Here is a 61,260-nt window from a genome sequence, read left to right on the forward strand (position 1 = left end):
AATCATCGCTAAGAAATCTAGAATACGTATTTTATATCATCATATCTTGCAACAATAAGATGATTGTTATAAAGCGGAGTAGGAAAATATATAAAAATCTGGTGCTATTTTAATACGTACAGAGAAAAAATGAATTTATGCCTTTTTTTCTGTTTCTTTTCCCTTTTATTACTCTCTCTCTCTCTCTCTCTCTCTCTCTCTCTCTCTCTCTCTCTCTCGTTTTTGATTTTATATATATTTATAAAATTATATATGATAAACATAGGATTTCCTATGATCTGTGGATTGTTAAGATTTTTTTTCCAATGAGTTGTGTGTTTTTATCCCCAAGCCTTTGTTGAGAGGACTAAAAACACAACGAGTTGGATAAAAATCATGGGAGATTCTTTTAACACTGTTTTATGCGTAACTATCAATGTTTTACACTGTTTTTATATATAATCCACATTATTTCACTTCATCACTTTCACGCAAAAAACCGTTTTGACGTCTGTGCATTGGTATATAAAAAAATCTGATGAGTGATATCCATGGGATAAAGGGATAAACATTTTATAAAGAATAAAACACTTTTTTTTAATTCCCTGTACAACCCACTGTCACAATTGAATAAAAGAATAAAATTATGGATATCATTTTACCTTCCTTTCAATTTATTTTTTTATTTCCAAACTTTTCTTTGAATATGAAAACACAGAATTTGAGTTACAGAACAATTAAGCTAGAGAGGAAAATATTTTCAGAGAATAAGAACCCGAAGCTCATTAAAAAAGATTGTGCTGTATTTTTTTTTTTCTTTTTTTTTTTTTAAATACGCAGATTTGAATGTAATTCAAGCATATTCCGTGCACTATGTATTTATTTCAAATATTCAATTCAATGTTATTGTCAACAAAATGATTACCGACTTTGCAGAATTGTCCATGCATTTCAAATTACCAAGAAGGATAAAGCTTTTTTTTCATTTTATTAATTGTCATAATGGTGTTGTTTAGTTTGACATTCTGATAAAAAAATCAAATCGGTCAGATTTTTTTTTTAATTTCAAAAAATGATCAGGAAGTACTTTGTTAGAGTACTTTTATCATTAAGATATAGATAATATACTAGTTTCTTTTTTATAAGAATGTAGGATATTTTTCAATGTTAAAATATTTAATTAAAATCTCAATCCACGAATGAGGAAAGGATACTTATGATTTAGTAAATTTTTTTTGGTATTAGTTACTTTCATCTAGGGTGAAAGTTTTATGATTTTGTCTTCAAATGAATAATTACTTAAAAGTTTTTCAAAGGTACTTTGGAATTCTGTAGCAATGCAAAAATCTACAATTAAAAAAATGTAATTTTTGCAATTCAAACAAAAATTCATTCATTTTAAATCATTATTGAAATCTAAAATTTTTAATAACATTAATAGAAATCGGTTTATCAGGTGCAAATAAAAAAGCTCTGTGTTTAATTCGTGGTATAATCAATACTAAAAATTGTTCATAAAAGCACACTTGTCGATTAAAGGGGTTGTTCTATGGTAAGTTTAGCCTCACATCAAAATTATAATACAAATACTTTGAAATCACTTATTTTCGTGGGGGTTTAATTTTCATGGTTTCTGAGATACGGAGAGACACAGGAATTCAAAACCACCATGAAATTTAAAATTCCGTGTAAATTACTACCCAATACTTCCCCAACAATGAAATCAACACCCCCATCCCCGAACCAATATTTTTTTCTATAATTTTCTTTAATTTTTTTCTATCATTCTATAAATAGCCTGGCTTCATCCAACTGTACAGAGTGTGACCTGGTATATATATATTGCAATTATATAGTCTTACACTTTATATATTATGATCAGTTGATCACTCTTAAATGAGTATCCCCTAAATAGATTCAATAGTTCAAGCAATGGTTTTTCTCTTTAATTTTTCTTTCTTTTACTTAATCTATAAATATGTGGAGGCAAAATTCGAGATCACATGACGAAAAAAATCCACTTTGATAAGCCAAGGATTTGTGAAGAGTGGAGATCAGAAACGCAAAGTTAGCAAAGTTGATAACACTACTTTAGGTGAACTTCATTTGGTAATTAAAGATGAAGAATAACCTGATTATGACGTAATCGAAGATTAAGTACACAACATTAAAATCTCTGGCATACGTACAATTCCTCATGATTGTGAGGCAATTGAAACATGATTGTCTACATTGAAAACAAGAGATGGAAATAATTGATTGCTAGTCACAAATGTTTGATTTTGATTTATCAATGCAATGAAGACTGATATTATCAATAGTTCAAAAAGTTCAAAATGTAAAACACGATTACACTTTAATGATTCCATGTCAAGTAATAGCATATTTTTTTATGATCCTAACTCTAGTTTAATTTAAAAATTCAAATTTTAAGTTTTATTTTAACGTGATGTTACAGAGGTCGGTCGTTCATTGACCTCTTTCTTTCTAGTCCAAGGCCCTGTGTTGTGGTAGACGAGGACCTTGTATAGTAATTGGAATTCAGTTCAAAACACTGACTCTGCAGACCTAGTTCCTGTGTTTTATTACATGAAGAGGTAACAGGTTTTTCTCAATGCGCAATTTCATTCATTCCAACGATGTAATGTTTGAGTCGTGGAAAAGACAAATGTAAAAAAAGATTCTCCAAAAAATGTTAAATTCCTGACTTTGATGTTTTTCTCTTTACTTTAAAAAAAATTTGCTTTTCCTCATAGTAATGATTTATTGATATATGTGTGTTTATCATAGATTATACAATTTTATATACAACACTGTAATTTACCTCCACTGAAACAATTAAAAATGTAGAGTACATACCCTAAACAGACTGTATGAAATATGTAGATAACAAAGAGTATCCAAGCTTAAAGTCCATTAAAACATTACAAATCGGGAGCAGAGCAAACACGGACCTTTAAGACATCAGAGGTGGGATCAGGTTCCATGGAGGAGTGAGCATCTCTTGCCTACCGGTCACACCCGCCGTGTGCTCCTGGTATACTTGATTTAAATCTAACAGAGTCTTAATTAAGACGTGGTCCAAAATTTTCGTTTGACTAAGGATTTTGGTTTGTCATGTTCTACGGAGTAATATAAATTTTATTCAAAAGAGAGTTAGCACTCTTTTTATATTAATTACCTTGTCGAATATTTTATGAAAAATGTAATCCTACTGGTATTTCATTGAATAAAAAATGTACTGTATGTAAATACATACAGATTTTGTTTATTGTTTAAGTTGGGCCTCTTTCATCTATCAACCCAAATTGATTTTTTATATATATTATACTTGGTGTATATTAAGGTTAATTAATCGTATTTACAAGTTTTTGAAATGTCGTTAATAAAAATCTTATACCACATCTGCAGAAGAAATGCAATTGGAAATGTACACTAATACACTAGGAATGCTTAAATGCACAAAAAGTATTCCAAACGGATCTCTTTTTTAAAAAGAGACCACAAATTTCTTTGGTTTGCAAATAAACATTTTTAATGGTCTTTAGGTGTCTCTCCATCATCCAGAAATAACTTAGATAGTAGACTACATGATATCTTAAGTATTTGTGGCCAGATATTACAAGTGGGCGAACGTAACATAGCGTCACCATGATATGTAATCTGGCGGCAAGGAAGATAGATGGATGAATGGGGATGCAAATGAGAGAATTCACGTGTAGAGAATGCATTCAATCCATTCATAAAGGAAAACTTTAGTCCTCTCTCTCTCTCTCTCTCTCTCTCTCTCTCTCTCTCTCTCTCTCTCTCTCTCTCGTAAAGAAGAAATCCCTGATCATCAAACATTCTTGTTCTTTGTTATTGAACGATTGATATGTCTGAAAATTTTTTAGTCTTTAAAAATGTAATAGATAAATGCTCTCCTTAAGTGACCCAAGTTTTATAAGTTGTTAAATACTTTTTCAAATTTGTTTTATAGTTATTAAGAAAGTGTATTTAAACATGAATTGCAATGACTGTAAATGCACACGTATCCTCTGGCAGCAAAGAAAACGAATACATATATAAATTGTAGGCATTGTCAATGTAGGATTCTCAATTTAAACATATCAACTATAAGTATTGACAATGCAAAGGTTGGCAATGTCAGCATATTAACTCTAATTATTGTTAATGTAATGATTGTCAATGTTTACGTATCAACTGTTATAATTGTCAATGTAATAATTGTCAACGTTAATGTATCAATTGTTATAATTCTCAATGTTAATGTTTCAACTGTTATTATTGTCAATGTAATAATTGCCAATGTTAATGTATCAACTCTAATTATTGTCAATGTTAATGCATCAATTCTAATTATTGTCAATGTCATATAATTGTTAATGTTGATAGATCAACTGTGATTATTGTCAGTGTAATGATTGTTCTTGGTTATGTATCAACTGTGATTATTGTCAATGTAATGATTGTCTATGGTTATGTATCAACTGTAATTATTGTCAATGTAATGATTGTCTATGGTTATGTATCAACTGTAATTATTGTCAATGTATTGATTGTTGTTGGTTATGTACATGTATCAACTGTTATTATTGTCAATGTATTGATTGTTGTTGGTTATGTACATGTATCAACTGTTATTATTGTCAATGTATTGATTGTTGTTGGTTATGTACATGTATCAACTGTTATTATTGTCAATGTATTGATTGTTGTTGGTTATGTACATGTATCAACTGTTATTATTGTCAATGTATTGATTGTTGTTGGTTATGTACATGTATCAACTGTTATTATTGTCAATGTATTGATTGTTGTTGGTTATGTACATGTATCAACTGTTATTATTGTCAATGTATTGATTGTTGTTGGTTATGTACATGTATCAACTGTTATTATTGTCAATGTAATGATTGTTGTTGGTTATGTACATGTATCAACTGTAATTATTGTCAATGTATTGATTGTTGTTGGTTATGTACATGTATCAACTGTTATTATTGTCAATGTAATGATTGTTGTTGGTTATGTACATGTATCAACTGTTATTATTGTCAATGTATTGATTGTTGTTGGTTATGTACATGTATCAACTGTTATTATTGTCAATGTATTGATTGTTGTTGGTTATGTACATGTATCAACTGTTATTATTGTCAATGTATTGATTGTTGTTGGTTATGTACATGTATCAACTGTTATTATTGTCAATGTATTGATTGTTGTTGGTTATGTACATGTATCAACTTTTATTATTGTCAATGTCAACGTCTCAGTGGTAAGTATGGTATTGTCAACATTTAATTGTCATTGTACAATTATAAAGTATTTTGTGTGCAATCATATAAACTTCAAAAGATTATTAGAACATAATATATTGTTGTAAATATCCTTTCCAACTTGAAGCATTGTCAGTATTAATTTAATTATTCTCATTATTGTCATTGTTGATTAAAAACTACAGGATTAATTGCAGGCATTGATAAAATTAATGATGAAGATAATGTCAATGAAAAGTGATAATGCTTAGAAGTTTATTTTAAAAATACAAATTGTGAGCAGGGTCAACATGGACCTCTGAAAAATAAGGTGGCAGCAGGTGTCATGGAGGAGTAAGCATCCCCGTCGACGGCTCACACTCGCCGTGTGTTCCATGTCATCAATGAGTAATTGGAATAATCTGTAAACAATTCTGTTTAAAAAAAAAAATAGCCTAACAAGTTGTATAAAAGACGTCAGTCAACATTCGACCTAACGGCAAATTGTATCTACAAACAAGGTCAATATATCCACAATAGAATTGGTAAAATATTAACATTAAACGAGACTGTTGATTGGTATATTACTACATATATAAGGGGAAAGAAAAGCTGAAGTCATCACGTCTATCATAAAGATTAACTTTCAGTTTGCCATAATTCTTTTTATAATAAAATATCCAAATATGAAGCAGATGTATCAGACTCTTTTGTGTCTTTTATTTTGAGTTCAGTGGGATATATAAGTAGTGCAATTGTTATAATAAAAATCTTTCATAGCAAAAATTCGAACTATGAGCAATGTCAACTTAGCTTCTCAACTGTTATGTAACAGCTCATTGCTAACATAACTGTACACAATCATCGATATTTTGATGAATTTTGATTAGTTGTAGCATTCTTAAACATGCTATATGGTAAAAGCATTATTGAAAGAATTTAATTCAATAATCCAATACATTTTAAGACTCTATTTTACTTTATAAAATTCTGCTGTGTTCTGATTTACAATTTATCACTGCAACTATAGTTCGAACCAGCAAATTCTTCTTCTTATTTATTTATTTATTTATCTATCTATTTATTTATTGCATTAACCATGCTTTTGTCCTCATTCCCATAGTTTGCCCAACCATATGTTCATTTAAGAAATGAATTTAATTTTTGAGAATTCATGAGGACATGAAATACGACGCTTCACACCGGCACTACACAGCACTGGAGATATTCTTCCGCATCCATGGTACATGTAGTTCATGAGAAAATGAACTGTTTTAAAGTTGCAAAGTATCTTCAGGTAAAAATATTTGTAAATGTAAATATTCCCATGCACATACACGTTTAGCTCTGAATTTTGTCACCAGTCACCTTACACTGTCCACTGCGTCATTCTTGTTTCTAGTGATAGATTGATAATTAAATGTTATGTAATTAAGTCCTTATGAGACTTCCTCTTCAGTTATGTAAAATTCACTCTGATTTTTCCTTTAATGCGATATATACCAACCTCGCCCCGTCAAAGTATGTATTAATCGATCTGCAATGTAAGAGGACGTTCAATTAGACATCGTTTTTCTTGTTAAAAAAGCATGTGTTTGTCCAATAAGGTTCTGAGATATAAAAGTTAATAGCTTGCACTTTCCTCCCTATTTTTTAAAAGCAAAATTGTGATAACTGTGTGAAAGTTCAACTGTAGAACGCTGCTATTCTATAGCTAAAATTTGTTGTGCAGAATTTTTTGGAATTTTAAGTACATGTCGGAACGAGGAAAAGTGGATGAAAACCAAATGAAAATAAATACAACCTCTTTAATTTTGCTCTCTATACAGAATTTAAAGAATATTTTTCAAAGAAAGTTTTATTCCTAAAAATATTTCATAACATCCTTATCAAATCATGATTGTATCCGGTTAAAACGTCTTGGTAGTTTGCTCAGTAATTTCCATGGCCAGTATGATGATCGTGTTTGCTAACAGAATAAAATGTGAAGATATGTGAACGTAACAAACAAACAGTATTCAAGCTCAAAAGTCCAGTTAATAAAAATTGTTAGCAGAGCAAACACGTCATTAGGTCTAATGTTGCCTGAATTTGGTCTAATATTGCCTGAATTAGGTCTAACGTTACCTGAAGTTTTTAATACAGATTTTGAGTCCATTGTCTAGAATTTCTCTGTTTTCTTTTACATTGCATCTTAGACATAGGTTAGACATAAAAGTAACCAGAAGAAAGCTTATCTTTCTTACAAAATCATTTACTATCCTCGTATCCTAAGACATTTTCACCATAGAGATTTCAACTTTGAAGGATCGTTTTGCTTTTTATTAGTTGTGGTGTTAAGATATATCAACAAGAGTACTTCTGCTAAAAGGGTTGCTAATCAATTCACAAAAAAAGATAAACATGAACTTTTACCGACTCTGTCCACAAGGGAATTATCATTGATCATCAGCCAATTTGAAATAACTGTTATTTAGTACATTTTATATTTGTTTCAGATTGATTATAATGCACCAAAAAACAAACTTAACGATGAAAACGTCCCACAAAAATTAACTACGAGCAGCAAAGCTAATACGAACTATATAGTTCATGTGTACCAAGATAACTTTTAGGAACTGAATGATCACTAAAAGTATTCCAAATCTCCATAAAACAAAGTGTACATCCGATAAAAGTCAAAGTTTTGTGACTATACTGAAAAATTCCATAAGGATCAATATGGGAATATTGTAGATTGTTTTCTATATACAGTTAATGTATTAGAATGCAACCTTTTCAATAACGAATTATTTTATTTTCAAACAAAAGGAATGATGTTATTATTTGCAGTTCTATTTTTTTAAGCTTTTTAATAAATTATTTTCATCTTCCTCTTAAGCCACTGTTAAGATATGCATGTATTCTTTCCAAAAAGGGGAAATAACTTTGAAAGATAAATGTAATCTTTGAATTTCAGGGACATGGCCATTTTTTCTAGTTTTTGTAATTATTGAATTCCAGAAAGTTTTGGTGCATTCACGAATAAAGAAAAGAATTAGAACTGTGTGTAAGGAAATAACTATGTTTGAAAAACTTTTAAATCAGTTTGTATAGGTTTCTTTATTCCTAGAACACACACATTTATCAGGGAGTTGTCCTTTCAAGTAATCCTTCTTCTTGATGTAAGAATATATTAAAATATATATATATATATATATAATTGAAGCATCAAAGGAAGTGGATCTTTTTCGGTGAATACTCTAGACTTCTTATTTTGAAATCACACAACAATAAAAATCATCCATGAATACATGAAATACTTTTGTACCCAGAGAATTTAAAAGGACATATTTTGGGAATTTATTTTGTCATTATTTTGCAATGAATTTAATTGTAGATATGAAAGAATATATGTTGGGGAGGATGCAAAAATAGAGATTGGTTTTATAGGAAGACATGCCGATAAACCAGTGTTTTTTGCAATAATGAAGCCTGTACAAACTAATCTATTTGTTCTACTATCCTATTTCCTTTAGGTTCAAAGCCAATTTTGTAAAAGTTTTCTATTCCATTATAGATTGCATTGACAAAGAGAATTAAAACTCATCAGAAAAATGAAAATTTTATTTATTTCGCTTCAAGATGTGTACATCATGTCGGCTGAGTGTAGCATAAATGTCGTGTATCCTGAATTGAAATCTTAAATATCATCCCATGTTCTATTTCTTTGGCAATAGTTTCGCCATGAAATACACACATGGCTAAGAGAATCCAAGAAGGACGCCTGTACCATCCATAAGTCTGCATACTCTCACCGTGTTTTCTCACTTTCTTCTATCAGAAACATCGCAGTAAGTTATGATACAGATAATAGAATAATTGAAGTTCTGATACTCCTTAGCAATAAACATTGTCATGCATAATGATCACTTGTAAAAATCCAAAAAACAAAATCATTAACTATCTGCGTATGCGGTATCGGATGCATAATAAAGTAGTCCAACTTATTTAGCACCACAAGTTTTGCCGGAGAAATCCAATGTACCTAATAAAGCAGTAGATTTATACTTATTAAGACGGATCAGCCAATGAAATATCGAGCTCAAAATTAGAATCTTCAAACAGATGCCAATCCCTTGAAGAAAGGAAGGCTCCAGGGAAAATTAGATTTGTGAGGGCAACAACAGAATTTAAGGTTCGTTGACCTTCTAATAAGAGAGATAACTCTAACTAAGATAAAAATAACTGTTATTCCTCTATAAATTTACAAAGATAAAAGATCATCACTGTGAACTTTTTCCACGCAAAGTATACCAAAATTGTGTGCACTTTCATTACGATAGAGGCTTTTTTTTTTTTTTTTTTTGAAAATCAGAGTTAATTCAAAATTTTGTATGATTGACCAGAGGAAGGGTAAATCTTAATTGATATTACTTTAAGTATGTCATTTTACAAAATAATAATCCCTAGCTCTGTTACACAATTTTAGTGAGAAGGATAAAGTAATTCGTTATTTTGTAAAGGAAAATACTTGTTCATGAGTGTACATCTGATCCATTTTCATTTCACAATTGATATAAAATGGTATGATTTTACAGTAATAATAAATAAATATGGTAAGTCTTGCTTCAAGGCAATACTCTATAACCCAAAGACAGCTAATATTTCTGAGATTTTTCATATATTTGAAATTAACTTTGTATTTCCATGAGCCTTGCATCTCTGCAAATGTAAATTCCAAATTTTTCTTCATCCCATATTTCCTCCGAATAATTAATTTCACAAATCACAGCGAGCTCTTCCAACGATTAAATAATGAAAATTAAACAAATCTTTCCTATTCTCATAGCACCCCAGAAGTGATTTTCTACTTTAAAAAGGAAAAACATCCTTCTAAGTAGATTGTAAGACGTAAGATTAAATTCTGCTAATGCAGCATATTTGTTGATATTTTATCTGAGTGTTATTCAGTACTTTTTGTTATACTTTTGAAATCATTAATTTGTATGATTGATTTAATTTTGCTAACTTCCTATCATTAGCAATTGCAATCTGTCAAAATAGCTTAACGCTATATTTTCGTATTTGTCAGAAAGTTGTTCATTGGGAAACTTAGTTGCAGAGAATTTACATAGAAACCATATATTGTGTTTTCCTCGTATGATGAATGTTCCCAAAGTATGAATTTTTCATTACAAAAATCCTGACTGCAAATTATATTTTCAATTAAAGCACTAATTCGCAGCAAACATGCTTCGTTTCTCTCAGTGTACAAAGCAATACACCTGCAAACTTTATTCGCTCCGAAGGCAGAATTATCAGAAATGAACGATTCAAATATATCTGAAGCCTCTAGTTTAACTCCATCATAACCACAAGTTACACGAATTTTTCATTGTAAGTGTGTGGTTTATTTCCAAGAAAGAGGGGCAGAAATCCATGATTCATTTTAACATTTGCTCTTGAAAAAGATATAACCTTTTTCTCCAATATAATTGCGTCCAATCGAAAGTTCCAGACCCTTTTGATTAACTGTAACATTATCTTGACAGCTTGCCTGTCATTTTTCTCGGTTTAAGGTAATTAACACCAATAATTGCACACAAGAGGCGCCTCAGGGGAAACTCAAAACATAAATAAATACACATTAAATAGCAAAACCACTAGTAAAGAAGCCACCTTCTTGCAAATAAAAATCCAGTACTCAATCAAATAAACGAATTAAAATATTCTTGGCTAAATATTTCGCTAAAAACATAAATATATTCGGTATCTAAACAACTAATATAAGAATATGTAAATGACTCTAGCAAGAAATCTTGGCATTATCATACCTAGCCACGCCCCTTAATTTTCATAATGTTGTGGGAGTGGCAGGAAATACTTTGATTGACAGTCGTGAAGGAAATATCGCATATCTGCGGCCTCCGATAGGTCATGCTGGGAATTTAATGACTCGGTATATATACTTTCCGATGTAATAATTTGTGCTAGACGGGAGCATTTGAAAAGGACTTGAGCGCGCATTGTCACTAAACACGGACGATGCTGGCTGTATTATTCCTCTCGGCTCTTATGGGTAAGTGTTAAGAGCTACTTTTATTTTCATTTTCAAAATTTAAAATAATTTTAATATCCCCTTTGAATGCAGAAAAAATATGCATTCCTTCCTGTGATATAATAGGTTATCAGAAGACCTTTGGACATCAATATTTGATGCACAATAATGTAAATCTTCACCCACCCTTTTATTTTTTTTTTTAATTTAATTTTGAAGTTTTGTTCAGTCTTAGAATAAAGTTTGAAAATTTAAAAAAAAATCTTGAATTCGTAATTTTCTTTTCTTGTAGTACTTATATTATAATATAACTGTAATAATTTAGTTTGGAGAAAAACTGGGTCATTTTACTTCCAATGGGCACTGTGTGTTATACCCTTTTATTAATTGCTGATTATGCAGCCCGCATAGTTTATGTCCAAAGGCCATACTTTTTTTTTTATTCGGACCGTGGTCTAACATCGTAACATAAAATACCTGGATGCCTTTAACATAGCTATTAAACCGTCACATAGATTGTGGTCCGTCCGATTTGAAGTTACTGTTGAAGGAATGTTGACAACTGCAACACTTTGGACTATAAATCATGTCGGACTCGACATTCTGCTAATACAGGCCACGCATGAATAGTGATCGGTGGCCTCATATGGACCGTCTATAGTATTTGTTGTGTTGTCTCATTGAAATTTTGAATAAATAAATTTGATCTTTTTTTTCTTCTTTTCGTCTATCACTACAGTTACATGGAGTGTATTCCTTCCCAAAATGTAATGAGCTTTGAGAGAAAAATGTCCCTTCCAAACTGGTCTTGTCTGTACTCTTTTGAAATCCATTTTCCCTCATAGATTAAATACATATATTTTAAATTTGCTTTCTATACATTAGACCACATGAAGTCAACGTCCACTTAAATCTGTTTTAAAAAATTAGGTTTCACCTAAAAGGTTTTTCATATTTCTAATAAATGACAATGTCAGTATGTCCTTTTGATACGTTTTTTCTTGTACATTTACGATCAATGACATCTTAAAGTGGGTTAACTAGAAAAAAAGTCAAAGGATGAAGGATTTTTCCACCTTTATGTTGTTGTGTGATATGTAGTATACATATGCGTAGGATACATCAATTCATATATGTATGGTGAACATCTCTTTTCATTGAACTTAACTGGACAAAGTATACCTGTCATCATTTATTCAAATAAAAAAGGAAGAGAAGCTTAGCATTATATTTGCATCAGTTATGCATTTCCGTTTTTGTTTTTGTTTTTTGTTTTTTTACTTTGAATGTAGATATCATTTTTGAAGATTCATTAGTGATGACTATTTGACGTTTAATTTAATTCAACAAGCGAGATTAAGAAATTTCTTTGACCCATAAAATCTTGTTACCTTCACTTGAAATTTGTAAAAGAACAATCGAAAACATCGAGTTCATTTGTTTCTAGCCGTTTTCTGGTCGTTTTCCGTTGAAGTCATGTTTTGTTTATTGTTCAAACATCTAATTCCATCACGTGTGAATTTTCACACACCGAAAGCAGACGAAGGTAGAAAACCGCTAGTTCAAACTATTTTCAGACAACGCCCCCTGGCGGAAAATTAAATTGATGGGTTTGTCTAATTGATGTAAGAGGTGCCTTTGTAACCGCTGGACGAGAACATGGTAATGCGCTTGTTTACAAGTACTTTGGACAAAGAGAAGGTTTCAAATCTGCAATCGCGGAATTTTGTACAAGACGTCGTTATGTTTTTTATTAACATCAAAAGAATGACCTCTTGTTAGAAGCATCAATCGTAGACATGTAATTTAAGACATGTAATTATGCAAAGCACTAAGTACCACGTAAACGTTACCTGATAGGCAATAAATAATTTTTTGTCTGATTACCTTGTACTTAATAACTTTTTGAAAGATTGCGGTTTATTTCAACTGGACTTAGTAATTTTTTTTTATATCTCCCCTTATATAAAATTGACAACAAGTGTTATTTTTATACCTGTTTTGACCACGAAATACAGTAATTTATAGAACGGAATGGAAATTTAAAAAAGAAATATTCCATACTTGGTACAAATCACATCCAATTTGAAAGTCAAACTTGTTTCTTAAGAAATAGTAAATTTTAAAATGTTTAAATTTTATGACTTGAATTAATACATGTATGTATCAACATATATGATTGATTATTGTGGGGTCGGCTAAAAGGCTATTTTCAAAGTAATATACATGTATACTAAAATAGTTTTGTTTTCTCTTTGCAGGCCTCGCTATTGGAGGTAAGTATGCGGGGAGGGGGGGGGACATCTAATTTCAATTCGTATATTGCACAAAAAAAATCATTGATTTTATTTAATTTCACTACCGTTTTAAAAATTTTAATTTAGAATTAGAAAAAGATACGTGAATACGTGTACTTGAACTTACTTTAATATTTCAATGCGTGTTAACGCCTCATTGACAACTTAATCATTAATTAATTTATTCATCTATTAATCCAAATTACCTCTCTTTGACAGATCCATTGCCACCTGTAAGAAAACACACAGAGAGTAAGTGCCCTTACCTTTGTTTTTATTTATTTTTTTTTTTTCTTTATTTTTTTTTTTTAATCATAAAATAATTTTATATCATTTCAAATATTTAAATATAGAGATAAACAATTTCGAATAGAGAGACTTTTATCTTATTGTTAATCTTTACCCTTGCCATCTTTTTCAGTCATCCATGTTCGTGAGTACATTGTATATATATCTTCTTCCGCAAACCAGTGATTGAGTGTAAAGAATGAATGTGGTTCAAACATACGTAGATTTTAAAGAAATTCCGCAGTAGAAATTAAATCCGAAGCATGAAACAAAATACATGTATTTCTTATATCTTGAATTATTTAATAAATCTAGAAAGGATGATAAATGTATTAAAAATACAAGAAAAAAAGATACTTTTGCTAAAATACATTTGATTTATTGTGTCCTATATTCATTACTTTCGTTTTCTATTAAATGTTTTTTTATTTTTGAAATGCTTTTTTTTTCTAATCCTTGCTTAAGTGCTTCTTATTTTTTAAATTTTTTTTTTCTAATTCTTACTTTCCTTTTCCTATCTAGCCGCTCCTAAGCCAGTTGTTCGTCACGTCCCCGCTCTTCAAGAACATCCAAGTAAGAAATAGAATATATTCCCTTTATCTTTCTTTGGGCTTTTCAACAGTATTATAGGATATTAGGATTTTTAACAACAATAATCTAGGATTTCAGCTTTCTTAAAAACTATCTGTACTCTCAATGATAGTCTTTATCATAAAGTTATGTAAAATTGCTTCTTTCTGCTTTTAAATTTCAAAAAACCGACAATTCATGAAAAAATTAAAAATTATTTTTTTTATGTAATTTAGTGCACTAATACATTCGATGAAATAACATCCTTTATCTCTGTTCACAGAACAAATAGTCCAACATGTACCGATTAGACAAACAGTCGTCAAAGAAATTAATGTTCCAAGAGACATAATCCGTGAAGGTATGCTATAATGACGTCAAAAATTAGCCACATTTTTAAACTTCACTTTAGAAGAATCTTGATACTTTCTTCGCCCTCTAACAAGCTTTCAACAAATATATACAAGAATCTTTATAAAAAAAATTTTTTTATCCATATATTGTTTTTTTGTTTTTTTTTTTTTTTTTTTTTTTTTTTTTAGTATTAAGATTTTTTGAAAAAAAAAATCACAGTACTGAAATAACACAATGTAATATTGTAAATGTTTGATATACGAAGAAAAGTCAATCTCACTCGTTTTGTTATTTTTTCACAGTGCCAGTAATCGTCGAAAAGAAATGTAAGTAAACATTCTTTTGAAGTTCACTAAAAATCGTAAAAAAATGAATGAAGTGGAATCTAACAAATGAGGGAATATTAATGATTTGGGTAAATTTTGATTGCTTTCTTTTACAGTGATTTTGAGGCAACCACATATTCGTAAATTCCCCATCGATGTTAAGAAAACTTTGTTGCAGCCACATATCAAACACGTACCACGTAAGTTTATCATTAATATCTATATGTCACAGTATTTAAAGCCAACGTCACAAGGAAAATTTTCACACATATGAATCTACACACACAAAATGATTTTCAGGGAAAAAAATATCACCAACAATTCTCGGTATTATTTTACATCATTGCCTAACTATGATAATGTTAATACATTCCTGCAAGACTTTAAAAGATGCTGATCATAAGTTTATTTGAGTGATTTATATCAACATATTGATACATGTATATCAATTGAATAACGGACATTTTCTTTAATTTTTTAGAGGTCAGAGTTAACTACCGCAAGAAGCCATGTAAGTATCCGGAAAGGACTTTCACAAAGAATCACGTCATAAATCTAAGATTAAGCACCAAAACGCAAAGAAAAGCGACACAAACTCGAGTTGTAACATTTCAAAGCAGACAGAAACGAATCGAAAACTCGTTTTGTGAGCAAGAAGACATAGTCATTCGTAATTCTTTTGAAAGACAGTAAAACTCAATTTTTATTCTTTTTTTTTTCTAGATGAAGTCTGGCACACGAAAGAAGTGAAAAAGATCATTAAGGTTCCACGGCCATACCCCGTCATCAAACACAAAATTGGTAAGACTAGCCTGAATATAACACAACAGTTTTGTTTGTGTTTGAGTTTTTATTTCTTCTCTTAGTGTAAACTACAATTAGATTTTTTTTTTTGTTATTTTGTTTAATGGAGAAAGATCTAAACCCTAATGTAGAAAATTCGAAAGCTAACTTCCTTAAACAAATGCTGAAACAGATTAAATTGACAAATGCCGTCTTTATCTTCATACTGCGTTGCCTGAAAAATTCTTTTTTATTTTCTTTACAGTCACAAAGGTGCTGAATAGAGTTGGTAAGTATTCAAGGTCTTAATGCAAAAATCGAAATTTACAAACTCCTCATCGTTTACAAGAATAATACCTTTGTTACATTGTTTTGCTTGTCAACATCCAAGTTTAGGGAAAATATGTGAATTCGCTTTGTGAATATAGATATTATGAGATAATTTTCCTGAATCTAAATTCTTTTTTTTTCAGTCGATGTCCCACACAAAGTATACAAAGACAAAGTTAAAGTCGGTAAGTTAACCTCTATTTTGTTGCCAAAAGGAAGGATTATACATTTTAAAAAATATATATATAATTCCTTTTTAATCATTTTCTAAACATGAAATATTAATAAATTTTATTTCATTGACCATTTATTTCTTCTTTTTCAGTTCAAGTACCTCAGCCATGTGAGTCAAAATCATCGAGCAATCAACAAAAATAATATTTGCACATATGAAGAAAAAATACATATCATACATTCCTGAAAATGAAATTAACATTACAATTCCATAATACAAAAGAACGATTTTAAATGTTGAATTAGACGACTATTTCATTATGCGATTATGTAATATCGCATTATTACAATAATACGATTCTTGTGTCTTAATTGATTTTTTTTATAATGATTTCCCTAATAGTCAAGGTACAGAAGGTTCACCACAGAAAGATCGATGTTCCCATTGAAGTGCGCGTCCCTGTTCCACGTAAGTACTTGACACTGGAAACCCGTAAAATAATGTTAAATACTTTGTTATAACAAGTTGTAAAATTCCAAGTTGAGAAATTACTAGTCTACCAATTATAAGACATAACAAATTTTGAAATTAAAAATTGTAAATTATCATGAAATAACAAGAACTTGTTTGTTGTGAAATTAAATAAAAATAAATTGCAAGTTAAAAAATTACAAGTTATGCCTTAATACTATCTTGACTAAACTTTGAATTTAGATTCATATTCTTTGTAGCAATTAGATAATGTTTAATCATTCTTTTTGTTTGATAGGTGTCAATGTTAAGCGAACACAGGAGGTCCAGAAAGGTACGGTTTTAACATTTAATCAAACGATTAACAATTTCATTACCAATCATACCCAGAATTAGCAAAATATATTTAATTCATAATTCATTTTACTAAATAAAGAGCATACTTATTTGACGATTGTATAGTATCAATTTTCTAATTCGTTTATGCTTTCGATCCCTTCTTAAATCTTCATTATTTCATTATATTTTATTTTATCCTTTTCAGTTCCTATTGATGGTAAGAGACAATGCTGCTGAGGAATTTTCAAAAATACACCAAACCTCCAAGCACAAGTGGCTTATGGTCTAAAGAATAAGGGTTTATTTCAATTATTAATAACGTTTTGACTAGTATTTTACTGTTATAGAAGAAAATATATTGGCCATTATAGAACCATTGTGTTCCTTTTGTTCCATTTTGTTCCTCTACAAGTTGGCCATTTACTGTGAAATCACTAATTTTCGTGGGGGGTTTAATTTCTGTGGTTTTCGCGGTATGAACAGACCCACGAATTCATGTCCACAACAAATGTAAAATGTCATATACATAACTACGCATCAATTCAATTCTTTATCCTCGAAATTGAGTCCCCACGAACCCATAGCTTCTCTTCAAACCACGAAAATATGAGATTTTACAGTATTTTATTGCAGTTCAAAGTTAATGATTTCTGTATATATATAAACTTAATAGATTTTTGTGTTTTGTTACAGTCACTGTTGTGAAGAAGGTCGGCATTCCCAGTAGGTTGATTATTTTTCTACATAAATTTTCATTAAAAGAATACTTATTAATTAACATGTCAAAAACAATTTTGGATTTTTTTTTTTAAAAACTCCTGTTTAATTTATTACTTTTTTTAAAGGAAAAACAACATTGACTGAGATTGTTCCGGTACCAGTGAAGCGTAAGTATTGACAAATGCCTTATGATTAATTTTAAATTTCCCTTCCAAATTAGCAATACTCTTGCAAAATGTCTCTGTTTTCATACATAACAATTAAATGATTCTTTTTAATATAAGATCTAGTTATTTTAAGTGTTAACTTCAGCTTAAGAACTTCAGTTCTCTTATGACAATTCAGTTAATGATTGAGATCTTTGAGCAATTCACCGTTACCCTAAATCTGCGAACCCTGGATAATACAACGTTAAATACTGTGTGACGTAAATACTCAATGTTTAAATACTTAGTACACTAGATCCTTCATATACTGATAATCTGATCTGTTTGTGGTGATGGCAACTCCTTCTATGTTTTTCAAAGTAATTCTTTCTTTTAAGGTATATATAATGTAACTATTAATGCATGCAATCTACTTTTTCTTGTTTGGTGTTTGTTATATGCATGTATCTATTCCTTAATTTCTTATTTTGTTTTCATTCCCTTCGTATTCATTCTTGTGTCTCTGATTTTATATTTGTTAATCTCTTTTGTTCTTTTGAAATTATCCCTTAGATATTTTTTTTCAAACTTTGAACTTGCCCCTTGACTTACAGCAGAAGGATGTGGCCCAGATGGGGTAGATTGTGGAAGTTTTGCTTCTGCTGGTTCTGTTGTTACGGACACCGTAGGTGTTGCAGGAGTGGCTGGTGCAGGAGGTGGAGCGGTTGTTGAAGATGTTTTAGTAGGTGGATCAGGTTTCACCGATTCTGTAGGAGTTGTAGATCAATCTGTAGCAGTTCGTGGTGGTGTACGCACCATCGTTGACGAGGCTGTACCAGTCGTTCCATTAATAAAGAAAGTCCGTAAGGTTACGGTTGGTCCAGCTGCTCCTGTTGTCGAAGACACCACTGTAGTCGGTGGTGGCCCAGTTGTCAGGGGTGATGTTATAGAAGGTCGATTATACGGACCTGATTTACCAGGTCTTGCACCCGGTGTTGGGCCTGTTGTAGATCCAACATTTATTGAAAGCTCTGTTTCTGGAGGACCATCTGTCTTGCCACTTCCAGCTGAAACTTACGTACCTGGAGCAGATTCTTTACCAGATGTGGTAGCACCATATGATAGAGATTCCCTAGGGCCATTGGGTTCAGGCTCTGGTTTGCCATTACCTGACGGAAGAGTTCAAGAGATATATAACGAAAGAGGAGTATTCCCCGGTGTTGGCTTTCAATCTGGTTTTGTGAGTGGTGGTTATGATGGAGGATTATTGGATGGTGCCGCTGGTCTGTATTCAGAAGGACAGTATCTTGATGGTGTAAGGTCAGGTTTTGGAAACTCATTTGAACTTCGGAGCGATGGTTTCGGAGGTGGATTTGGCCCTGATGCTGATGTGATTGAGAGGGCTAGAACTACCACATCCGGAGGTGGAGGGGGAATCGTTTATCAGGAGAGAAGATCAATACCTATACTGGTTGGCGGTGACGTCCAAGGAAGAATTATTAAGACTGGTAAGGTTTAATCACCAAATACCCATGTACCACTGCAGTTATTTCCCCGAACAATATCCTCACGCATTCAGGTGATATAACAAATATATCCCCATGTATTTTATTTTACCATGCGAATATATGCGTTATATTTTCAACAACCAGGCTGATGAGCTTCACTTTCCTATCCTTTCTCCGGCATTGAATATTTTGATATCAGTACACATGGTTGTTATATATAATATGCTTTTGATATTTCAATTCCAGCACACGCTTATATCTATAATGGTTGATGGTACACAGGTTCCTGGTTTTGCTGATGATTAAGGATGAGTGTATACTATTATTCAACAAAAGTCGGATGGTGTGAATAGTTGCTTATATAATCTATACAAATTGAGAAGACTCCTTAATACTGGACAATTTTTCCAGTTATATTTCATACAGCATTCTGGTGCTTTTATCCTTGAACAATGTCTGAAAGTATGCACATCTGTAAAAACCTTTGCACTTTCTCTCTCAATATCTTACTAGTACCTCCAACTGAATAACGATACAGTTATGTATCCCTTTAAGCAGATACCTGTATCCTGTCCTCATATCTCTTTTCCTCCAGCATGTAATCATTTTCCCTTTATGGTGATGTTTTTCCATTTCCTTGCATGAATTAGCCAATACTTCTTCGTTATCTTGTTATTCACCGTTACCGTCTACCACTGATCATTTTATTCTGTATCATACAATATAGGGTCGATTGGAAAACATCTCTATTTGATTTCTCTTCATTTTGTTTCAGATGGCGGTGGATATGGCCCTAACTATGGTACGTTAGATGCAATTTTTAATTACAGTAAAACTCGCTTATAGTGGATACGCTTAAAACGAATTGATATTTATAGCGAAGTGATTTTCATTCCCCATGACTTTAAAATATATTGTAAACTTATGGAAATAAACGAATTACGCTTATGACGAAGCAAAATCGTCCGTCCCTGGCACTTCGTAATAAGCGTGTTTTACTCTTTCTCAAAATTCAAGTAATAATCTGTGTTCCATTTCTTTGACGAAATTTGCTTTGTTTTTTGATTGACAGTCAGTCATGTTGTCTAATAATTCTATTCAATAACCATTATTTGATAAAGATAACATGAAAGAACAAACACGTTGAATTTTTGCAATGAGATAAAGTCTTAGAGGAATAATTACTTCACATACCATTAATGTTACATACAATTATTTTAACAAAATTTTTGATTTTATATTCATCTTACATTTCTCAAACAAGACTTAATATTGAATTTACATACAAACTAATAACACCTCATTCTCATCATATTGTTTGCCTTGCTTAAGGCCGCATATTCACAATCATGCATTTATTTCCTCTCTCTTTTTATTATGACTTCTTTTCATTTCTCCTCAATACTTATTTCTTCTCAAACTAGATGACTCAGATAATGCAGTCGCTGTAGCTAGTGCCTCTGCAGGAGGCTTGATCGGGGCTGCTCCCGGAGGCTCTATCGGGGCCGCTGCTGGGGCCTCTGCCGCTGCCCTGGCCTCGGCTGCCACTTCTGCTGGAGTTTCTGCTGGACAGTTAGGCCTTGGCTTTGTGAACCAAGGCGGTCATTTCAATGCTGGTATAGATGGCCATGGAGCTATTAACGCTCCCTACCCTGACCATTCCCTCTTTGGTGGTGACATAAGCAGTGCGCAAGCGCAAGCTCAGGCTCAGGTTTTTGCCCAAGCTCAGAACTTTGCCCATGCCCAGGCTCAGAACTTAGCCCATGTCCAGGCTCATGCTAATAACATTGGAGATTCATTACATTCTGATTTACAGTTAGCCAATAATTTAGCATTTGGTGATAATTATGGTAAGCAATTGTAATGGAAGATAAATTTAAACAATTTGAAAGTACAATTTGGAATTCAAAATGAAAACTCCCAATTTTACAACTTCCCGGCCTCTAAAGAAGAGACTCTCTAATCTTTTTTTCGTATATTTCTATAGATGTCAACAAATATGGTAAGATTGGTTGTTGTCCAAATCTTAAAAATCTGCTGACGTGATTTCGGACGTCTAAGTGTTATGTTAGCACAAACGCTGTTTTGCACACATTTTATGTGTATGATTCGATACAACCGCAACGCATTACCAGAAGTGTGTGAACATGACCTGCACTATTGTTGCACTGCGCAAAAGTCTACGTTGAAAACACTGCATTCACTCTTGCTAAACACGTCGTTTTACTTTCACTTTCTACTGTCTTTTCTCAATACTCACTGCCTGATATGTTTTAGCATCATTGTCAACAATCTTCATACAGTTTTCTCTATCATCTTTATCATCTGTACATCACAATCACCATTACTTGTAACAGAAAACTTCGACATTTATATATGATATATTTTATGTTACAAATTAAGGTAGAACTTTTTTTAGGTGACATCGATTATGCGGTATAACGGTAAAAAAAAATCCCTTATTTAAAGAGCAGTCCTATATCAGACAGTAATATTCACCCAGGCTTCAATCATACTATACTATTAAGAGTATTCCTAAGTTTCACCTATCTTCTCTATCTTTTGTATTTTCAGCTTTACTCATGTTTCAATCTGTGTACCAGTATTCACTTTTATTCCATATACTGCGTTTGCCTAAATCATACAAAAAATAGATATATTTTGATTTGCTTATCCTCCTTTAACGATATAAGCATAATTACATTAAAGAATATATACCTATTTTAACAACAGACATGGATAAAGGGTTTTCATACATTGCCTTCATACATCGCCTTCGCCATGCACAGTCACATGTACAATGCATTTTGCACAATATTTTCAGGGTTAACTTTTTTAAAATTGCAAATATGTGGTAGAGTGTTGGGCAATAAGGAAATTCAGTTTTCATCACATAAATTACATCCTTGTTGTCGATAATTGACATGCTAATTAATACAGAATTTCACAGGAATGTATTCTTCTAAAAGCTTTCTGTTTAAAATTGCAATGTGAATTAAACATTCTAATTTCCCTTTTCATTTTATTTCTTTGTTATTAGAATTTATTAATGTCTTCTTTTCCCTTGTTTTACTTATGTTTTTCTTTTTTTTTATTTTACAGCTTAATAAGGCTCTGATCTCTGAGCCGTCGGTAAGATTTACTTTTACTTTCCATTTCAATTTTTACTTTCACTTTACAGATGTCTTTAACCTTTATTTGCTGAACGTAAGAAATTAAGATAGCAATTACGTGATCAATTTCATTATCTTTATCTCTTTTAATTACCCAAACCCTACTTAGAGAACAAATACTTAATTTATCAAGAAAATAAAATAAAAGCAACATGAATTCATATGCAAGTAATAACATCAAATATTGAAATTAAAGTATGTTGTTTCATTAATAATTGATTTAAATATTTTTTACTTACATTTTTAGGGTGCTTCGGCTCTTCTTCCTGGGTTTGAGACACCATTGTACATTTCTATAAATAGAAACATATTGACATTGGCTATTTCAGTGTGTAACATTCATCCTCGGGCGTCTGAATATATTTTATTAACAAAACTTAATATTTTTTTGTTTGTTGTTTATGAGACAAAATGATTTTACTCGATCACAATACTTATTATCGCTACAGTCATTTTCTAGGGAATCTTTTGTATTGGAGATTCGTTTAGTCTATGGGATTAAGACAATGACGTGACAATAATTGCTCCTCAAGGCTTTTCTTGATAATGAGAAACAGGAATTGTTAGCAAAAAAGAAAAGAAAACGTGATGACTTGACAAAATTAGAAAGGGTTTGTGAGTTTTGTTTGTGGTTTGCATTATTTGTTTTAGCTTGCAAATATGTCCCAAATTCTTGTGTGATTTCGATTTTATTAAATTTCAATGACGAGGAGTTCACTCAAGAAAAGTTACTCAAGACAGTAATAGATAAGACCTATTTCAACGCCTATGATCATGGGAAAATTCCTGTTAAAAAAACCTATAGTCCTCACTATATCAAATTTAGCAAGCATATGTATGCTTAATTATTGAAAGAAAAATGTATTTAAGGAACCATTTCCCAACACAGACTCTCTTGATTTTTACCCCTATTTTTTGTCCCAGAAATTTGCTTTTGAGGCACTTGTCTGTGAACATCTAACATTTCATTCAAGGAAGAGATATTTACATGCAGCTGAATTATTTTACAAGACTTTACAAAGAATAAAATACCTATGTGGGTTTCTGTGTGTTGCTTACTTTATGTGCTAGTTCTTTTACATTGACTTGATGATTTTCTTTTATCTCCCTTGCAACAACATAAGCGTAATGTGTTATAGAAAGTATCTGAGTTGCTTATTTTCTCAAGCCAAGTTATTCAAGTAACCCTTTTTTCATTGAAAAGTAAAAAAATATATATTTTTAAATTGTTTAATAATTAGAAGTTTATTTCCTAATATAGTTAAAGTATCTTTTTTTTTAATCAGGTAGTTTATAGACTCTTATCATAATACTGCATTTTAGGCCACTTGAATCATTTAGTTGGTCATGTTTAAAAAAAAAATCCATCTTCGAAAATCTCTACATTTACATTAAGGTCAAGATCTAGTAAATGAAAATTGCCTACAGATTTCTCAAATTTGAGAAATGAATTCCTTTAATGATGTATTATAACTTTAGCCTGGTCAAATAAAGTGTTTTGGGGCATAATTTGTAGGCAAACAAGACGAAAAATCATATTTTAAACTGTCATTTTCAACGAAAAATTAAGAAAACCAGTCATGAATACGGGAGCTTTTTTTCCATATCAACAAGGGAAATGTATCCAGATTGCCTACAGTCTCTCAGAAAACGGTAATTTTTATGTTCTTTAAAATAATATTAAACTGAATATAGGTATCGGGATTACTTTTCACAGTGTCTCAAATTGAATTCCATGAAAATACTTTATTTTCTACCTAATTCTATTAGAGCCGTAAATTACGGGAAAAATAAATTGAAATTGATTATGACGTCATAATTGATTTAGCACCAAAAAGACAGTCTAAAACCATTTACTAGATCTTGACCTTAACAGTCCATCCTTTAGAATTATTATATAAATTAGTAAGTAAACCTTCGATAAAAATGGTAAAATTCATGTGCCCAGTGCTTTTGTACACGTTTACATTACATAAAGTATTTGATAACGAGTAATAAGAAATACTACATTTGTAATATAACAATATTACATTTGTGAAAACCATATCCATTCTGCTTGATTCAGATCATGAGGTTGCGCAAAATCATGTATCAAAATTTTATTATGTCTTTGAAATTCTTTTTATTCTAATAGAAATCTCTGAGACGATTTCTTTTTTTTTTTTTTTTTTTTTTTTTTTTTTTTTGCATGATAATAATGAGCTGTAAGCTCTCAAATAAAAATTGCCAAATCAATGTCTTCTTGAATCAGAGGTCAGGGAAGACATTTTATAATTCAGTGTTTACTTCTATATTCCTGTAAGTCTGACTGGTATACTGGATGCATTTTTATAATCAGGGACCTATAATATTGTCGATATCACGTACCTCATGGGATTTCATATATCTCTAATTTATTTAACATGCCTGGAAAAAATACTCTTATTGAAAAAAAGCATTCAAAATTGTAAATAGCAATGCAAAATCTTTATTATAATGTAATTACAATGCATTCAAAATCGAAATACGCCTTACATCGACCATATTTCCGAAATTTAACAAAAATTTGATGGTTATTCAATTATACTTGTTTATTATTTTACAAGACGCACAGCCCTATTCATAATAACGTCATGAATAAGGCCTTCGTATTTTCATCACATATTAGTAGTCTTCCGCTTCTTGCAAAGTTCTCCCAAATAGTACACACCGTCTGAAAACCGTTAATGAAACTTGTAAATCAATAGACTAGAAGTATTTCTTTTATTCCCTGATGATTCAATCTAACGACAATTCCACCAGATAATCACATAATTTCATGACGCATGCTGGGCTGTTGGGTTGGACGACGTCGCTTTTTCTGGCGTTTTCAGAGACACATTTCTGGCCTTTTGCTCTTGATAAATCTCCTCTATCCGTCTTATAACCAATAATAACGCGGGTATGATAAGGCAGTACACAGATCATATTTCGGCGATTTTGGACTTTTTTCGTAAAATGTAACATTGGTAAATCGGAAAAGTCATTGATAAAACATTTACTATTATTATCCATTGTATAGACGTCATTGAGTCTTAGGCTAAAAGAAGCACTCCACTACGACGTCATCACGTGACGTCTATAAATAGAAAAAATGCCTTAATAAAAAAGTAAAAAGTTCAACACTACCCCAGGGATAATTCATTTCTTTTTGTGAAAGTAGTTATGTAAAAACATCACTGGACCATGAAAAGTGCTGCTAGAATCCTACTCTCCAAACACAGAAAAAATTATTCCAAAGTTTCGCATGAAACCTTACCAAAATTTTACATTTTATACATACGATCAAGGAATTGTCATCAATTTATGTTAACCATACGATTCTAGCAGCACTTTCCAAGTACTATAGAATACAAGCTTTCGATACGAACAAAAATTATGTTTCACAGTATGCGGCGTAGTGTTGAACTTTTGCATCTTTTTTGTTATAGAGCAAAAGAGGAAAAGCTGATCGGGATTTCAAAGCACTGCCTGTGCTCATTATAAGAAAACATGATAAGAATATACCAGCGTACCTGATTCCTATTCTTTAATTCCTTATGAATCACACATAACATTCATGGTATATGCTTTAAAACTCCCATTTCATATATTTGTTTACATGAATTCTCGTCACGTTTCATTTTCACTCGGCAAATATTTGATCAATAGTTATGGCGTCATGGGTTTGGTATTTAACCCCCGTGATAAATACTTAGCTATTTATACCACCCAAAAATGACAAGATTTAGTTTATATAATTTTTTTGAATGATTTCATTCATTTCTTGGACCTGGAATTAAACTTTAAATATAGATTTTAAGAAATCATTATTTCTAAACATCACGTCATACAGCTTACTATGACGTCGTATTGTAAAGGCAAGTAGGATATCTGGGTGTAGCCTTAACATACCCGCGAAGGAAATTAAAAAATGACATCAGCCATTCTAGGTACTTTACATTTAAGTTTTACTTAGATTTGATTTGTTTTATGAAAAATATAATCATTATCCAAAAACCTTATCACAAAAGTTAAGTGCTCACAAGCTTCAAGATGCCTGTATGGAAATAGTAAGTAAGTAAAGGCTAAGAATAGGCGTTTCTATAAGAATGAACTAATTAAGAGCCATTCTCTGTTCAAATTCAATTCTTTAAATAGAGCGTTGCTAAGGAAATAAGCCGAAAAAATGTGCATAAAAATCTGAAAAATATTCTGTTTCCTTGGACACGTACCCTTGTATGTAGATTCCCAAAATTTTTATGATTGATATATATGAACAACTAACCTGACTTTCAATTTTCACTACCACCTAATCTCTAACTGGATGCAAGAAGCTGGCACATACACAGGTATGTTAAGGCAGTACCCAGATCAAATTTCGGCGAATTTAGACTTTTTTCGTAAAATGTAACATTGATAAATCGGAAAAGCCATAGATAAAACATTTACTATAATTATCCATTGTATAGACGTCATTGAGGTTTAGGCTAAAAGAAGCACTCCACTACGATGTCATCACGTGACGTCTATAAATAGAAAAATTGCCTTAATGAAAAAGTAAAAAGTTCAACACTACCCCGGGGATAGTTCAGTTCTTTTTGTGAAAATAATTATGTAAAAACATCACTGGGTCATGAAAAGTGCTGCTAGAATCCTACTCTCCAAACACAGAAAAAATTATTCCAAAGTTTCTCATGAAACCTTACCAAAATTATTACATTTTGTACAAACGATCAAGAAATTGTCATCAATTCATGTTAATCACACGATTCTAGCAGCACTTTCCAAGTACTATAGAATACAAGCTTTCGATACAAACAAAAATTATGTCTCAAAGTATGCGGCGTAGTGTTGAACTTTTGCAACTTTGTTGTTATAGAACGACAGAGGAAAGGCTGATCGGGATTTTAAAGCACTGCCTGTGTTCATTATAAGAAAACATCATTTGAATATATCAGCGTACCTGATTCTTAATCTTTAATTCCTAATGAATCACACATAACATTCACGGTATATGCTTCAAAACTCCCGTTTTACATATTTGTTTACATGAATTCTCGTCCCGTTTAATTTTCACTCGGCAAATTTTGATCAATAGTTATGGCGTCATGGGTTTGGTATTTTACCCCCGTGATAAATACTTAGCTGTTTATATTTGTTTATTTTATGTTTTTGAATGATTCCATTCATTTCTAGGACCTGAAATTAAACTTTAAATATAGATCTTAAGAAATCATTATTTCTAAACTTCACGTCATACAGCTTACTATGACGTCATATTGTAGAGGCAAGTAGTATATCTCTGGGTGTAGCCTTAACATACCCGCGTAAGGATTTAATATTGATATAAAATTAACAAAATCGAACATTTTCCCTTCTTGGTAACCATAGCAACAGTGTTGTATTTTTCAATAAACTTCATCAATATATGATATTCAACTTTAGTTCTACCAGATAAGTACTATTCAAGGTGAGTAAAATAATATGTTTCTTGATTAAAAGGTAAGTAAATTCCTAAAGCAGCAAAAAAAAAATCACTTTAAACAACTGGTACGTTGTTTCCATGGTTAAACTGCAAAGAAACAATTAATCCCAATTTTTCTTATGTTTTTGGTGTTGCAAGGTACTAAGGATGTATATGTGCCAGTCATAAATTTTATTGTTTTTCCTCAAGATAGTAGCATTAACCCAATCTTAGCAACAGATTTTGCATGGTTACACTGTGTTACCATGGCAAACATGAAAGTTATTTTTCGAATAATGTTGCCAATACCTAATTACTTAAGGTCAAATAGTTTTATTGTTTTTCTTTGTTTGTTGATTGAGTTTGATCATGAAACATCTATAAGAAGTGAATATTGAGCGTTTTTCAGCATCTAAAATGTATTCCAAATGTACCTATGGTTACCACTTACTTGGAGATAAATTCTAAATAGTTTGTTTTTAGCAAATGTGGCAACAAGGTGTCATGTTTCTGTGAGAATGGTTTGTTTGCTTTTCTTAGTCTTTATTAAGGCTTAATAAAGATTCAAATTAGCTAAAAATCTCAATTTTTTCAACTTTTCTGGCTGTTACCATGGCAACCAAGACACATAGTAACGAAATTTTATTTGATATATGTTTCTTGTGTCAAGTTTTAATAACGGGCAAAGTTTCATCAAAATCGTTGACCATGCGTGGCAAAGAAGTTTAAGTGGTTACAGAGAATCGCTAAAAACGCACACAGACTATACATCTTATACAATGACGGTTAAAACTTTCTGTCTATTGCAAAGTTAGTACCCACTATATTCTATAACCAGTACACATTGTGACGTCATTGTTGTTTACTACTCGAGGTTATAAAACATATCAACAAATAAACAAGACAGCTTCGGTTCAAGGACATACATGTACCCTATTTAATTTAACAAAAACAATGTTAATTTACAGTAGAATATTCAAAAGGTTAATGATATTAGTGCATAAATATCTACAATTCTGTTGTTAAGTTACTGCTTGTAAATGCACAGTTCAGTGTAAGTTTCCCCAAGCTATGGTCAAATGAGAAAGCGCATAGGAAATGTGAAGCAATTTTATTAATCTTTTAAATATTCTTCTTAGAATTATACATTACTTATATAAAGATAAATAGGATATGCCATTGCACCAAGTCTGTTTTGATGTCAATTATAACCTTGACTAGTTAAAAACAATGACATCATAATATGACCTCATAATGTGGACTGGTTATAACATGTCGTTGGTTTTAAGTAAAAGAAAATAGGTTTAAACTTAGTTATTTGCAGAGTGTAAAAGATTAAGCTGAGGTCTACATATTTCTGATCTGTTGATGGAAATGAGTAGTTATGGATTTATTCCCTTTACACTACTAAACGTTTACAAACTTTCTGTGTATTTTTATTGCATGAATCACTCAGAAAGTAATATTACGTAGCAGAACGTTTCGACCTCATATTAGATGTCCTGTTATTATCACAAAAACCAATAACATGCTCTCTAGGGATTGTATAATATGTTACAAAATAACATCAACAAAAGAATCATTCTGGTATGAGCGCTAATTGGAAAAACCTTATTTTTAATTTTATAAAAAAAAAATAAAACATTAAATTATTAGGAAAAAGACAATAAGTATTATAAGAGAATGAAAATGAAAGAGTTGCTTTGGGTAAATGTTGTTATGAATGAACCTGGTATCATTTTTTTAATTAAGCTTGTGTAATAAAAATAATTTATATTTTGTAAACTCTTTTTACTGAAAGCAGAACAATTATTTCTAGAAACAATTCATATGTACGTGACTGGATGAAAATGTCTTCCGTTGTCTTCACGATCTCACCTTCACCACTTAATTATCATTACCTCTCACCGGAGAGGTAGTGTCGCACTGTACATTTCACACGTACCTTACTGATGTTGACGGTGAAAACATATCAATCTGTCCACCTACCTGAGAAAATATTTACTCCTACACACATATAAATCAATCTGTTTTCATCCTGTCTCCATTAATTGATGAATGTGTATATATGTGTAGTTGCAGTGTGTAAAATACTGCGTAGGCTTTGGGTACGCTATTTCATGGTACAGACGTGCTTGTTTCTTTCCACTTAACTGAAATCAAACTTGCTAGTTTTGTGCTGAAAGTAAGTGCTTTCAAACATTCCCACATGTTATTAACACATTCATCTTCTAATTTATATTTCATGGCCAAATCATCTTTGATTTTATTTCTTACAAAAATTGTTTAATGGGAGAGTTTTATAAACAACATTTGCTCTCTCTCTCTCTCTCTCTCTCTCTCTCTCTCTCTCATACAAACGTACATATACTTGTCTCCACCTTTGAAATTTTGATACTCCAACTTTAAAATGAAAACTTGGTTACTAGTAGACTATATATTAGATTTACGAGTATATGAACATGTATATATATGGAAGCAAAGTGAACCCGTTTAGGAGACTGATTTTTTTTTCTTTTGATGTTTAATACCTATGCCATGCAAAATGTCTTTTTAATGATTCACATAAAACAAAAGGACAATCTTTTCAATATTTTTTGAAAAAATATAATAGATAAAAATCTTTTCTGCCTTTATCAAGCAAACATTTTGAAGTGGAAATATTGAATTTCAAAAACGTTCAACTTTTATTTTTCCTTGAGAGTTTAGCATACATTTATAGCATATCGAAAGAAACCGAAATAAATTTTGTGGTCTTTATATAAAAAGGAACAGATAATAAGGTACTTCATCATATGTTTTCCTCTTTATTAATTAAGTGGATATCACTCATTGGATATTTTTCATATCCTATACTTCGTGTTCTAATTTCTTTTGATATCATTTCATGAAATATGTAGATAACGCACAGTAATCAAGCTCTCAAGTTCATAGGAACAATACAAATTTAGAGTAGAAAAAAGACGGACCTCTAAAAATATCAGAAGTGGAATCCGGTGCCATTAAGGAGTAAGTATTCCCTGTCGACCTGTCACACCCGCCGTGTGCTCCTTGTCATGATCCGGCAAGCAGAAAAATCCGTACACGATTCGGTGTAAAAATAGTGGCTTAACAATGTGTAAGAAAAACGACAGTCACTATTCAACTTAACATTAGATTGTATTTGCTAACATCACATGAACAATTACATGTATTTGCATTTGTAAACATAGAAATTCTCGGTAGCATTTCATATTTTCATAATTAATTAATTAATTAATTAATCAAAATGACATATAATACATTTTTATAAAGCTTGTTTGTTTCTTAATTATTAATGTACTTTTTTAGTTTCGAATATTCTTGACCTCCATTGTTACGCGGCGTAAGGTACAGCTGAATATGTAGACAAAGAAAAGCAGTAAGTCAATAGAGATGGATTAAACATGATACAAAAATTTTCACGGTTTTGTGATATTTTTTTTGTACGTGTGTGGTCAAATAGGATTTTTATCAAGTCATTACTCATTGGATAATTGGATAAAAGTAATATCCAATCCCAAATCATGGGAAATCCTTATTTTTATAGATAATTTTTTTAATATAGTGTGTACTATGTACATGTATATGTGAGATAACTTTTATACTTTCTAATACTACAGCATTTTTGTAGCATTTTCTGCAAAAATAACAACGCTTAACATCAGAATGATGGGTAAAATGAGATGTTTATTGGCATGATATGAACATAACTTAATGAGAACATTTTATGAAGCGACCCCAGGTCCAACTCTCCTTGCTTCACTTTGTATTTACACTGAAACAGAAATAAAAATTTTATTAGTGTCTTATCTTTAAAACAAAGTCTTTTTTAGAAACTTAGTTCACAGTTTTAGATTGTAGAAAGTTTATTAACTATTCTTTTACGACATCGTGTGTGAACGTATTTTCATTGTTTTGTGTGTGTTAAGTTTAATATACTACCGACACATAATTCCAAAGTAGGTCATTATTTTGGACTCAATTTAAAACATGCAAACTTAGGTACATGTACTCATATACTAAAGGCAAACTTCGTTATCTCAATTTCTATGTGGCAACGAAAAGACTTTAAGATATCTACGGGTTGGAGATATTGAAGTAAAAATACACAATTTATTACCGACACATAATTCCAAAAAGGGCATTATTTTGGACTCAATTTAAAATATGCAAACTTAGGTACATGTACCCATATACTAAAGGCAAACCTCATTATCTCAATTTCTATGTAACAAAGAAAAGACTTCAAGATATCTGCGGATTGGAGACATTGATGTTAAAATACACAAAGAAGAATTGGTTGGGACTTTCAGCCTACTTCTACATAGTAATTGTATTTGAGATATCTATTTGCGAAATGCAGAAGTTCAACTGTATTTCATTAATGGAATATATAAGTTGTACAGACAGTCTACCTTTCTTTCCGATGCCTTTACCAGCTCCATTATCGACTATAGCCCCTAAGCCATTGTCAAAGCCTGCATCTAAACCTGAACCACTTCCACCAAGGTGACCATTGTTAAAACCATTGTCAAAACCACCATGCCCACCTCCTACCACTGGCCCGTTGTTAAAACCATTATCGAAACCATTGTGACCATTGTCCCATCCATTACCTCCGACTAGGGGATCAACTATGGGAGCTATGTAAAAAAAAAAAAGGAATGGATAAATTTTGACTGAACTCCATTGAACTTTTGAGCATGATTACTTTTCATTATCATTATATTTTATATTGGTCGCCCACGTGGGTCCAGTATAAACCGAGGTCCCGTGTCGCAGTAGGTGCTTGCACGAAAAAGATCCCTCGCTGCTCAATGGCCCTTAGTGCTGAGTATAGGTCTGAAATTTGCAGCCCTCCATCAACAAGTGGTTGCGTCTCGATATGAGTGAAAACTTCTCGAAAGGTACGTTAAACAAAAAAAAACAAACAAACAAAACATATCTGTATTGCGCCTTATTTCCTATGTTTGACTTTATGTAACTCACTTGAAATAAAATAAAATTGCAGAAGAAACATTTTACTTTCTTAAGTCATGTCATTGCTATGCTTACCTCCTGCACCGGAATCATGAACGCCTAAAATGGCGACTGGAGCAATCATACCATGATCCATTCCACCGTCTAAACCGCCTCCAAATCCAACATGATCAGCATCACCTTAAAGAAATTAAATTTAACTTTGAATATAGGATTAATCTTTGCCATTTAAAGTTCATGTTCACTCAAAGGAATGTAAAGATGGCTGGATGGCAGAGCTCTGCCATTCATCCATCTTTCAGTAAAATTTCAATCATTATTCAGTAAACTGAATTGCATAGTTTCATTCTGTGGTAATTAGGGTTTCTTCTACCATTTCAATATCATTATCATTTATCCATCTTTCAGTAAAATTTCAGTCATCATCCAGTAAACTGAATTGCATAGTTTAGTTTCATTCTGTGGTAATTAAGGTTCTTTTCTACCAAGAGAGATAATTCTTAAATCCTTACCTAAGAGGGGTAATTCTAAAACAAAAAAAATCATTGTTTCCAAAATAACATGTTTATCAATGATAATTGTTCTCCTTAAATTTGCCCCAGTGCTGTTTATAAAATTGATCAATTTTTTTCCTTCCTCTGACAGAAAATTGCGAGGAAACAGAAAACTTCCGGTTGAGGAAGTGAAGTGCCGCTTTCTCTGAAGTCAAAACACGTAAATGGTACGAATAATGACCAGTTTACTTTTTCATGTCATTTTTCATGTTATTCTAAACCCTGCAATATCCAGTAATTACACTGTATTTCAAGTAATTGGTCTCATAAAAGTGTATAAAAAAAAAGGAAGAGTAAATAAAATGAAGATTGGTCAAAGGGGATGGTATAAAATCACCATTTAAATGGGCATATTTATAGGAAAGAATAAAATTACTGACAATTACTCTAGAACCCTGATTTATTTACAGGAAAGAATAGAATTACATATAGATAATTACTTTAGAATCTTGACTAATTTACAGGGAAAATAGAATTACTTACTGACAATTACTCTGGAACCCTGATTTAATCCACTTCCAGGTCCAAGATTTACTGAAAAAATAGGGAAAAAAATAGCTATTGTTAATCGGGTTTAAAGTCATCAACTATAATTATCTGCAGTAAAACATGTCTGCATGAAATTCTCCTATGGATATATTTCTAAATCAAATTTTTTCATCAAGTAATTCAAAATCAGAAAATTTATTTCGATATATATAACAAATTACGGATACAATGACGCAATTTACGAAGTATCGATGCAAGATTTCTCTAGTTACCGTAACACAGCTGCAGTGTTGATTGTTTTTAAATGTTCAGGCCCCAGGATCATGAAACACGTTAACTTAAATTAAATTTTCAATCACCCATAAGATTTTGATTAAATTAAATTTTCAACTTTATCCCTAAGCTTGCAGAGAACATGATACCGGGGCCTGGATAGGCCTGTATAATTACACGAGAAGCATGATTGTATTTATTATTACTTTTATTTTTGTTTAAATTACATTACTATATATCTCATTTAAGGAATTGATTTCGATTGCTTTGAATCGAAAAAATGATCTTGAATGATAATTAATAATAAACTCACCATGATCGGCATCAGCTGAAAATAAAGAATAAAAAAGTACGGTAAAATGCAGCCGATTTATAAAGTGTTTTAAACAAAAAAAAAATTGTTAAAAACGAGTCTTACTATGAATATTATTGTATATTTTTTTCTCAAATACAAGATTAAATTTTTGATAATTTTTTTTACTGATAATGAAAAATCAAATTTACAATTAAAAATAAAAAAAAAAAAAACATTAAAAAATGAAACACAAAGTATTAGAAAACCTGTCACCACATTCATAAAACACAATCAAGAGTGCAAAACCATACCTTTTTCAGAGGTAATAAAAAGTTAGCATAAAACCGTCTTCAACATAAGAAAGAGTGCACTTTTTATATTCTCTACGTAATCAGGTTAACAGATATCGGGAATCACGTTCACGCCACAGAAATACACAAGCATGAAACAAATTGTGATTGGGAAATAAAACATAAAGAATTTTGGAATTCTGATTTTGCAAAAGTTTGGATGCATAAGGAATTTAAAAGATACTTTTTGTCTAATTCCAGAAAATGAAATTATTAAAATTTATCTCAATATTTGAAAGTATATTTAAAGTATTTTAACTCTTGCAAAATAGAAGGAAATGTTTGGGTAAGTGTGTCACAAAAAAAAGGAAGTGAGGTCACGAAAAGGAAGTGAGATCACAAAATGCCGATATCCGACACAAGTACTTACTTATCATGACAGTATCTGGAAAAAGAATTATAAAATATTTTTCATATTTCATGTGATATTTTACATCTTTTAGCGACTTACCTTTTCTCAGAAAGGGTGTTAAAAAGACTTAAACTCTAGCGTTTGTCTGGATATATATGCACTTACCTTATTCATCAAATGGCATATGTACTTTCCTACTATGCCAAGCAAACAACAAGAGATATGATTTGAATATCTCTTGCTGTTTTTGAATTGCCCTGTACTTGTGTTAGTGTTTATTCATCTCTTATACCTCCCTTGTTCTTAACGTACTTGCGATTTGATCTAATCCCATTCCAAGTCCTAGGGAATTCTTTCCTTGTCCAACTCCAAAGCCAACACCAGCGGTTCCACCCAGTGCCCCACCACCCCCTCCATTAGTTCCTCCCCCAATACCTACTCCCCCGCCATTAACACCTGAGGTAATTCCAATTCCTCCCCCAGAATCGGGTTTTCCGAAACCAGCTCCTATTGACAATCCGCCTGGAGTCCCTATCCCAATACCCATTGCCCCATCTGGACCCCCTGCCCCAAGTGCTATACCATCCCCTGGTCCATTCCACGCACCTGCAGGTCCACCGCCGACGCCAATGGCGGCACCATCACCTGCACTGCCTTTTCCGATAGCATCGCCGAATCCAAGACCGAGTCCAATGTTAATATCTCCGTTGCCACTACCGCCTCCGCCTCCATTTCCTTTATCATGGATTCCTACTCCCGAACCTCCTCCTAGACCGATTCCTGCTCCTCCTCCTAGACCGATTCCCGGACCTCCTCCGAGACCGATGTTTAAATCAGGCCCACCAATATCTACAGGACCTCCAAAATCTAATCCGCCATGACCACCTATTCCAATTCCCGCTCCCCCAGCCCCAAGATCTCCATGTCCCCCTCCAATGTCAAAATGGCCTCCTGGTCCATCAACTATACCAATATCTACACCTGGCAAGCCAAGGTCTGTTTTACCTGGAGGAAACATAAGCGCATGCTCAGACAGTAGCTCTCACAACGTGAAAAGAGCATCTATTCCGCCACTTCTAGAGCTAGGTTTGCAGAGCAACGCTTTGCGCATACTGTTTCCAGATTGCTAACAGCATGTTAGTTTGTCAGGAACGTTTATATTATAAATTTCCAAATGATCCACGTTCATTATATTGACTTACCTTTTTGTTACGAACATGCATTGAGAACTACTTTGACTGTTAAGCAATACTTATGAAAATAATGGTAGAGAAAAATGTTTACAAACACATATATGATATGTATTAGATGATGGATTTTTTTCAATTCGTAAAATCCCGCCACCAAGCATATTCAATATGATTATACATTTTACTACATATTTTAAGAGGTCTATAATATTTCAGTAGTAATATACATGTGAGTTGTATTGTTAATATGTGTTAGCATACACCCTTACCGATGACACTTGGCTGAATAGGACCGTGGTCAACCGGAGTAGGCGCCACGACATCTAGCGTTAATAAAGCGCAACATTTACAAAAGTGGTATTTATTATACTTAAAGTGGTATGTATCATACCTAAAATGGTATCTATTATACTTAAAATGGTATCTAGTACACTTAAAGTGGTGTCTATTATACTTAAAGTGGTATCTAGTATACTTAAAGTGGTGTCTATTATACTTAAAGTGGTATCTAGTATACTTTAAGTGGTATCTATTATACTTAAAGTGTTATCTATTACACTTAAAGCGGTATATATTATACTAAAAGCGTTATCTATTATATTTAACAAAAGGCTCAAACTTTAATCAATTCCTTTGTTTTTAGAAGATATCTTAATCAAATTCTTGATTCGTTACTGAAAAGTGCGTTTTAAAAATTATGCTGTCGAACATAAAATATAGGATTTTTTTACCTTTCATGTAAACACTGATTTGAATTTTATCAGACAGCAAAGATTTAAAGTAACAAACTTTCCGATTCCTACTATTCTTTTATGTTTTCAATAAATACCTTAAAAAATACTCAAATATCTTTGCTATCATTCATTAACCTTACATATTTAGTTTTTGGCACAAAAAGCAAACACAACAACAAAAATATTGTATACAATCTACATTATCTCTAATATTATCTACTATGTGTGTTAGGCTATACGCAACGCAATCATTATTGCAGGATGAGCAGCGGAATAGACACGGGCAAACGCGCATGAATACATTTCATTTTTAACTGTAATTCTTTTTAATGAATCTTAATTTCAGATAAAAGTAATTTAAAATTTGATTTTTTGATTACAAACTATTTCTAAAAATCCATTATCTCTACATGTATAAAGTTGACAATGTCTTAATTGATAGTCCTATAAATATTCATATTTTAATTAAGCTTTGAATATTCATAAGTGAATTACAACTTACCTCCAGGGACAGCTGTTTAAAATAGAATAGAAGATGTGTGAATTTAATGCACTTTGAAATGATAAACTTTAAATTTCTGATTAGAAATATTTTTAACGTAGTATAAATGAATAAAAATCGTTATTAAAATTATGGTAAACATTCAATTATTAAAAAATAGGAATGAAGATGAGTAATTATTGTTTCTTCAGCAACTTTCATATTCAAGGAAGTAGAATACGTATGGAGAAGCCATAACAAAAGAATAACATTTCATGAAAACGATAATCCTTCTATATCAGAATTTTGAATGAGACGAAATTTAAAAAAAAAAAAAATACATGCACTTTTCTTGAAGAAATTGTTCTACGAACAAACTTTCTATTTAAACTTTAAGAACCAAATATTCTCAACCATTCCGAATTAAGCGTAATCAATAACTGGTCACAAAAGAAACTGATATCAAATTGACATTAATTTACAGTACTTCAAGTCGAAAAAAATGAAGTTTTCCTCCATTTTATAAAGCGAAAGTAAAAATGATGCCTCTTTATCATAAATTGAAATTAAAATTGATTTGTGGTATACTTACGGACGGGGATGTGTTTTTCAACTGGGACTTTGACCGGAATTTCAATAGGCACCTCAACAGGGTAAGGAACTTTAACAGGAACTTCCACCTTAATAGGCTTTGGCACAGGGACTGTATAAAAAGGCAAAAATTTAAAATAATAGAACTTATAATGGCGCTGCATAAAAATTTTGTATTTGATAATTGAAACTTTGTTCTACATTAGAGATATCTGTGTATTTTATTAAATAAACATTGTGTTTTTGTTTTCCTAATGAGGTTAATTATGAAACAGGGTTAATATTCTTAATATTAAAGAGAATTTTTATCAGGAGCTTAACAAAAACTCAGAGCTAAAGCAGAACAGGTGGCATAGCTCAAATAAGCTTCTCAATACTTTTGAATGGATTAATATTTCAAAAGGACTCAAAGAAAACATTTTAAAGGCATTGGCAAAAGGGTTAACAGAATATCTAAATCTGAAAAAGAATTAGACTACATGTGCTGTTGGAAGATCTAAAAGTGAATGAAATTCATGATCTATTTTTTATTGCTTAGGAAATGAATTGGTTTCATTCGTTTCCCTTAACCTTTTGATGAGGTGAAAAATGAGTGCATGTCCTTGCAAAAAAAAGCATATCGACCCCGATATGAAATATTACTTGCGTAACTTCTATAGCACACACTAAACCACACACACACACACAATCGCTTTACTATATCCCCTCCAACTTCGTTTCTATAATGATCAAAGCAATGAAAACATGATGGTTTGACATGAAGTGCTTAAGAACAGAGACAAAAAGCATGTAAATGACGGTCTCCTTCTTTTTTTATAAGTACATTAAAATGGGAAGCATATGATTGTTAAATGTGAGGCCAACTAAATATTTTACCTGGCTTCCTAATAACTTTCGGTACTTAAATAAGAAAAAGAAATTTGTTACCAATAAAATTGAAAGTGACAAAAGAAATTAAAAATCTGGGAGAGGAAAGATCTTATAATCAATATTGAAATATATTTCTTCATTATAATATTATTCAACTCATACATTCAATGTTCTGTCACTCTATTGCAAGATCCTTATGTATCTGAATCGGTATCTCTTGAAATATTATAATGTATTTGAAATAAAGCATTATTTAGTGAGAGCGATTGAAAAATGTAAATATTATATTGAAAAATCTAATGTATATCAATAGGCTTGATCCCCGCCATTATATAAAATGTAGAAGTATATGTTGAAAGAAGAAGTGTTTTTCGTACAGACACGGTATATGATTTTCTTCGATTGAAAAAAAATTGACTGATATTTCATAAGCTTACCTTGCTTCACGACTTCAACTTTCTTATACACAGGGACTGAAATACAAAACAGTATGTTATTGTTAAAACATAATTGCCTTTGCCTGAAAAGATAGGAATATATACTACTCATAACTTTGTTCTTCTACTTTGTAATGATTTAATGTATTTTTTACAAATTGTTTTAATATTATGGATTAGATATCAAAATCTTCAAATTTGACTTAACTATATTTATTTAATCGCAGACTTATAAATTCTTCCTCTTAAGAAACTATTCACAAAAACTAATATATCAACCTTCATATAAGCCAAATCTATATGATACATAAGAATATTGATACGTTTCAAAAAAAATAGCATTTTTCTTTTAGTAATACAAATATCCCTATTCGTCCCTTTTTATTTGTGACATTAAGTATATATTGAAAAAAAATGAATAAAACAACTTAAAATGGTTTTATACATTCGCTTATATGCATTTTGTGTCATTGTGAAGGTTCCATGGATATAGAACGAGTTTAATATAAATTTCTGATGTTGGAATTCCTCGGTAATAAAACAAGAAATCTGTGTGTATTATTGCAAAGTCATCTATTTTCTCTATGCTAAAAGTATATATGAATAGCTTTGACTAAACAAAAATATGAATTATGCTACTACGTTGACGAATGATTGATTGTTATCTGACAGTTTTAGTATGTATGTCAGTAGTGTAGAATATGATTATGGCAAAACATTTGAAATCACACTAATGGAAAAGAAAAAGGAATGGCATAAAAAAAATTTATTTTTTTTATTTTTATTTATTTATTTATTAATTTTTTTTTTTTTTTTTCTTTTTTTTTTTTTTTTTTGAAATTGTGCATTTTGAAAACTTTTCCACCCTAAGATAGGGAAACGTTATAAATGTATACATATGAAGTTGAACATTGCTTATTACGTCATAAATTGTCTCTGATTCATATTTACATTAAATTGTTCTGAATCGGTTGATGATATGGTCAATATGATCTTCCTTTGTTTAAAAAGACATTTTCTCCCTGCCTTATCTACATTTAGGAGTTACATTTTTTCGTTATTTATGAGAATGCACAAATATTGCGAGAAAAGCATAAAATCTTTTGTAGCAGTAAAACGTAAGAGATAGTTAAAAAAAATATATAATTAGTGCATTAAGATGATCAGTGAGTGAGACTAAACATGATTTTATTTTGCTGTGAATTAACAATTACAATTAGCAATAACAATTACAAATGGCATTGTAACCATGAAAAGCTTGATTACGCACACAAAACAAATTGTTAGAAACATGGAAAGCTTATGATCCTATGAAATACAATAATAATACCTTTACGAACTACCGTTACTGGCACTAAAATAAACAAGCATTTTTTATAATTAACTTCAGTATCTTCTATTAAATAAGAATGTTTTGTCAAAATGAAATTTAAAAAAATGAAGACGCTCATTAGTTTGACTGTGACGTCTCTACATAGGTGACAACTTCTCGAATGGGACATTAAACAACTTAAAGTCAATAAATAACTTTAATTTTCTGACCTAGATGTCTTAAATTTACATTCTTTTTTCTTAAAGCGGTAAAATCGTCAAGGGCATAAATGGATGTTGAAACAGAACTTAAAGAAACGTTAATCAAATAAGATATTACCTTTCTTTATGATAGGAACTCTTTTGATGATAGTTTTATATACTGGAACATGTTTAATTATTGGCACTGCAACTGAAAAAGAAAAAATTATCTTATAATGTTTCATGCTTATCCACATTGTAAATATGAAGTCGAGTTTCTTAAAAAAATGTTATATTTACATTATAAAATTGATTGCTTTAGGTAATTCCAAATTTGCATTCCAAAGTTCGCATGTCAGTGTAATATTGTAATATTATAATGCATGTCTCGATGTAACATTTACATATAATTTCTTCCTTTTGAATACCTATTAAGTGTTTATTATGTGACTTCAAACAGGGGAATAATCATTAGAAACATTTAATATTCACTCAGCTTATGATAGTGTAGTGTATACCATTTGTATTTCTCAATTTCTTTACACTGAATTATTCCTTATGCATCCTTCATTGTTTGCTCTCTAATTTGACTTGTACATGATTTGTAGATACTATCACAAATGAGATTTGAAAAAAATATAAACCGAGAAAATACCATACCTTTTTTAATGATTGTTTGTGGTCTGTAATATCTTTTAAAATATCCTGAAATAAAGTAAATACGCCACTCTGTTAATGCAGTTTTTCAACAAAACAGAATGTATAGACTGTGTCTTATAGTTAGTCCATTTACATATTTACTATTCATATGAGAAGAAGATAGCATGCAGGGCACTCTAAATTGATACTAGTTTCTTTTAGGACTACCTGGATGGATATTTCTCTACTTCCATTTTCATTTTTACTTTCACTATCATTTTTACAATTAACTTACGAATAGCTATATGAAATCAAAAAAATCATCTTAACATTAAATATTGGTAACGTGTGAGCAAAACATTACTTTATTCATAAACATTTACCTTTACTTAAGCTATTTAATGTAAAATCACTCATTTTCGTGGATCAAACTTTTGTGGTTCGAGGAAATAATACTGGTTCGTGATTTGATTTTGGATGATGAACTATTGTTTTATATTGAAAAAAAAATAAAATTTCGAGAAGAGTCTTAATTCCTGAATTCCTTCATACCATGAAAACAACAAAAATTGAACCACCACGAAAATTAGTGATTTGACAGTAGTTCTCAGTGCTATTGGAAATGGACGTACCGAAAGGTGGCCTTTTATAAAGTCCGTATCTGGACATGTATTTTGAGATGTACCCTAAAAATGAAAATAAATATTCAAACATAAAATCATGCATTTTAAAACGCACCCTAAGATATATGCTTCAACATTATTTTAGTACTGGTTTAATAGTATCAAAAGTACAATACATGTGGCAAGTCTAAGATTTTTATTGCCCAACCCCCGTCCCAGTTTTTTGAATCAGCAAATATATGCAAAATTTGCTTGGACAGGAAACATACTTCAAATTCAAGAGTTCTTTCTCCAATCTAAATGAAAAAAAAGTATAATTTAACTTTTTATAGATAAGACAAACTTTTTCTTAACGTTATTCATGACTTGCTAAAACAGTTCAGCCATATGTGATACAATAACCCAACACGCAGACTCTAAAATCCGAACCGCTCTTGATCATAAACCTGACACCTTTTTCTCCGGCGGTAAATAGAACAGCTTTCTCTCGCATCGCAAATAATGGTATTATTTTCGGATCAGGGTTTGTAGACGTTTTTATGGCCTGGGCAACACTCAGTAGAATTTTGTACCATCGTACTTCTGATGATATTCGCGTGTTATAGTGGCGTATTTTCTTATATTAATATTTGTCCTTAATATCTAATAATAGATAAAATGATGTAAAACTATATCGAGAAGCAGAATTATCAGTCCAGATTTGTCATTTCTCTATTTGTGGATAATATTTTCAATCTTCTTTTCATGCTATGTAGCAAAAGAGAATTTGCCATAAGAGAAAATTATGGTACAAGTTCTACATTTTAATGTTTTGATGTTTGTGATTAAAAAATATATATAAACATATATGTAAAATAATAAATTACAAATGAAACATAAGTCTGGGATATTCCCAAATAGTGACATTTGTTTAGCACAGTATGTGTATATAAAAATATCAAGGGCTTCTGTTACGTTTATCAATTGAAGATAAACATAGAGATTTCATACGCGATACAAAATAACTAGTTTCCCTTTCATCCACTTTATTTCTATGAAATAAATGTGTAATGCTTTCTCATTTTATTTGCAAAATACATGTACTTCAGAGGAAATAGATGAATTATAATTTGAAAAATTACAAGTTCTTTGCAAAAAAGATGTTTTTATTTATACATTAGAAACACATGCTCCATTAAAATTATTGATTTTTTGTAATCCACTAAAATTTGTCTAAATCTACTAAAAGTTGTCGATATCATTCCTATATTTACCTTTTCTGGAAAAAAAATTAAAAACTCTAAATTAAATTCCTTTTTTTTTTCCAAATAAGTCCCACTGATGTGTAATTTGAATTTTTCTTGCACATTGTTTATTAAAATTTTAATATGAATATATTTATCATTTGAAAAAGAAATATTAATTCTATTAAAAGAAATCAAATATATAGGCCTTTCTTTAACTGAGAAGTCATATTTAGTGATGGGTGCTTGTTTATGTCCACGTGTGACACAACAATTGACAGATCAAAATAATAAAAATTGTCACAGTAGACATCTTAATGTACCATTTATCTTTCTACTATTATGTAACTACAAAGCCTTTCTCGCTTTGCATCGTTTTCTTATGTAACATTCTATTGCAATAAAGATCTGTATATTTCCTGTGTCACATGCAGATATTTACATCATGCTGCACCTTATAAGAGCAACATACACTGCCCTAGGGCCAGACTGAGACAACAGTGAATAACATGCAAAATCTCATGTTTTATTTAATATTTAAGGTTACGTTTCTGTTTGTTGAATACCAAAGAGGAAATACATGGCTTCAATGACGAAATAACAGTTTTATTGAAGACGAGATTTTTATATTTATTGCTGGACTCTACATGCCAAAACAATGTTGTTTTCATTTGTCTCATATTTAATAGGGCATTTCCTTATCTTTGTGCTTCATTCTACGATTCACCAGAGATGAAAGTCATAAACATGTTTCTAGTTTAAGTAGCATTGTTGTATTTCCTTTTATATTGCGAGTAGAAACATCGTCCGTTTGAGGATAAAAGAGGAAATGAGAATTTTTTTTATATATTTTTTTTTATGTTTCTATAAGGAGCACGGATTTTACAAATTTTAAGTAAAAGTTCAAATCAAAGTCATTTGAAAAATTACTCATGTAAATTTCATGCTCTACATTTTTTTAATTGAAATTGAGATGAAAATGTAACACATGAAATTTACATGATTTATGTATATATATCGCATAATAATATCTGGTACAAAGAAAAGTCATAATATTAAATCTTAAGAACTCACCTCTTTTATAACCGTGTCCATGTCCTGCGAAAAAGAAAATAAAGAGATATATTAAAAAAAAAAACAATGATAAAAATATAACTTCATTTGTAGCAAATATTCAAATAATCAAACATCTTTAGTTACAAATAACCCTATCATTACCTAAAGAAAATACAGAGAAGAAGAGAATCCAGATGAATAATAAAACGAGAACTTAATTTGTAGCAAATATAATTTCTTACAAATAGCATTAACGTCGCATTAAGTATAACGCCTGTACATACAGTTTTGTAAGGTTATTTTATACTTGTCAGTATAAATTGAAATTGTGCATCACGGTTATGAGTTGCAAAAAGAAAATTGATATATTTATAATAAAATTACGTTGAATACGAACACAAATGCAGATTTTAATTGGGTCAAATGAATATGACATAGATTTGCACTACTGTGCTACGTTTTACATACGAACTTACTACAAAGACCAGAATGTAATTTTGGGAATAGCATTTTATTCAATTCTAATCTGAAAAAGGTTTTAATATTTGTTCATTGAACTTAGAGACGTAAATCTAAAAGCTTCTTTTTTTACAGAATCATCATTTCTTTGAGAATTTACAATCCCATAAAGGCCTCGGTCTTAGTCTTAAGTTCTTCTGTAGAATGGACCCCTGTTGAACAATAGTAACATTCTACTTGCTTATTTGTTCGTATGATATTGATGTCCAGTTGCTTATCTACAAAAATAACCAATGCTATAATGGATATAATATGATAAAATAGATTTGCTATAACATTTTATCAATTGCTTACATATTTTTTTCTATCGAAATGGAGGAGGTGGGGGTCTGTTCAATATCTCACACTCTTTATAACAATCCCTGCTTTTGGTCAGAAATATCATTGGTATCGAATCTTACATTGTACTAGAAAAGAACACTGAACTTTATAGATAGATAATAAATCGGTGTTTAGTGTCATATATCGATGACAAATCAGATGACAAATCAGATGATAAATCAGCCACCAGCCTTCAAATGGTCATCGTCTCCGAAGAGAAAAGGCACATAAATGCATGTTCTTTATGGCGTTTGACTTTTGACTTGGTTTTTTTCCCTCATGACTGTGCTATGTTTTGCTGGCATTGCATGTGATTTGAATGTCTGTGGTCAAGTTTTGGATAATCATAACACGATCTTGTGTTCAGTGAGGAATAATTGCATCTCATTGTTTTTTAGAACACCTAAGTTAATATCTTTTTCATGTGTCAAGTTACAAATCTTTGGAAACTTCACTTAAGCAAAGTTGAGACCTAGTAAAGATTCCTGAATAAACCTGAGATATACCCTGTATATTATATTTGTGAAAATGAAATGTGTATTCTATTGTAAATCACATCTTTTTTGATAAAAAAAAAAAAAGTAGATATAGAGCTGATGAATCATTGGATGATTATAATTTAAGAAATGCCATGGATTGGGCATATGAGAAGCTATGATTAAGCAGTTGATAAATTTGAGTTCAAAATTGTATAATGAATAAAGAGCTGAGGAAAAAGTTTTCAAATTCTTGGATGTTTAAATCTAAAAACAAACTTGAGAAAAAAATTCTTTAAAAAACTGTTAAAAACCAACTTGAGAAGGAACTTAAAATGTTTACAATTTTAACGAATGACATCGATAAGCTTATTAGCTTAATCTTTTTGTTAGCTCAATCCAGCTTAAAAAGCTCAAGCTTGTTTGTTACTTCAATACAGCAAGTTTGATCCATCTAGCTTATCAGCTTAATCTTCCAGTTTACAAAGATCAATCAAGCTAAAAGCTCATTTTGTTTGTAAGATCAATCCAGTTAATTCCCTCAATCCAGCTTATCAGCTAAATCTTGTTTGCTAGCTCAATCCAATTTACAAAGTTCAATTCTTTGGTTAGCTCAATTCATGTTATCAGCTTAATCTTATTTACAAGAGTACTCACCACTCTGTACAAGGGCTGCAAAAAAAGAAAGGAAAGTGATACATAACGGAACACGATAAAAGTCTCTTAAATATCGGTCTCTTGGAATCATACGTACAAGCAGTCATTTACTTATGCATTTCTGACAGTTAGTCATAAATATTGGTGCAATGAATCATTCAACACTGCCTGATTACTCTGATATAAATGATTTTCAAAAAGGTCCGTAAAACAATTGGTTAATTCCATTAACCTGTATGCAAAGAATATTGCTTATATGACCTAAAAAGGAGGTAATAGTGATATGTTTTGTTAAATTCTAGGTCAATCATTTTGATTCCTATCAAAGATTTTGAAGCAAGCATCATTCAATATTCTCTTCAAACACTATGAATCAGTTTGCTAGCAAAAGTATCTTAAGAAAACATGAATCCATTTGTCATACTAAAAAATTTTTGGGAGAAGCTTCATTTAGGAATTATTTCAAATGGTAAAGTGTCTTTACTAGAATTATTGCATCAAATGTTTTACAGATAAAGAGGAGATATAAAGCAAATTAAAGCCTTACCGAGTAGACATAGGGCAGCTAGAATTCCTATCGAGAAACTGGCCATTGTTACAGTCCCGTGAATCTAAAATCTCTCCCGAGCGAACGGGCAGATTGTCCAAAGACGGTCAAACACAGAATGGAGCAAAGGGAACAGAGGTCAAGTGGTTTATTTATAGTTCCACGCGCTTCAATGACCGTTCCTGTCAATCATTTGTCCACTAGTGACAATGTAGAATATTGCATCAACTATAACGGGGTCCGGTAGGGGTATTTAGAATGTCTATAATAATGATAAGCAACATTGTAGTTCTTAGTGCACATTGGTGATGATTTGTTTGAAATTCAATATTATATTGATAAGTTTATATACGTATTTTTTGAAGTATTAAAAAAATAATAGTTACGGATTAATATTTTTTTATCTTATGTCACTCATGTAATATTATAAGCATATTTAAAACTAATATATGTCATTTGCGGTTCTTGCGGTTGAATCCGGAAGATAAAAAGGCCTGGATAGTCATAGTTATAATTTGAATTTGATCTTTTCTCAGGCAAATACTGAGCAATAAGTACGTAAGTAAGTTTGTAAAGTACGTAAAGTAAGTAAGTTCCGAAAAGTTGGTAAATATGTAAGTAAAATAGATAAGTAAAGTAAGCAAATAATTTATTATAGTGACATGTTATGCGATACAATGAGGAACAGAAAAACAAATTAAATACTCAACCACACTGCCCATCGGACCTGTATATCACTTTTAACAAAACTAAATGAAAAATATATTTACAAATATTATGCATAGCGTTTTTTATACATCAAAGACTATCTGTGCATAATATAATGAATGTAAATATTTTGAGGTTTGCCTAGGAAAATTTGATAGAAGGAAAATACTACTTTCACAATTTGGCATAAATATCCAGTACTAGTAAATGAATCTGTTCTAAAATTTGAATATTTTTGGACAATTTAGCAAAAACGTTGCACTCGTCTTCAATTTATCAAAACATAAATAGCACAATGTATCACCTAATGATTCTCCATCATATTGCATAGTTTCAACTCTAATCGGTAACATGTCAATATCTAAGAAACAAGACAGTGTTAATAACCAGGGTGGGGCTAATGCAAAGTATAACGGGACAGGTTCTTTTTTGGGCAGCCTGTGGGATGGGACATTTTAGGCAACAGTAATGTAGATGGGACTCTCTGATTTTTCTTTTATAAAACTGTGAAACAAAATAAATTGGCAAATCTATGAAATCATGAATACTGAAAAAGAAAGAAAAAGTTATGGCAAACAATTGATTGACTGACCTTAATATGATGATGGATGCTTCCTATGAAAATCAAATCTTATAATACTAGAAATTCTTGTTGTTTTTTAATCAGTAGACTTAAGAATAGAATTTTTGATAATTTCCAAACGTAAATACATAAATAAAATAAGATAGATTTTTAAAGTTTTATACAAAGTGCTCATGTATATATATCCTTCATCCTCTGCAAATGATATATTTCTTCATTTAACCCAGCTACCCTTACCTTCTATATGACTGATGCTAGATAAGGTTTTGTTATATAGGTATGGATATATCAAACGTAAGATGTCTTGTGTTGGAACTTTTACGATTGCCAAGTGTCGCCCGCGTGGCGCAGTGGTTAGAGCGTCTGCTCTAGGACTTGATCCTTACGTCGCGGATTCGAATCCCACTGGAGACCGGTCCTTCGAATGAGACCGTATAAACCGAGGTCCCGTGACGGAGTAGATGCTGGCACGAAAAAGACCCCTCACTGTTCAATGGCTGTAAGTGCCGAGTATAGGACAAAATTTGCAGCTCTCTACCGGCAAGTGGTGGCGTCTCCATATGAGTGAAAAATTCTCAAGAGGGACGTTAAAACAACATACAAACAAACAAACAAACGATTGCCAAGTTCTTTTGCAATTTATGCGTAATGATTGAATTAAATAAAATACATGTAATGTAAAAAAGAAGATTGAGATTGTAGATTGTAGTCAGGAAAGCGGATGTTTGACCTGGGCTTTATGCTTCTCTATATAGATTTCATTTACATTTATTCTCTCAAACATCTTTTATCTTATGTCGTTATACAATGTAAGTGATGAATCCTTTTAGAAAAAAGAAATAACATTGGTTGCAAACAAATATACCATATATGTATTATACGTTTTATTTTTAGATTCTCAAAAATGTACATAATAAATTTTACAGAATGACTGAAATATGTTTCCTGTTTAGTTGTAGAGCAAGACATTGAATACTCCCTTTCAGTAAAGATAATTCTTATCAAAAAAAAAGTTAATTAGTAGCATTAATCATGATTATACGATTCAGAGAAGGTCTTAATGTATTCTGCGACATTGTGTGCTATAACTCTTATTCAAACTCTCTGTGAATCATACTTTTAATCCTGAAAATATTACAATTTCTTTATTATTGTACTTTTGTATTTCCTTATATTAATTTTTCAAGCGTTCCTTGAAAAGGCTTAATCTTTATTTGAGGGATGATTGTGCTTCTTAGCTAAGTAAATGTATATTGATAATGACATAAGATCATATTTTATAGCTCAAGGTCACTGGGCAATTAGATGGTGAAATAGGTTTTAAACAGTTATAAACTTTTGTATCCTTGATTGAAATGTGTTGAAAAACCGATATATATATATATATACTCGTATATTGTTCTCAATATCCAAAATCAATGTATGAGATGATCTAAATTTATGTTCATACATTATAACTTCGAGATCTATGGTCAATTAGATTTTAAAGTCACATGCAAGCTATAATAACTTTATAATCCTAAATTTATTTGATCTTTAGAGAGATGTTGCTAATATTTTAAAGGTGCATCATTACATTGACTTCCGACCATTCCTAAAGTTCAAGGTCATACAAGAGAGGACAGACTATAAATAGAGAAAGGGAAGACATCAGCCTTTGTATATAAATATGTGGATCGGTTTGAATATCTTTGAGAAGAGTGTCAGCATTTTATTTGAGTCAGAAAAGATAACCAAAAAAAAAATGTTTGAAAAGATCTTGTTGGTAGCATGTGTTTTGTCAATTAAGAAAGTACACAAACGATACATATATGTAGAATTATGTTGCTTTTAAGTCTATATTTGTACCATGATAAATATAAATCGAAAAATATAGCAAAGGTGGCATGTTGAAATAGTCTTGCAACAATGAACTGTACATGAAGTTTTTAGACATGATGAAATACTTTTGCAACAGTATACCTAAATTGGATGTTTTCTGTTGCAGAGAATATGCTCATTTTGTTGAATTCTTCGCTTGCTTATATAAGGGCTTGCATTTGGTGATTGAATGACTTTATTGTATTGCTATAGGATGGATCCCCTTTGGTAGTATTCCAGCTAGAGTGCCCCGGGTATCTCATAAGAGTTTGAATTTCAACGCCATTTTGGAATGGATTTTTTCCTCTTTTTGGCATTATAAGATGACAGTCTCCTATTTTTGAAACAATTTTTTTGTCAGTTAAAATAAAAAATAATGTGAAAAGAAAATTATACTGCTTAAATTAAAAGATCAGTATCATGTATCCATAGTTCTAGAGACAATATTCCAACGCAAAAGACCAGTACCCATGTTCTGTAATATTTCAATATAAAGGAATCTACTGAAGATAGGGGCAATGTTCCCTAGGGCAGTATCCATATGCATGGTAAAGGGTAATTTTCAAATGAGCCCATGTCAGGGGCAGTGTTCCATTTTAAAAGGACATCATCATGTTTAAAGGCAATATTTCAATGTTAGAAATCAGTTTAAAAGTATAGGGGTAAAAATCAAATGTGAAAGCTATTATATAGTACATCCCAATGTGTCACTGTTAGAAGATTTAGAAAGCTGTCGTACTTCAGAGAGTGGCACTCCTTTTAGGACAGATCAAGTTGACCTTTACAAGACAGGAGAATATTATTTGTACTATGTGTGATCCACAGATGCCAAAATAGTTTGGAAGACGTATTTATAGTTATAGAGAGAAAGAAATAATGTCAAATCATTATGTTAGTATGGTATGCGCACTCAGATATTAACCTGTCGATAACAAAATCAATAAACTTTGTGATGAATGGGTTAGGGTATCGAGATCTCATAAAAATTGTTATAGGTGAACGAAATATGTACTTTCTTAATTTGATTAATTTACTACGATTTTTTTTTGGGGGGGGGGGGCATAAAACTGTGGTACTTTGAGTTACTGTGATAATTTGATACTTTACGATGATATATATACTTTGATACTTTGGTTTACTGTGATACTTTGATGATTAATATTTATTATGTTTCAATTAAAATGATAGGGTAAAAATAAAAAAAATGTAATTGTCTATCAGCAATTAAAAAAAATTGAAAGGATGATTTACGATGATGAAAACATACAATTACAAATCTGACGCACTATTATAATTTATAGTCTACAGTATAGTATTTTTGGTTGGGTTCAAACAAATACGTGCTGCGGCGTAGAACAAGATTAATATAACCGGTATGACCAAACTGCATAATACTGCAAAGAGTGTTCGGACCGTTTTCATTATGCATTAAAATAAAATGATGATTTGCGGAGGTACATATATACCAACACAAACTTTTATTTCCTGAATTTACTGGAAAGTCCTAAACTGCTATCTAAATATATTTAGCTATTAGAAAGGTTTTTTTTCGTGCCAACATTGACTTCAATGCGCAGTTATAGTACACGAAATACATGTGGCATTAAATGTATAGGTTATCACACATCGAGATCTATAGGCTTCTGCTTTATTAACTAAATTACTGGCAGTGGCGTAGCTAGGCAAAAATAATGTGGATGCTTTTCTGGTTGCAAGGGGTTAGAGCTCCATGAAGCCCCCAAACCCCACCCCTCTTCAGTGGGTTAAAACGGGAGAGCCTCAGTAAGCTCCACAGAAAATGACAATATTTAAGAGTGTCAGATTAAGTCTCAGAATGTGTTGTGTGAAGATAACGCATTTACAAATTGTCTTCGAATAAAGAAACACTTACTGGAATTATATGATCTTTCTTCCAAGAATTTTCTAACAGTTTTAATTTTTTTTTTAATAAATTTATGTATTTATTTTTGGTGAAAATAATAATATGGATGCTTTGGCATACCAGCTTACATGGAATTTACGCCACTGAATGGAGTATTGAAGTAACTTCTTTTCCGACAATCTATGTAGGAAAGAGAGAGAGAGAGGGTCATTAACTTTTCACACTTAGTGCAGGGTCAGGCATGATCACAAGATAAAGATGGATATTAAAACGTCAGTTGAACCCGTTAATTTGATCCCCTTGACATTTGGTACCGCTTGACAAACCCGTCCTAATTTATAATTTACAAACTTGCAGGTCCTTTATACATGACAGAATTTCTTCCGCAGTGTAGACCTATGTAGATAGATAAAAACAATTGTATGGTATCGTTAACCTCTAATTTTACGTCACATGCTGCATTTTATAACCTTAGGTTATGTTATTACACAAGCACTCGTAAAAGAACAACATATTTCATAAGATATATTTAATTAAGACGATGGTGTTTGACAAGGAAGTAATCTTTGCGCCTTACGGTTATATGTTAACATCAATTTGTTTCAAATACACAACTATATTAAACAATCAAGGGTTATAACAAGACAATGTGACGTATACATTCAAACCTCAAAGGGTTAACTGAATGTTTACTCTGTGAGTTATTATGACTTACACATAATGTGCAAATGTTATTTTTTTTTTTTCAGAATTTCTGAGAGATCATCTTCAACCCACAAATTTGAATGGATCAAGATCTTGATTTAAGTTTCGTTTTTCTGATCACTTTACTTTTTAATTATTATTTAGGAATTAAAATATTTTCCGGAAATTAAAAAAAATTTTGGAAAATATTTTATTTTTTATATTGATTAAAAGTTTTGTCAATACGTTCATTATCGCGTCTGTTATTTTTAAAGCATCAAATGATAAAGCCTCCTTCTCTAATAAACGTTTTTTTTTTTTTTTTTTTTTTTTTTTTTTTTTTTTTTTTTTTTTTTTTTTTAATTTTTAATTTTTCGTCCTTCTTTTATTACAGTTTCGAATTCTTTTCCAAAGAACCGCTGAATTGTTTTTAAAAAATTTTTACGTAAAGTTTACCAGAGTAAAGGGAATTTAATTACGTTAATTTCAGATGAGTATCGTGTCCCCTTCCAGTGGAAAGATAATTAATGATAGTTAATTAATCACAGAATCTGATCAAATAATTTTTTCTAAGAACCTCGTGAGTCGGGATCAGATTTCCATCTATAGTAGAGAGGTAATTTGACCTACTCAAGACCCAAGGGCTAGAGTTGACATTGTATGTGACCACACATAGATTTTTTTTTCAATTATGGAACTGAAGCGCTACATAGGAATTAAGGACAGATGCTACAAACAAAGTTTTATCAAAAACCCTGAAAATAACAACTAAAGTCATGTCTGTATAAGTAAAATGAATAAGTTTAACCGCATAGATTCTAGTTTTCCATTCAAAGTTTCGCAGTAATGTGATTTAAAGTGACAAAAAATTGTATAGATGAATAAGGAGGGTTATAGAAAGTTAAATTTTGAGCATCAAAGAAAGTTTACAATTTCTTAATGTTTTAGAAATTTAATATTCGGATTATTTTCAACCAAAATAGGTCAAGAAAATATATACCAATCCAGGCATCCATTTTTTTGTTGGCATCATCTGTTCTTCATCTCTTTTTTAAAAAATTAATGAATGAATTTTATTATTTTTCTCTGATCGGTGTTTCAAAGAAAACTTGAACGGAAAACTTTATCAATGCGCGTAGGTATTATAGAGAAATTAAATGATTTAACCTTCCTCCCAACAATCACCCACAGCAGCGTAATGGATGAAGTGTTGTCCTCTGATGTTGAAGGTCAGGAGTTCAACTCCTGTGGGGTCCGACCAAGTTAATGACATTTTAACCAGTGAACTCTAGTATTAACATCACACATATATATTCTGAAGAAAACTCTCTGAGTCAGATGGCCTTTGTCACAGGTATTATTTTTGTGTGGAAAAAAAAAACCCTGAAATGACTTCGATTCATAGTGTCGTTGACTGATTTTTACTTGAAAATTTAAAGTAAGTACAGGACTATATATATATTCCTGTACGTATTTAAATTTTCAGTAAACGACAATAGCGTAAATATTTATTTGGCAAATCTAATAACTCAGTAGCTTAAACGTATCCATGGACCCGTAGGAACGGGGAGGGGGGGGGGGGGCTCACAATCGTTTTGTCAGAATATACCAAGCTAAAGAAAAACCAGTGTTAATTTACACTATAAGATGGAAAATCAGTGTTAATTTATAGTTGTGCCTCGATCTGCAATAAAATTTTATGATGATTTTTTCTTCTTTGTGAAGGAATCTCTGTTTGCTTGAAGCTCCCCCCCCCCCCATCTGAAATTGCTTCCTACTGATCTGTTCGATATGAGTGAAATACTCTAAACTGCATACAATCAATTAAACTAACTGTATAACAGCAGGGGCCACATTGCAGTCAAACAATATCCAAGCATCGTCATGTAGCGTTGATTTATATCATCTTTATCAATGTCCCTTGCGTAATATAAAAGGGTAAAAATAATTGGCACATAGAAGTATGCAGTAAAATTGTTTTAATTTTCTCTGAAGTGTAGTAGATTCAAGTATAAATCCGGCTCTTGGAGCCAGCAAGGGCGGATACAGCAATTAATGTTAAGGCACTTAAGGGGAGATAAAAAAAAAAAGAAGTGGGGGTTCTCGGGGTCGCCTTAAGGCCCCAGTAGTTCCAGGGCAAAGCCCTGATGGGGTGAAGGGGGCAGCAAAACCAGCAGAAGCTTCTGAATTTTAGAGATTTTAAGAGTAACATGTGACCTTATAAGTAGCCTTCATAGGTCTAATTACTCTTACCCCCCCCCCCCCCACCACCACCACCACCTACACCACACACATAACGCAAACATATATGTACTTTAGTATCATTCATCAAAACTTATCAAATTATGCAAAATTTTTCCTAAAATTTGATTTTTTGTTTTATTCAGACATAAATTTGCTCTTCATTAACGCATGATTAAATCGTGCATTAGGCCAATTTTTTCAAAAAATATTTCTTGGGTTTTAACCCCCCTACCCCTACCCCATCCCTTTCATTGTATGTGACGTCTCTTCGCACTTCAATGTATTATTTCTCTTTTTTGGAAAAATCAATGGATTTTCAAATGTTTTAAGAAATACTAACCAAACGTCTATATGTATAGCAAGATTATTTGTGTCAGAAAATTAATTTTGCTTTGCAAATATATCAAATGCAAGTTAAAAAAAATCAGTCACACAAATTATTTTCAGTATTTTTATAAAACGATAAGAAACTGTCTTAAAAACAAGTTTTAAATTATGATGTATCATTTTAGTCTTGTGTATAATATTTGTCATATAAATAAATAAATAAATAAATAAATAAATTAATTAATTAATAACATGTAGCTGCTTTTTGATATACATTGATTACAACTAGTTGCAGAACTCGACAGGTACAACAGTTGGCAGACCATAGAGCTAGACGAGAACTGGGGGAAAAAACATATAACCTAATGAAATGTGAGGATAACGGATGTAACTTCAGCATACTCCAAAGTCCAATTAAACAATACAAATTATGAGCAGAGGAAATACGGAATTCTGTAAACAGAGGAGGGATCTTCGAAAATATTACGAGGGGTCGCATGCTCCCACGCCCACTTTTAATCCGCCAGTGACTAGAGTGAAGAATTAACAGATTAATGACCGTTTGTCGGCTTTGAGAAAATAATGTCATTTAAAGGTGAAAATAATAACTTTATCTTGTGAATTTTCAGAAACCAACAAAATGGAATCCATTACAACAAAATAAAATTAAAAAAGAAAAGAAAAAAAATCTTGGTTACCTCTCCAAACTGTTCATTTACTCTCCGATATTCAAAAGAGCAAAACGTTTTATTTTTTTTTTTTTATTGAGCATGTCTTTCCATCAATATTCTGAAACAGGATGAATTATTATTACTATGAGCGTCATTACAGGATCTTTCCATAATAATAAAGAGATCGGGATCGGCATTCCGGTTTATCTACCCACGTGAGAGCGCCAAGATTAGAGTAGATTGAATGTTAATTGTTATGTAGATAGACATATAGCAGGTAATTTCTTTAATTAGGGTTCTCCAAATCCCATTGACCTTTGTACAAAACTGCTCGTTTGAAAGACACAGCTGGAACGAGATAAAAGGTATGGCAGTGTAAAATCTTGGGGTTACGAGTTAGTTGCCCTTCCCAGGCAGCACAAAACGTTTTCATAACATTTTATTCCCGTTGTAATGATGTTATCTGAAAACGTTTTTAATAAAACGTTTATGAAATGTTTTTCAAACGTTTTATTTTGGTTGTAAAGACTTTATTAGAAAACATTCTTAACAATCATTTTAAAAATGTTTTTCATAACATTTTGTTCCTGTTGCAAGGAGGTTTTCAGAAAACATTTAGCATATAACATTAATTTCTATAATGATAAAATATCATGTAGCTTTAAACTGAATAATATGATTTAAAAAAATTCATATCTTGTATCTTGTATAATACTTATAATAAATTTCATGAAATAGAAATGTTACCAGACAACGTGAATACAACATTGTCTTAAAATGTTTGCGAAACAATTTTGTAAAAAACATTACAGAAATACATGTACCAAGCATGTCAAGTTTAATTATTTAGTGTAAGACATTACATGTATATCTATAAAACTTCTGTTTTCTTATAAATAGTTTTAAAGTTTTTTGAGTTATGATTGATTTTGAGTATTTTGCAATTGAGTTGTGATAAAAATATTTAGACCCCCCAAATAATAAATAAATAAATAAAATAAAAAATAATAAAATAAAAAACACAGAAGTGTTTTCATATTTATTTCTTATACCATTGTAAAAAAATTTATATCTAACAAGGAGAGTAAAAAAAAATCTAAAAAAAATTATTTGTTTGACAAAGTTCCTGAAAAAATAATTTAGTGGAGTCATTTATTTGTGCTATGGGAATTTAAGTTTCCCTTCGATAATGTGTTTATCAAGCGTTAATCGAGTGACACGGCGGGATGCCATGGCCAGGGCTGATGCAGGGGATCCTTGTTACAAACTACTTCCATGTGATCTATATAGGTCAACAGAATTTAAGTTTAATTAGGTGTATCGCGTTTTGAAAACCCGGCGGCATTCTTGTAAGGCAAAGAAAAGGAATAGGGGAATATCTTACAAATGTCATCATGTGGTATGTTAAATTTTAAAAAGTATTCATTCGGTATATTTAGCAATCGTATTATAGCTGTAAATACATATACATTTAGAATTTTAGATCTTTCATTCTCATAGACTTAGGTGTATATATATTTTATATATTGTTGAGTTGAATTTATAAAATTCATTGGCATTTGAATTAGGCGGGCGATTTATTGTTTAAAAACTTGGGTTTATTTACATGTATTATTAATGTGCGACGGGTTTCAAAACATGATTAAAACATAGTTGGGGATAGAAATGTTTGTGTGTGTTGGGGGGGGGGGGGGGGAGGGGGTCTTAAGAAGACAGGGTTAAATAATTCTAAAATGATGTAAAATTATTTGATAGATTTTTCCAAATTTGTGTTATTATAGAATACAATGGCACTTTAAACCTATTTTCTTTTGGAAGGGAAAGGAGAGGTGTTAATTAACCTCAGGCTTGGTTATATATATATATATTTATTATATATTTGTTACATAATACAGGATTTTTGCATCCCTGATATGAACACAGGCACGCGCCCTGTATTACACACCCTGTATCAGCACCCTTTAATTCACCCTTTATCACACCCTTTATTACACCTTTCCGGAACATTTCTGTATTTTTTCATTTGGAGTATCTCGGATCTTTTTCTATTTGTTAATGAAGTTTATTTAAATTGTAATTTTACTTCATCAGATATCTTATGCTATTCAAAATAATTATTTGTTCAATTTATAATTATTTCATTTCTTATCGCTGAATGCATTGCCTTTGGAAAAAAAAATGAGAAACGGAAATTCAACAACAGAACACATTCGATTATTTAAAAAATGGTAATTAATTTACAAGTTTATATAAGATTTTTAGAAACTATTTTCAAATATATAATAAAAACAACAATACATGACAAAATCTGTATCACACCCCATATCAACCCTCGACCAATATCAGCCCTCTGGCCTTCGGCCCTCGGGCTGATATTGGAGTCTCGGGTTGATATGGGGTGTGATACAGATTTTGCCATGTATTATTCTCTATATATATGCTAGCAATCAAAGATTTTGAAATCCTGACATTCTTCTTGATAAAATATAACACTCAATTTAGATGAATGCAATGGTTTCAATGCAGGGCGGAGATATAAAATGACCTGTACTATGAATTCCAATGAAACATATATATGCCAAATTAGTTGTTACATTTAAGCATTGAATGGACCAAATATTTTTTAAAGAGTGTTGGCCTTTTATTAAGTTTAAAACAGATCTGAATTTTAGGTTGCAGTTGTTTTCCTAATGTTTTTTATACTTTCGGAAAATTATAATTTTCATCTTTATATCACATTACATATCAAACAGTAAAAAAACATTTTGATATATACTGATAAATCGTACATCCCTAATCTTTGATAGATGAATGCTGGATATACAAATTATTTTTATTCACCAAAGAATGTATGATCGTAACTATCCTTAAATAAATTCAAATTGGTGAGCAAATTGACACACACACAAAAAAGACAATTATTTCATATGTGAAACTTTTATATGTTAATATTGTAGCTTTATCTGAGATACAAAATATGTCAACCTAGTCAACATTTACCTATAAAGAGTAATCATTATTGTAGCTGCAAATTAAACTAGCATTATGGTTCTATATATTAGTCTTTGACCATAATGCTACAGATCCCTTAATGCAAATATTGTGCAATTTACAGTGCAAGATTTTCTGCGCACATCCCCTAACTCGAGATATATACTCTTCAAAAAAAGAAACACATAGTAGAATTTTAGTGACAAATTGAACATAAATATTATTAAGTAAAATGATGTATTGATAATACAGAAATGTGGTTAAAAATATCTAAATGCCATAACTACTCAAGAATTTAAAAATCAGAGAGAGTTCAAGGTCATTAAAGATCATTATCTGTTATGCCCCCCCCCCCCCCCCCCCCACACTCAGTAACAAAGGATAATAGCCTAAAACGGCACCTAATGGAAGCAAATGAGTGTATTAAAAACTGTATAGGTATGGCCATAAAAAATTAATTAATAGTTTCTCAGGCCAATAATTTCAAAATTCAATGTGGCAGGCAGGTTCTTTTTTTTTTTTTTTTTTGAAGCAGGTGTTATACCTTTTTTTATTGTCAGTTGTTCAACAAAATGATGATATCAACTGATTCTCACCTTTTTGGTTCTCTTACATTAATTATAATATGTATTCAACTTTAAATAATGTTTTTCCAAACAAAGCTAATTCATAAAATACTGTATTAATAAGAAATATATTGTTTATCTAATAAAAAGGTCTATCTATTAGCATTTACGAAAAGGGGAATAACTCAATTTTCTTTTTCAACTTGGAAAAATAGAAAATTGAGTTATTGCTCTTTTCAATATATCAATAAAATTGATCAATGCGACAGTGTTGAGGGTTATAAACTAACTTGTAATCCTTGATAGCCATGTGGGCTACTGAATCTTGCAATTCTCAGGGGCCCACATCAAAATTTATTCGCCCACAGATTATCACACCTTCTACTGAATATAAAAACAACAACCCCATTTTTCATTTTTTTTTATCATGTGCTTCGTGTTTCATTTCTATCCGTTGTAACATTATGTACGACTTATCTAAATTTGAAGTGGAACTCTTCTGTTTATGAAGATTGATATGATCATTCAATATCATATAAAATTGAAAAACAAATATTTATTATCATAAATTTTCAAATCGCCATGTGCGCAACTTGAATGTAATTTTAAGTCGCCCACATGGAACATCAGTCGCAAATTGCGAGTGGGTGACTGTTAATTTCAAACCCTGGTGTTTGATCTGATGCGGCGGTGCCTGAGAAGCTATTGATTAATTTTTTTTGGCCTACACTCTCCCACTCTAAATGTAAAGCTTTGGTCAGCTGTTGCAGAGTCTGGGGGTGTGATTGTCTTCAGCAAATCATGCTTATCCATTTTGTCCGATGCATGTTCAATTGGGATTAAATCTGGCAATTTAGATGAGCATGGGAGAAACAGGTTGCTGTTGCTTTGCAAGGATGTCATTGTCAAATGAGCCGTATGTGGCTGTGTATTGTCAGATTGAAATACGGCTCTAGAATGCTGCAATATTGGAAAGGCATGTGCAGGTAGAACATCGTTAGAGTGTCTTTTTCCATCAAAGTTCATTGAATATGAACCAAATCAGTCTTACTTTTTTGTAATACCGTTTTCCATATCATTACACTACCACCACTAAATCTATCAACGTTCTGGAGGCAGTTTTCTGTAAAACGTTCATTACAAAGCTTATACACTCTTAAACTTGCAACAGGCTTAGCGATAAACATTCTGGACTAGTAGCTAAACCAAAATGTTCATCGATGTTGCTGTGACCATACTTTGTTGGTCTGAGAACTCTGAAGCCAATATGTAAGGGTTAATGATGGAGCGCTCAAACAAAAGAGTGATGCCACAGGTGGATTTTACTTGT

General features: G+C 31.3%; 2 protein-coding genes across 2 annotated transcripts; one reads left to right on the plus strand and one right to left on the minus strand.

Moving 5' to 3' along the window:
• The first annotated feature begins 11,202 nt into the window (after positions 1-11,202).
• LOC133201125 (uncharacterized) lies at positions 11,203-23,141 on the plus strand. Its single transcript, XM_061336908.1, has 24 exons — positions 11,203-11,301; positions 13,542-13,556; positions 13,797-13,829; positions 13,999-14,010; positions 14,388-14,438; positions 14,719-14,796; positions 15,092-15,115; positions 15,232-15,315; positions 15,597-15,626; positions 15,839-15,916; positions 16,164-16,187; positions 16,372-16,413; positions 16,554-16,571; positions 16,806-16,871; positions 17,173-17,208; positions 17,419-17,430; positions 17,907-17,936; positions 18,059-18,100; positions 18,694-19,587; positions 20,363-20,389; positions 21,012-21,437; positions 21,575-21,589; positions 22,690-22,719; positions 23,008-23,141. Exons 1-23 carry the CDS (start codon positions 11,268-11,270, stop codon positions 22,692-22,694), a joined length of 2,076 nt encoding a protein of 691 aa, XP_061192892.1. The 5' UTR covers positions 11,203-11,267; the 3' UTR covers positions 22,695-22,719; positions 23,008-23,141.
• Positions 23,142-31,906: 8,765 nt separating this feature from the next.
• On the minus strand, positions 31,907-60,743 carry LOC133201010 (uncharacterized). Its single transcript, XM_061336813.1, has 17 exons — positions 60,659-60,743; positions 42,625-42,678; positions 42,014-42,058; positions 41,493-41,564; positions 41,172-41,195; positions 39,842-39,877; positions 39,411-39,434; positions 38,536-38,646; positions 37,965-37,976; positions 36,361-36,543; positions 35,851-36,303; positions 35,557-35,571; positions 34,855-34,869; positions 34,263-34,313; positions 33,301-33,405; positions 32,650-32,888; positions 31,907-32,020 (listed from the first exon to the last, which is right to left on the minus strand). The coding sequence occupies exons 1-17, from the start codon at positions 60,741-60,743 to the stop codon at positions 31,907-31,909; spliced, it is 1,638 nt and encodes a 545-aa protein (XP_061192797.1).
• Positions 60,744-61,260: the final 517 nt, after the last annotated feature.

Source organism: Saccostrea echinata, unplaced genomic scaffold, assembly GCF_033153115.1.
Source record: "Saccostrea echinata isolate AGI-Se365-2 ecotype Australia unplaced genomic scaffold, CSIRO_AGI_Sech_v1 ptg000042l, whole genome shotgun sequence".
NCBI lineage: Eukaryota > Metazoa > Mollusca > Bivalvia > Ostreida > Ostreidae > Saccostrea > Saccostrea echinata.

Bases quoted from the DNA above. Each gene is read 5' to 3' on its own strand.
- LOC133201125 (XM_061336908.1), top strand. From the start codon at position 11,268: ATGCTGGCTGTATTATTCCTCTCGGCTCTTATGG. The intron at 14,797-15,091 runs GTATGCTATAAT...ATTTTTTCACAG, and splicing joins AAGAGACATAATCCGTGAAG to TGCCAGTAATCGTCGAAAAG. The intron at 15,917-16,163 runs GTAAGACTAGCC...TTTTCTTTACAG, and splicing joins CGTCATCAAACACAAAATTG to TCACAAAGGTGCTGAATAGA.
- LOC133201010 (XM_061336813.1), bottom strand. From the start codon at position 60,743: ATGGATAAGCATGATTTGCTGAAGACAATCACACCCCCAGACTCTGCA. The intron at 39,878-41,171 runs GTATTATTATTG...TTTGTATTTCAG, and splicing joins AGTAACGGTAGTTCGTAAAG to TCCCTGTGTATAAGAAAGTT. The intron at 33,406-34,262 runs GTAAGTAATTCT...AATTTCTTTAAG, and splicing joins GGGTTCCAGAGTAATTGTCA to GTGATGCTGATCATGTTGGA.